This window comes from Mixophyes fleayi, chromosome 1 (genome assembly GCF_038048845.1).
Source record: "Mixophyes fleayi isolate aMixFle1 chromosome 1, aMixFle1.hap1, whole genome shotgun sequence".
Taxonomy (NCBI): domain Eukaryota; kingdom Metazoa; phylum Chordata; class Amphibia; order Anura; family Limnodynastidae; genus Mixophyes; species Mixophyes fleayi.
In genome coordinates, this window is record NC_134402.1 from 227,942,625 (window position 1) to 228,014,713 (window position 72,089).

Sequence of the window (72,089 nt, forward strand, 5' to 3'; positions counted from 1 at the left end):
CCTTTGGATTCCTTAGATTGAATCAGCCTATGACCTGTTTATCCTGGACCCACCCAACGTCTGGACCTATAGAAACAATCTACGTCCTCTCTATTGTTCTCTGTAACACTGACTGTGTATATATGATCATAGCTGTGCACCCAGCTCTCAGACTTCACTGATCACAGTATTCTAAGGTGAATCACTGTCCAGGGGTGCCCGTGGTTAGTGCAGCGTTGCGCAAGCGGTATGTATTTAACTTTTGGTATTGGCTGTACTATACTGTATCATAGTATAATAATGTATTGAATTGTTGACTTTTTACATCTGCTAAAATAAATCACTTTGTGCGTTGGAAACACATACAATCGATTGGGCAATGCTTATTTGAAAACGAAAAAATTACTTTAACAATTTGGGGGCTCGTGAGTTTAGGAGGTTACGTTATCTGAAAGTACGCAACGCTTGCGGATTTCGGTTGCTCAACAAAGGGTGGATATTGACAGACGCGTCTCATACAGGAAAGAATGCAATGTGTTCAAAACCTGTTATTCATTTTGTGTTGAGAAGCTGAATGTCCGCAGTTGCGTAAACTGAAGGAATGCTAACTAGAATCTAGGGACAAGAAAGAAAAATGTTTCTTTTTATTGTCGTTTTACGTTTTAAAGTGTATTGCATTGCATAGGGTATGTGTACTTCCGCTAATATTGCCATGTGGTTAAACAATCGTTTTGATAGTTATTATATATGCATAGTATAATTACTTGTGAAAGCCTCTGAGACATTATTACTATTGTTGGGAACTTTTAATTTTCTGCGCAGAAAAGGTGTATAGTGTGAGATTTTGTAACGTAGATACACTGTTTATTATTCATTGTGCTCAGTTGCTGTCTGACGAGGCGGGTTGCCCAACTGAAGGACGGTATACAGGACAGGTATACCGAATGCGCAAAAATGGGTTTTCGCAAAGCACTACCAATAGATCGCAAGGTTTGCTAATAGCTAGTATCAGTAGGCTGTGCGATCTAACCGCACGACAACCATCAGTGCGAATTGGTGAAGCAGCTAGGAGGAATTATACTGGAAAGGCAGGTTGATTTTATCAACTTGCGCTCCCAGCGATAATAAACTCAGCAGATTTTGTGGTGAGCCAGGGTATCGAGGAGCTGATAGCCCTTGGGGCCCACAGTGATATTTCTGTATTAGGGGTCCTCGCCTGGTGCGAGAAAGAAGCGAGTGGACGCGACTAATGGAAATACGTCCACCGGGCATTAGAGATCTCTAGCGGTGATTGTAGCAACAGGGTATTATTTGGTGGAAGGAACAGAGCATTGCGGTGTGTCTGTGTTCCGTGCTGAAGGTATTGTTCAACATGGGTGCTAAGCATACGCTAGAGATGGCCAATGTACTGCCTAAAGAAGGCCTTATTGAGTCAGCGAGATTTTTCATGTGTAAAAAATATGGTGCATACGCAACTGTGTATTGTGACACGTGGGTCGAAATGACCAAAGATTTTGATAGGCCTTTCCCAACAATAGGGAGTTTTAATGCAGAGGTACTAAATAACGTAAAAGATAAAGTACGGTTGATTAAGTCAACGAAAGTGAGAAATGCACATAATGATTGTTTAAAATCGTGGCAAATGGAAGGTAACACGTGGCAGAGCAGCGAATGCACAGCGGAAGTGAGTGCGGTAAAAAACACGTGTTCAGCGGAAGTAAGCGTACCGGAAACAAGCATTCCGGAAGTGTGCGTTGCTAAGCGTGGCGAACTGAGCGCAAACACGCCCCCGACAAATTCGGTCGGGGCGGAGAGTACAGCCAATACCAAAAATGTAAAAACTGTAACTAGTAACTTGTATGTTGTTTTAAGTAATGTTAAAAGTAATGCTTCAGGACAAAGAAAAGGAACGATCCCACCAGCAGGGGCAGCGGCTGAAAGTGGTGAGAATAATGTAAAGGTTAACACAGGGGAAGACATCCATTGTACTGGAGCAGCAATTTCAGCAACTAGTTCAGAACATAGTGATTTGGTAGACTTACATCCTGTCTGCACTACAACAGTTCCCAATGGGAAAGCGGACAGAGATGGTGATGTTCCCTTAAAACATGTAGCAACGCATGATTCATGCACTAGGTCTGAAACATTTTACATTTTGTCTGATTTCCCTGATCCTAGGAAAGATTTGACCAAATGTCAGCAGTTTATTAGATATTACGGTAATGTGTACGAGCCAATTAATAACGATTGGCGAGTATTATTGAAGACCTGTCTTCCTCTCAATACTGATATACAAAAGTTCATTAAGGATTGTATGTTGGAGGAGGATGAATCCTTAACCGAGGATGATAATCAGGACAATATTAGACACATAATCACACAGTTGGCCATATATTTTCCAGTAATAGTGGACTGGAGTAAAATTGTTACTATCAGGAAAGAGGATAGTGAAAATGCAACAGACTATTTTTGCAGGGCTCTGATAGAGATGGCCAAATATACTGGGGTATCAGACATAAAAGATAATGTATACTACAGGGAGGTTGCTATTTCAGTTCTAATGGATGGCCTCAGGGAAAACTTAAAAAGAAGGGTGCAGACTTCATTACCATACTGGAGAGGAATCACTGTAAGTGCTCTCAGGGAGTCAGCGATAGGACATGATAGAAGTATGAATAAACAGACAGAGACACTAAGTGATAAGGTAATGATGGTAAGTATCCCAGCACTAGAGGGTCTGCACACCCGACCACCAGCATACAACCCACATAATAAGAAGCATAGAATAATCCGGTGTTTCAAGTGTAACGAAGAAGGCCATTTCGCAAGAGAATGTAAAAAGAAAAAAACAAAGAGTGATAGGTCAATGATGGTGAATATCCCAGCATTAGAGGGACTGCACACACGACCACTGTGTAATAACACCTGGGTTAAAGAAAAGAAACAACATGAATTGAGGAAGTGTTTTCAATGCAATAAAATAGGACACCTAGCAAAATATTGTGCAGACATGACAGGGACGTGTTTTTACTGCCGTAAGAAGGGACACATGAGTAGGAACTGTGTAGAGAGATGAATGGATACCTGGGTTGGAAATCACATAGACATCCACAAAGGAGGCGCACACTTCTCTCAGAGGTTCCCCAACAATTGATTGCACACCCTGTAACAACTAATACTTTGGGGGAGAACTATAGCCAACTCTAGAGTACAGGTCAGACCTGTAGTCCTGCAACCAGACGAGGTAAAGGTTTAATCTGTGGTAAGTATTGTGTACTTTTAGGAAGAAACTGATTTTAAAAGGTAATCTTTATTAATTTTGTTTGTTTGCTTTATGTTGTGAAATGCTTGTTTTCCTAATCGCTGGCCGATGGTAAAGAATGGAAATGTTTGTTTTGTTTGCTGTTTTGAGATAACTATCTTGTTTCCCTCTTACAGATAAAGGGTACACAAAAGAAATATAGACTTAGGGCTGGATTTACTAAGCTGCGGGTTTGAAAAAGTGGGGATGTTGCCTATAGCAACCAGATTCTAGCTTTCATTTATTTAGTACCTTCTACAAAATGAAAGCTAGAATCTGATTGGTTGCTATAGGCAACATCCCCACTTTTTCAAACCCGCAGCTTAGTAAATCTAGCCCTTAGTGTTTACAAGGGTGGGATAGAGAAATAGGAAAACAAATCACTCTTGAAAGACAAATTAACAATAGACAATTGGAACACTCTTTGTTTCAGGCTGTAGTGACTCATGATAATTTGTTTGGCTGAGAATCATTATCCAAAAATGAAGTATGTACATACTTTGCTCCAAAATATAGTGTTATGTATTTCAGAGAAAATATGAGTCACTAAGAGTAAATTTTTCATTTCTCTATCATAAATTAGGAAAGTCCGTTGAAAAGGTATGTAGTTAATGTTATACCGAGTTCTTAATGAACAAATGACGGACAACACTGGATTGCACGGTTAAGACCCCCTAGTCAAGTAGGGGGAGGGATCATAGTTAAAGGAATACAGCCATTTTCCCATAGAGTCCAATCCAGCTGTCATTTTTTTGCTGTAAAGATCTCCCTTTCTGCATGTACGTTTGTTTTCAAACCTTTCTATTCAAATCTTGGTATTCCTATTATTCATTGCTTTCTTATTCCTCATTCTTTACATCCATGCTAGTCTCTCTCTCTGCTCTGGTAAGAGATAAAAACAGACACAGTCTCATCAATGGGGCTGACATATTTTATTTTTTTACATAAGACAAGTTTAGGGATACACACACTAGATTGACATGAGTCACAGAAACAGTCAGGAATTATGTTTTCATGAGTATAGAAACTGCTGATTTTAAGCAGAAAGGTTCTGTTGTGGAAATACGATTCATGTTTTATAGATTGCATATCTGTTTTGTTTTTTTTTGTTTTTATGATTCGTGCCTCCTGTACAAAATTGTGCCTTTATATGGATGCACAAAGGGTGGAGACAGGAGATTGCTAGAGGATAGGCATACAGATATGCATCTCTGTATAGAACATTGGAGTAGGATTTTTACCACAAGATACGACATAATGTGAAACCCTAGAAAATGTAGAATTTTCGTGTTTTATATTTTTTCACTGTTAGACAGACATGTACTGGATACTGTTATATTTGAAGAAAGTGTTATAGAAGTAGACCCCTTTGCCTTTCCCACTTAGTCAAGTAGCTGAATGTGAGGTACTGAGAATGGCATGTGAGTTGGCAGAGGGAAAATCGATTGATATACATTGGTCTTTAGCATTTTTTCTAGTCTAGGGGGCGATGTTGAGTTGACTGAAAAATCGTTTTATAGCAAAACCAGCACATGAGTAGGACACTACATAGAGGACTTTATACAGTGACAGTTACCAACTGAAGTAGCTGCTAGTAAAGTCCACACTTACACACACGACCATACATGGCTGTCACACCAGGGCGAACATAGCTGTCAAATAGACAGCAGGGTTTTATATGACAGCTAACAAATCTATGTTTTGTTTTTTTGTTGTATTGTTTTAGTTTTAAAATGTGAACACACACACACACACACAAACATGCACACATACACATATTGGTTAATATATGAAGATTTGTGTTACCTGAGGAATAAACTGTCTGGAAGGTGAAGAGATGTGGTGAGGAGTCTGGTGGACTCTGGAGAGATGGACAAGGTAGACCAGAAGCTCCCAGAGTGTATCTCCCAGTCCCAAAGGAGGCAGCAAATGGTCTGGCTCAGCTGGGTACAGAAGTAATGTGCAAGCTGGTAAGAGTATATTGGGGTGCACCAGACATTTCGTCTCAAGCTAGTAGGACGGCAACGTCCTATCTTGATTAAGAGAAGGTCAGGAAAATGATACCAGTAGAGCCATCCCATATCCCTCCTGCAGATGGGTTTTCCTCCAGGTAAAACAATTCCACGTCATCCAATTACCACCATGTAGGATCCTCAGGTATACACTGGTGTACCAATGAAATATGTCTGGGTAAAGGTATATTGAAATGTGTCTAATGTATTACTGTGTCATACTCAAAGCTTTTGTTATTCAATGTGATAGTCCTAGGGTTATAATAGATGATAGGGGTATTCATGTTATTAATTACAGATGTATAATGTATGAGTAGTGGTAACAAAAGACATACTTTCAATTAGCCACTAACCAGTGTGAACATAAAGTAGTGGTACTAGGTAGAACGAATTGAATAGAATAAGAGTTGGAACTTGATTGAAGCGACTGATAGCTTCGGCCACTAGTCCTTTCCCGCTACCAAAAGATCACTCCTGGGCAGACTCTTAACCTGTCAGTTTTTGAAATGTTCTTGACCCCTCGTGAGATGAGATTGTAACTGGGAGGCTAGGTTAGACCTTGAGAGAAGGTAAATAGTGAGACCGCAACCAAGAACATCCAAAACACTGTTTCCTGAAAAGTCACACTAACTGTCAGGATGTTGGATCAGGAGAGTAAGTTGTGGAACAGTAATTTCTTAGGCTCAGGTTATTTGACAGACAGGTACCAGGTGTAGGCTACCAGCATCACGGCTTCAAGGGTAGCAGAGAGACACACTGGTGCCCATTCCACCCACTGCAGAGGGGCCAACACTCAGAGAAGGGTCCAAGGGCACTCATGAGTCTGTTCTGGAAGGCCTCAAATGCAGTTAGTAGTACCTGAGCCAAAGGCTAAGACTGTTGTCCAGCATGAAGTTGTAGTTTTTCCGGTTTTGTGTTCTTTCATTTCATTCTCTTCTCGGGACGGTCAATTTCTTTAATTATTAGCAGGTGACAGAGACTGGTTCAGGTAATGATGTTGAGGAATTGGGGATGAAAGAGAAGTTAGTAGCATAATCGGTCCAGCCAATTACTGTATTCAATTCAGGGGTAAAGGAAAATCTGGAAACCTTGGAGCTTGGAGAAAGTGCGAGGGGCTATTGTCTGAGTAGCATTACATCTGTAAGTACGGCGACCCCATGGTTAAAAAGAGGTACACCCAGCGATGCCAGTCCAGTAATATTCGGACTTGAGCAGGCATCCTTGAGAATGATTATCATTCTTGGGAGGGTAAGGTTTTAGACCAAACAAAGTGCTGGGCGTGCTCACACGTGCCTCAGTGATTATATCAAGCAGGATTAGTTCTCTTTCCACTAAATATTCTTGAGGTACCCGAACTATAGGTGGGAGGTCACTAGGGGAAAAAAGTACGACACCTAGGTCCCTTAGTCTGAAGTCTCCCAATGCTTTGCAAGCCGATCACTGTTAAATCTGAGTATTGGGAGACTGGGAAGAACGAACAGACAATAGACCACCCACAAGTTTCGATGAAAAGAATTGATGACATTATTAGAATTGTGTATAAAGATATGCGTTGGACAGATGCACCTGTTAAACTTGAAGAACTGTAGTAGAGTATTCTGTATAGCTGATACATGTTCTATTGTACTTTGTACCTTTCCAAATAATGTATTAAGTGTTTTATTGCACCCTTGAAGGGCATACAAAAGGTTATCTCCAAGCTCTAGAAAATGTACGGTCTAAACGAAGAAATCGTTTTGAGGATTAAGACTCTCTCTTATGATAACTTGTTTAGATCTACAAACAGAGTAGTCATACCCCAAGGGGGACTTGTATTACATAACAATGAAACGTGGTACTGAGATCCTGCATATAACATCTTTAAGGTGATAGTTTATTGTACTATCAAAGGGTGGACTGTCGAAGTCGTATAATTGGATGAACGAAAGTATATTGATTAATATTGTTTTGCCGGGCGATTGCAATCCGTACACCACGTAACACGTGGCGTGGTGCGATCGCACGGTAAAATATGCACACACACACTCTCATTACAACATTTAGTTATTTATATAATTCATATTCATATTGGTTCTGTTACACTGTAATTTATGAGCAGATAGTATTTGGTTTATTAGTAGTATATATATATATAATGATTATACGTACACTTCAGTGATATTCAAGGTTCAGGTTATAGGAAAGGTATCATGCCTAGTGTCATATTAAAGCCCTATTTATCAGCAGCTGTCCGATGCAGTCGGCGAAGAGATCGCACATTGCATACTTTAGTTATTGATATTAGGGAATAAACCTTTGTATGATGTTGGCTATGAAATGCTATTTGACTTATTTGTAACTGGAGCATTGGCATGAAGAAAGGAGCAGATCCCCTGGAGAGATTACCCCCCACCTTTGGATTCCTTAGATTGAATCAGCCTATGACCTGTTTATCCTGGACCCACCCAACGTCTGGACCTATAGAAACAATCTACGTCCTCTCTATTGTTCTCTGCAACACTGTGTATATATGATCATAGCTGTGCACCCAGCTCTCAGACTTCACTGATCACAGTATTCTAAGGTGAATCACTGTCCAGGGGTGCCCGTGGTTAGTGCAGCGTTGCGCAAGCGGTATGTATTTAACTTTTGGTATTGGCTGTACTATACTGTATCATAGTATAATAATGTATTGAATTGTTGACTTTTTACATCTGCTAAAATAAATCACTTTGTGCATTGGAAACACATACAATCGATTGGGCAATGCTTATTTGAAAACTAAAAAATTACATTAACAATACTTATAAGTATAAGTGTAGGGTGCAATCTACCCCCAAGTAGGAAAGGGACTTGGGGCATTTCTATATCACGTGCAGTCTTGAAAGGCTGCTGTTTTGTCAATTTCACAATAAGGGTAGGGTGTCATACACAGACACCAAACTGCCTCTGTCCATTTCTTTTTATATTGTTCAGTCTATGCAGGCTGCTTTTTTTCTATTTAGCTACAAGTGGAGGGGGGGGGGGGGTCATACACAGCCACCAAACTACCTTTGTCCATTTCGTTTTATATTGTTCAGTCTATGCAGGCTGCTTTTTTTCTATTTAACTACAAGTGGAGGGGGGGGGGGGGGCTGATGCAGACAGAAACCAAACTGCCTTTGTCCACTTATATTTATATTCTACAGTCTATAACGGCTGAATAGTTTTCTATTTTACTAGTGGAGAGGGGGTCTGATATAGGCTGCCACCAAACTGCCTTTGTCCATTTCTATTTAACGTACAGTCAGTGCAGGCTGATTTTTTTCTATTTAACTACAAGTGGAGGTTGTAATATACACCCAAAGACGATGGCTACATTGCCAATAGTCAAAGATGGAGGGGAAGACAACCAGGTTTGTCTGTATAATTTGCAGGCAAGTGTTAGAATTAAGGACGGACTACCAGGGATTAAACAGTTTTTTTTATTAATTTATTAGCGTTAGAATTACCTTACTTATCCAAGAAACTTGTGGAGCACTAAATTAGGTTATTTCAGACCAAAAAAAATGCTATTTTTTACAAAAATAGCAAAACAAAACCAAACAAAACCAAAACCAAAACACGCAAGGGCGGTTTTGCCAAAACCAAAACACGAAGTTAATCGAGATCCAAAACCAAAACCAAAACCCGGGGGTCAGTGACCATCTCGAATTTAAAGCTTCTTTGTTTTACATTGGTAAAAGTGCAGTTAAGGAACGTAAATGTCAAAACATACAATATTTTGCGTATAATTGCTCTGCGCATGTTCAGAAATGTACTATACACCAGTGAACGCAAGTGCATCTAATTAATCTTCAAACTGAAAGGACACTTAACAGCCTACAATTTCAAGGGCGGAAAGGGGGAGCAAATGGGGCATATAGACAGTCATTTTACTGTAAAGGTGTGCAGCTGCATACTTGGACGATATTGTCATCCGCTTCCAGGACTGGGAATCACATCTATCCAAGGTGGAGGTGGTGTTAGCATCACTCAGGGCAGCAAGCCTGACTGCCAATCCTGAGACGTGTTCATTGGCCATGTGAGAAGCCAAGTACTTGGGGTACATGGTAGGACAAGGTGAAGTCAAACCCCAAGTGGAGGCTGTCAGAGACTGGCCTAAATCAGTGCAGAGGACCCAGCTGAGGACTTTCCTGGGTTTAGTAGGGTACTTTTGCTGGTTTATGGCAAATTTTGCCACTAGAACTTTCCCTCTTACCGAGCTCCTTAAAAAGGCTTGTCCAGATAAGTTAGTCTGGTCAGAGGTGATGGAGGCTGCCTAGCAAGATCTTCAAGTAGCTGTGTGTTCAGTATCAATACTCCAAGTACCTGACTTCAGCAGCTTATATTTCCAAAAGGATGCATTTGGAGTCAGTTTGGGTGCTGTGCTCTCCAAGAGGTTTGATAGGATAGAGAAACCATCCTGTATCTGTGCTGCAATCTTTTGCCAAGGGAGAATGAATAATCCACAGTGGAACAGGAGTGCTTCTCAATTAAATGGGCCACTGAGGTGAACACCTGGGTAACTCGATGGTTTTTAGTGCTCCAGCCCTACCATTTTACAGTAGATCATAGGCCACTTAGTCTGCACAAAATTGCAGATTCTCTTTCTCACAGAGATGCGCTCTCGGCAGTGTCCCCATCACCGAGGTTGGTGACAATAAAGGGAGGTGTGTGTGACAAAGAGGGTTATTTACCACACCTCTCCTGCATAGGGACAGATAAAATCCCAAAGAGTCTGCAGGTACAGGCTGCAGACAGGGTTAAATTCCCACTCATTACTTCATACAGCACACAGGTGCACCACATTGGTGTAACTAGTTGGTTAAATAGTGCTTGGGAGGAGAATAAAAGGCTGTTTTGTTGTTGTGGACGGGGGAACCGATGCCAGCTAGTTGGCCGCTGACTGGGCAGGAGGTCTGTCTAGTCAGAGCTAGAGTCCCTTGGTGTCATCCTCACAAAAGGGTGCTGTTCTATTTGTGAGGTGAACAATAAAAACACAGTTATTCAAGACAGAAGTTGTGTCTGTCATCTGCCGTGTGTCAGCATCACACACGTTAAATGTAATATACTGCATTCAAGTAAAAGTAGTTTATTTTTAACATTTAAATGACCCAAGAAAGTAATTGACCCAAAAAACAAAACACAACAATACAAGTAATATTCTCTGTGGAATGAATGCAAAATATGTTAGGGTCTTTAATGTTGGGTGCTCTCTCTGTAGTCTCTTGTAGAACCTGCCAGGCAGGTGCATCCAACTCAAGGCTCAGTAATATGGAAGTGCACGCCTACAGTCGCATACTGTGTATGAAACCAGTGTTACAACCCCTTATTCTAATCCATACCCAGACTGCACTTTTTAGCCCTGTTGTTATCAGGAAGTATAAGTGATGGAACTGTAACATCTCCTTGGAAAAGCACTTCAGAGGTTAAATTCCACCTCCACAGTGAACACTCAGGAGTTGAGTTAATTAAGTTACCATTGTTATTTCTGTCTGCTCCCTATTGTTCACTAGTGAGCTCTACAGACAGCCAGGAGCCAAACCCAGCATGAGTCACCTAAGGGAATACACTAGAGGGCGGTAGGGGAGTGGGCTGGATAGTTTGAGAAGTCCACCAATTGAGACCTTTTGCAATTTCCCTGGGCAGGCAGTTCCCAAGGTTGGATTATGAGGTGATAAAAGAGCCTGGGAACTGAGAGTGACTGACTTTGGTCAAGAGGTGAAGCTCTGCCAGAGATTCGCTGTTGGACATATCTCACTGGATTTATTTGAACCGATTTCCTCACTTGCTGGACTGGCTATTGTTAAGGGGACCGTGCTGTATTTAATCCTGTTCTGCAGAATAAATCATCCTTCTATATTTCCTCTAATACCGTGTCTGAGTGATTAGGGAAAAACATGCCTTCGTGTACATATTCCCCGTTATAGATTTAGTTGCTCTTACGTGGATACTCGGCATTCTCCTATTATTCTGTGCATTAATCCTGGCCCTGAGAAAGCTTGACGTTTGCTTCATTTGATCTTGCATTTGCCTCATAATTTTGTACTGCCTCTGCTGATCTGATTCCTGATGGTGGTTCATTTCAATTTGCCTTTGTCTACTGTTCAAAATGGCTTTTCAACAATGCAAATACAGCATTGGACCCACTTTCTGTAAGTGCACCGATGATTCCTGCCGGGGGACATAGGATGGTCGCATTTGTGCAGGAGCAGCAATTTGCACTGGCAGAGGGAAGGAGTTGGATGGAGTGAAGGTGTTCCTAGTGAAGCTATATTTTGGGAAGCAGTGCAGAAATTTAATTTCTGAGTTTGAATTTTTTGGAGCAAGATGATTGTAATAAAATGGGGGAGAGGCTGCAATTTTAGGGGTGTTCCTTTCTGTGTATGACCAATTCCACTCTGCAAAAGTACCACCAGCTCAGTGCTTGTTGCACTTCCGATGCAAAATACATTTTCAGGTGTACTACAAGTACTGTACATAACACAAATCACATAAAATGTTTTGTTTTTTTTCTTTTTTGGTATAGTAGACAGGGTTTTTTTTTACCTCTGTCCATTATACTGGGACCACTGTGATGGCAAAATTGGTAATCCATGGAAGGGTGGTAGAAGCCCCAGTGCATTACAGCACAGGAGGAGGAGGGGTCATGCTGTTTTTGACAACTCTTGTCCTACAAAGGATCCAGCTCTTTACTGATTTTGAATATAAAATGGAGAACCATCGTTTGTGGTCTTCCTGATATTGGGCAAACCAACCCAGGCTGATTAGCAATGGGTCTGGTTGAGAATGTTTTTTTATTTTTAACAGGACCCTGTTAATCCAGAGGGTAATTTTCTGTAATCAGCTGAAATTATGAGATTCATTTTACACCTCAGTGTTGCACTTTGATAAACAAGCAAATTTCTAGGTCCCGATGTCCCCTTACTCTCATGACAATTTGCAGCCCTTGTATTGTAACATGGTTTATCCCGTACTCCATTTTCTTGCCTTACTTTCTTTAATGACTCAGGTCCATGGTGTTTTAGGAGGCGCGTTGGTGTTTGCTTCATAAATCACCTCCAGACTGTCTTTAATTATTAACATTATTTCAATAGCATTAGCAAATTCTGTAACACTTTACAATTGGAAACAACAAAAGTAATAAAATGAGACTGGGTATTACAAACAGACAGGCGGACAGAGAGGTAGGAGAGCCCTACTTGCAAGCTTACAATCTATAGGGCAATAGGGGGTTGATACATGAAGCTACATATTGTATATTGATCCAGATTGTAAAAGTAGAAAGTGTTTAGTGCCCTACATGATCCAGCCACACAGCAATTTTGGTTAGGTGGTCAGAAGTATGATTGAGTCTAGAAAGAAAACATATAGGTTTTATGTGAACTGAGTAGAAGTCAGGTAATGAGGTACCCTAGGGAGGTTAAGAGAATGGAGGAATTTGATAAGCTAGCCTGAAGAGGTGGGTTTTCAGAGAATGTTTGAAAGTTTGAAGACCGGTGGAAAGTCTTGAAAGTCTTTCTCTCGAGGAAGAAAATTACACAAAGTGGAAGCAGCCCTGAAATAAGTCTTGTACCTGGGATTGGGAGCAAGTAAGGAGTGTGGATGAAAGAGGCAGATCTTGTGAAGAACAGTGGTGTCAAGTTGAGAGATATTTTGAGATGAGATGTGAAGAGATGTAAATTGGTGCAGTTTTGTTGATTGTCTTGTATGCTAGTAGAAACAGGCAACCAATGTAGAGACTGACAAAGCCCATCAGCAGTGGAAGAGTGATTTGCAAGGAAAATCAATCTAGCTACTGCATGCAAATAGAGTGTAGGTTTGAGAGTCTGATTCAGGGAAGACTAGTAAGGATGGTATTGCAATAATCTATGCAGGAGATGATGAGTGCATAAATTAATGTTTTTGCAGTGAGAATGAGATATATACATATTATGGATATGTGTTTTAGATATGTGTAATAGAATTTAGATATTGATTGCATGTGGGGAACAAAGTATAGTTCTGAGTGAAGGTTCATACCTAGGCAACAAGCTTGAGGGGTAGGATCTAGTCATGTTGTCAACATGGTGGGAATATTATTAGCTCTGTTTTTGAAAGATTGCGTTTGAGTTGGCAAGAGGACATTAAATATGAAATGGTAGAAAGACAGTTAGTAATGCAGCTCAACACAGATGGTGAGAGACCTGGAGAGGATAGATAAATTTGGGTATCATTCGAATATAAATGATACAGAAATCCAAAGGAGCTTAATAGTTTTTTTAAAAAACATGGTATAGATAGAGACGAGCAGAGGGTCTAGGACTGTGCCTTGTGGTATTCCAACTGATAAACAACACGTAGAGGAAGTGGATCCACAGAACTGAACACTGAAAGAGCTATTAGATAGGTAGGATGAGAACTAGAATAGGACAGAATAGAATAGTGTCCTGAAAGTCTAGAGATTGGAGTGTTTGTATGAGGAGAGAGTGGTAAACAATGTCAAATGCAGCAGTGAGATCCAGGAGAATAAGAAACGATTAATGGCCTTTAGATTTAGCAGTGATCAAATCATTGACAATCTTAGGCAGTGCAGTCTCTGTAGAGTGATTGGAACGAAGCCTGACTGAAGGTCAAATAGGTTGTGTGAGGAAAGAAACCATGTGATACAAATGTAGTCAATCCTCTCAATCTTGAAGGTGAGAGATGGGATGGATAACTTGAGAGAAAGTTTGGGCCCGAATCTTGTTTTTTTCAGAATAGGAGTAATCACTGCATGCTTGAATAATAATGGAAAGATATTGGAAAGGAGAGAGTGATTACAGATTGTAGTGAAGGTTGGGATGAGCACAGGAGACAGGGTTCAACTGATTTGTGAGGTTATAGAATCAAGAGGACAGGTAATAAGAGTAGGGAGATAAGAAGACAGTAGATACTCTTATCTTCATTTGTGCGATCAAATGAAAAGATGCCAGAGGATGTAGGGAAGTAACTGAACTGTTTGTTTGTCAAAGAACAGTATACCGTTTCATGTCAGATCTTATCAATCTTGTCCTTAATGTAGGAAGCAAGATCTTGAGCACTTATAGTAGTTGAAAGGGTTTTGTGAGGGAGTGTTAAAAAGAGATTTAAATGTATTAAAAAGGTGTTTAGGGTTAGTGGCCTGAGCAGAGATGAGAGGTTGGAAGTATGTTTGGCAGTGCCCAGAGCATGTCCATAGAAGTGATAGATAGCAGTATATTTGAGGAAATCATTAAAGGTATGAAATTTACGCCAATGACGTTCTGCTGTGTTAGATGGCTTTTTTTTTTTTTAAAAGATGTTGTGTTTCTTTAGTATGGTACGGCTGACATCTTTGTCAACACAGAGTGTGAAGAGTAGATGGAGTCACTTAATCAAGGGCTTATTCTAGGATTTGGTTAAGATGTGTTACTGCCATATGAGGAGAGGAGAATGTAGAAATTGCAGAGAGAGAAGGTGTTGAGTAGAGGTGGAAAGCTGTTGAAAATTAACAGAGTTAAGATTTGAGGAGGCTTGGTAGCGTTTCACAACAGATAGGTTAAAGTAATGTAGCTGATAAGGTGATGATCCGAGAAGGGAACAGGAGTGCTAAGGAAATCAGAAACTCAGCATAGACTAGAGAAAACAATATTAAGGCAGTGGCCATACCGACGAGTAGAGCAGTCAGACCAATGGAAGAATCCAAGGGAGTAAGTTAAGGTGAGTAGTTTGGAAGCACAGGATGATAAATGAGGAAGCAGGGCAGAGAAATGTTCAAGAAATTGTTGGTATGGTCCAGCGGAACGATAGTTAAAAGCAATATGCATAGAGAATGGATTGAAAATCTTGATAGCATGTATTTCAAAAGATGTAAATGTGAGTGATGGGACATTTGATAAAACTGTAAATGTACGTTACGAGCCGCGAATCGCCTCCCCTGCTTGCGTCCCAGCAACAGCCGGGACGCCACTTCCGGTTCCTAGGTCACCATGGCAATGGCCGGAACGCTCTCGCTGACAGCCCTGCGCCCGGCATTAGAGACAGCCGGGCGCAGGTGTTGATTAAATATCTATGGACAGCCTCATGTGGCTGATTATTATCTCCCAGCACCTCTGTATTCCAATTGGGTAGTCTAGGTATTTAAGGCGAGAGGGCTTATCCTCCCTGCCGGTTGTAGCATCTCAGTTCCTTATTAGCTAACCTGCTCCTGTCTGTTACTGTGATTTCTGGATTGATTACCGTGTATGACCCTTTGGCTTGTTTTCTTGGACTTGATTGTTTGCTCGTGGCCCTGACCTTTGCCTGTGACCCGGATACCCGTTTGCTGCCAGCCCTGACCTTTGTGTGTACCTCACAACGCTGTCTGCTTCAGTCCGTAGACCTCGGCCTATTTCTGACCACCCGTACCTCCTGTCCTCACCTCCTACACTGTGCGTCGGAGTTACTCATAGGCTTGCACTACACTGAGTTTAAAACCTGGGGGCAACTGAGTATCTGTGAGCATAACCAGTCTCTACGGGAAAGGTGGCTGCCTGCTATAGGTGAAGACCTCTACTTCTACAGTTCTGCAAGTTTATGATAACTACCGCTAGCCTAACAGTACAAAGTCGGGAAAAAAGAAGTCCAACCTCACCTCCTTGTTTGTTTCCAAGTCTGGAGGAGTGGGTGAAATGTAGGCTACTATGTGAAAGGGCTGCAGGTGAGGCAGTGTCTGATTGTGTAAGCCATGTTTCTGTTATTGCCAGAAGGTTGAAGTTGTTTGAGAGGAAGAGGTTAAATATGGAGTTAAGTTTGTTACAAACAGAGCATGGATTCCATAGGGCACATTTACAGGACTTTGAAAAAGATGTGAGACAGGTGACGTGTTTGAGGTTTTCTGGATTTCTGTAGTGTTCTGAATGTATGTGTACGGGGGATGTGGTGGGACCAGGCTTTGGAACTGTATCATCAACTAATAGAAGCAGAAAGATAGGAAAGAATTATTGCAATATGCGTGACCTTTGTAATATTGCAACAGGGTGAGGATGTTAGTTAGTAAATACAAATAGGAAAAAGTTCATGGGGTAAATGTATCAAGATGCCGGTTTGAAAAAGTGGAGATGATGCCTATAGCAACCAATCAGATTCTAGCTGTCATTTTGTAGAATGTACTAAATAAATGATAACTAGAATATGATTAGTTGCTATAGGCAACATCTCCACTTTTTCAAACCCACAGCTTGACACATTTACCGCCATGAGTGTTAGAGAGGAGTGGAATAGTGAGGGGGCAATATGGACAAAGGTGCTGCAGACGGTGGTAATCGATTCCGCGACAACGACAAATCCGACAGCGAGAAGACCTGCAACAAAAGAACGATTTCATGAAAAAACTACATCAATATTGACAGACTTACCTCAAAAATGACTCTGCAGATATCCGATGGAGGTAGAAGGATGACAGGACCTCCTTCCGACTGGCCAGCTCTCCGGCACCACTGTCTGAAGTCAGTGCGACCTGAATTAAAATGTAAAGCGGTCCAGGCAGGTTAACTGCTTACAGTTACATTATGTGGCCCAGAAGTTGATTGACAGCATGCCAGGGCGAATTGCAGAGGTCTTCAAAAAGAAGGGTCAACACTGCAAATATTGACTCTTTACATAAATTTAATGTAATTGACAATAAAAGCCTTTGACACTTATGAAATGCTAGTAATTTTACTTCAGTATACCAAAGCAACTTCTGACAAAAAGGTCTAAAAGCACTGAAGTAGCAAACTTTGTGAAAACAAATAGTTGTGTCATTCTCACAACTTTTGGCCATGACTGTACTTCAGTTGAACATGGGGGGACTTGCAAGTACAACTTATGTAGAATGCTACATTTCACACTAGGCTACATATGCAGTAAAACAAGGCTGAAATTTGTGCTTCAAGTTTGGTTGTCCAGCTCTATATGTCTGAGTGGACATGACTTAATTAGCATCATCATGCAGAAAGCACCTTCCACTTAGTGAATGGCACCAAGTCACTTATTTTCATGTCTCCATATCTCCCAGGGGACAGGTATGAAATGTAGGCAAGCATGGATTTAACTAGACAAAGGCAAAATAGCCAGAAATCATGCTTATGCAACAAGATTTATTAATAGGAATCCAAATTTAAAACCGCTTTCCAGAAAGCAGACTCTAAAGATGCTGCCACATACAATTCTATAATTTTAAACAAAGGTGTTAAACAAAAAGCAATGAACTACCTTAACCACTTGGCTACTAGACAATCCCTCTTTTGCCAGTTTAACAAACTTTAGTAAATAAATGAATACATTTCCACTATTTGCCACCTCCTGAAAAATATTGTGCATCCCAACTTGGGTTAGAAATTTCTAGGTAACCAACCCCTCATTTAAAGCAACAGGTTGTCTAGTTTCCTAAATGGTATAACTCACTCACATTTATATGCCTCTGTAACCATTACAGGTGGTAGTCATTTCTCAAACGACCATCATGCCTACAACATTTACAGCGACAGGAAAATTTCGAATGGTCTAATTTCGATAGGGAATTAATACTGACCTGATAAAAAAGTGACTCACAAGAATTCCGAGAAAGGAACATACCGGCAGTGAGATTTATGTCACTTCAAAGAGCGAGTTACATTCATGCTATTAAGGGGGCATTGCAAGGACCTTCGCAAACTCGTACCCCACCCACCATACAATGCAATATATATATATATATATATATATATATATATATATATATATAAATTTATTATCCTTTATTTGTCACAAGATTTCCGCAGCGCCGTACACAGTACAAACAGTAGACTATACAGGGTGAGACAGTACTGAACAATAAACGAAAAAATACCAATACTTCAGAAACTCCAGGCAGGATAATGCAGTAAAGACAGAGCAAAAGAACAGGTATGGAGACAGGAGGGAAGAGGGCCTGTATATGTACAGTCAACCCACAAAAATGAGATACCATTCTAATTGGGACACTTTTAGCTGTTCAGAGAGGTATAGCAATCCCTTATTTTCGAATGTTTACCCAACTTTATTTTTAGAAATAAATGTAAATGTGTGTTATTTTCCTCAAGTCCAAGAGGGGAATTCAATCGCCGGCGACATGACGCACGGAACCATGCTGCCCACAGTGCCGGCAATTACGGTAGAAATCTCGGCTCATTTTTCCTCACACTCGTCAAAATTTCTGCCGCAAAGTGTCTCCCCCCACAGGTGCCAAATAGGTCCAGCACAAGGGTGAAAAAAATGCCTTTACAGCAAAGATACACCAAGGGGACACTTTTGCAAAGGCCGCCCAAAATGAACAGAGTTCTAGAAATTGTAAAATTGCTAGCAGGGCCCTCTTACCTCTTTGGGGGGGGGGGGGTTACTCAACTGTCCAAAGAGTGCCTTCGGAACGGTCGCAGGGGCACTCCGCAGTGATGTAACATTGTGGATTTCTCCTTGCTCCTCTATCGGGTAATCCATGATGTTGCTGTACTGTGGTACCCAGAAATGTGTGCAGCCGCATTATGTGGTGGAATATCATGGATAATTAAATCCCCCCTTTGGTCTGTCTGTCAATACAAAGTATTGTTTTATCACTGTACTTGTTCTCAGTTATAAAGTGCAGCAGAATATATAATAATATCAAATATCACAGGAAAGGATTAAAAGACCTTCAGGTGATCTCGGTGTTATACTGCCAGCTGATGAGGGTGAAGAGGACTCATGCCTAGAATTTGCATTTGCTTTTACAGTTGCATAATTCCTAGCTAACATGTAAAATTGTTAAACATTTGTGCCTGACAAAATGGAGAGAGACATACGGTATAATGTAGGAAAATAGTGCAGTGCAGGCTATAATGTAAGCTAGGCCTATTTAGGCCCTGGTCTCTATGGTTACAATGGAAGTACAGCGCCCTCCCTGCAACTACCCAGAATGCCAATCGACCACGCCCCGACTTCAACGGGAAGAGAGCAACCAACCCTGATGTGTGTGTTGAGCTGCCGAGTCCGAAGTCGCGTGATACGGACCCAGTTGATTGGTCTGCTGACTTGTCACTTACGGACTGTTTTCCAGCACACAGATTAGGTTGTGGCGGCTCCGGGGGTTGAGGGAGCGGAAACCCCGGGCACGGCCAAGCAGGGAGGGGAAGAGCTTGGTATCCGCCCCCCCTCCTCCTCCCATATTCCCGTCTGGATGACTGGCGCCCTGTGAGGAAGCTCAAGGACCGGGGCGGTGAGTGATCTTCTCCCCCCCGGGAGGGAAAGGCCCCCGGTGCGGGCCGCGGTTCCGGGGGAAGGGATGACTCTGGACTCCATGATGGCCTGCTGCCTGAGTGAGGAGGTGAAGGAATCCAAGAGGATCAACGCTGAGATCGAGAAGCAACTGAAGAGGGACAAGAAGGACTCCCGGCGGGAGCTGAAGCTGCTGCTGCTAGGTAATGGGGGCAGTAGCGGTATATTGGGCGGGGGATCCAGGTGAGTGCAGGAGACCTCATCTGGGTGAGGGAGAAGGTTAATGATGACAGATGTAGGGGAGGGAGAATTGGGGCACTGGACACATTAACCTGATATGCCTGTGGTGATGGGAGTAGATTGAGATATCTAGGTAAACCTGCACACTGTCTCCAGCTGAATGGGAACTGTACAGGCCAATGTATGATGCATATATATCCCCCACATGTCAATGATGTGCACCAGTCTGGGTAGTTTGACAGTTCTATCTGGCTGGTGTCAGAATTTCCACGTGTCAGATAATAGACGATATAAATATCTGGCTATCAATGGGAGGAAAAACAGCTTAATTTAGGAAGGCCCCTGCAATGGTGGGTATCCCAAAAATAGTATGGATTTTACAAGATTGAGCTCTGGAGCAAACAATCTATGTTATTTTAAATAATGAAAGGGAGCAGGGCATATATAAAGACACAAATAATTCTTAAAAACAGCTTGTTTTCCAAACTGTTTTGGGGTCTTTCATATATGCTTTGTTAACCATTTTGTTACAAGCAGCGTTACCTTAGTGGCTGTGTAAACTATTAACTGGATGACCATTACATTCTAATACTCGCCCTAGATGTCCTTGTCCTCTTGGATAATAATGTTGATGCCATTTGGAGTAGCTCATCAACATATTTTAAAAGGTTTGCCTATTTAATTTTTAGTGTTTATATAGCACCAATCATATTACCTGGCTCTGTACAGAGAATATATAGTCCTTTGCCTCAGTCCCTAACCCATTGAAGCTTACATTCTAATTTTCCTAACACACAAACACTATGGTCCATTTTTGTCAGAAGCCAATGAACCTACTAGTATGTTTTTGGACAGTGGGAGAAAACTGGAGCACCTGGAGGAAACACTAGGAGAACATGCAAACTCCACCCTGATAGGGCTCTGGTCCGAATCAAGCTCATAATCCTAGTGCTGTAAAGTAGCAATACTAACCATTGTGCAATAAAGTATTATTTTAAATTTTAACCTTTAACCTCTTTATTATGAGATTAGGACAGTTGCATTGCATGACCATAGCAAATTTTTATTAAAAAAAAATGGAATCATTAATCAATATTTGAACACACACATGGTTTGTCCTGAAAAATGACTGCATGCCTTAAAACCTTTAAAAAAAATAAAACAAAAAAAACGGAGTGTTTGCTTCTGAATCCCCTGCCCCCCCTCCAAAAAAGGAAATATCTGCAATCACTTCAGATTAAACCAAAATTAAACAGCAAATTCAAAATAAGGATGCCAGTATGTGATTGTGTGATGTAAAATGACAGATTGTGGCCTTTCCACAATAAATGTAAATACTTTAAAGCAGTTGCCAATAAAACACCCCCACACTCCCTACTGATTTTAATTACACAAAACCCTGTATCTTCCAAAGCAGGATTTCTTTTCTGCACCTATATTTTAAGTTATTTTGTTAGAATGTTTTTCTGTATTTTACTTTTCACAAGTTTATACCTTTTTTATTTTATATTCATTCCACTGCATTTAATTGCATTTAATAACTTGTTAGTATCTTGTAATACAGATCCATGTGTTTCAGTGTGTATGTATGTATATATATATATATATATATATATATATATATATATATATATATATATATTAGTGTTTAATATCCCCTGATTTCATTTTTGCCTTTTGAACAGCTGTTGGAATGTTTGTATTTTGAGTTGTCAGAGCTACAATTATATTGAATTTTTTTTATTATTGGCTTTCCACTTTGAAGTATATGAATTTATAACACATTAAAGGGAACATTTGAAAGCTCATCTAAATAATCTCAAATAATAGAAAATTAATATTCTACAGCATTATGTAGCTAAATCATCTGAGCATGTTTTGGAATAAGCACTGCTCTATACAGAGTGTATATTAATACAAACACCTGATCTTACAAATTATTAGGTCTTCACCAATTTGGCCTGACATTGAGTTGAGCTAGGACTCCCTCTGTACAAATAAAATCTGATCAAATTTGTTTAAGCTGTATTTGTATAGGGATAACCTGATTTTTACCTCGCATAACTATTCTTTGAAAATCTGGTTGTTTACTCTTATTTGTGTGTGTTTGGGATCATTGGCCATCAGCAGTACTTTAAGATCTGATTAAACGATCAGATCTTAGCACTTCACATTTGTGGATAACTTATTTGCCTGTCAGGCAATTAGTCTTAAACCCCAGATATTTCTTGTATAGGTACAGCTTGATTTTTTTTTTACTTGCCATAACTATTATTTGCCAGTTTGTAGTTTTGGGTAGAATTAGGAGACCTAAGGGTATATTTCTAAACTGCAGGTGTTAAAAAGTGGAGATGTTGCCTATAGCAATAAATCAGATTCTAGGGCCTGAATCATTAAGGATCTTAAATGAAGAGGATTCTTATTTCAGTCTCCTGGACAAAACCATGTTACAATGAAAGGGGTGCAAATTAGTATTTTGTTTTGCACATAAGTTAAATACTGCCTGTTTTTTCATGTAGCACACAAATATCAACTTTAAATTTCAGTGTACAAATAAGCTATCAAGTATTTGTGTGCTACATGAAAAAACAGGCAGTATTTAACTAATGTGCAAAACAGAACACTCATTTACACCCCTTGCATTGTAACATGGTTTTGTACAGGAGACTGAAATAAGAATCCTCTTCATTTAAGATCCTTAATGAATCGGGCCCCTAGTTATCATTAATTTAGTACATTCTATAAAAGGACAGTGAGAATCTGGTTGCTATAGGCAATATCTTCACTTTTTCACACCTGCAGTTCAGTAAATATTCCCCATGATATATAAAGTTTTAATTACTGTCACTCATTGGAGCCAGCTGGTTTCACAGTGCGTCTAAAGGTCAGAGCGAATGATCCTACTTTTTGGTTGATGTGGGCTTTGTCTGGGATTGTCAAAGCCTCTCCCCCATTAATTTGGTGTGAATGGTGGGAAAGGACCTTTCACACCTTGAACAAAGCCAGCCTGAGCAAAGAGAATCCTGACATACCAAAATGCAAGATCCACTGACTGCTAATAGGTAAATCTGTTTATACCTTATCTTAGGCATTCTAGTTTCTCCCAAAGCCACATTTTAAGTTTTGGGTTGAGATGTTTATTAAGTATATTAGTGCGGTAAGCAACAAACCAGTGGTCTCTAGATCAGGGAACTTTTTTACCTTTTACACCAACGTTACCCCCTTGATTTGAAAGGAAGGAAATCATATATTATTAATTATTGGAATTCAAAATTTTATTGAATCTATTAAAAATTTCTTTTGAAAGCTTCAACTTCAAAACTTCAGGTTTTGGAGAAATGATGTTGCTTCATTTTTGATACGAGAGCATCAATATTGGGGCATTTTGATGTCAGAGCAATTTGGACACAGTCTTCAGCGTCCAATCGATTTCTCTGTTTTGTTTTTATGTTCGTTAGAGTGGAAAATCCTTGTTCGCAAAGGTAGGTTGTTGCAAAAGGCAGCAACTTTTTGACTGCCTCCTCATGTGCAATTTTGAATGCCTTTGCAGCTGTTGACATCCAAAAATATGACAGATCGGGTTTGTTTTCAAATGCAATACGTACTTTATTATTACATCGAAGCTCAAGAAGTACCTCTGCCAACCCTTGAGGCTCTTCTGGTACAACAGCAATTTCACATTTAAAGGGGTCTACAATCCAACTGACAGCATGTGAATAGGCAGCATTACACCCAGGAATTTCATTTTTACCCCATTTGGGGTAACTTACCCCTGTTTCCTGACCACTGATCTAGATCTTGTTTAGAAGATAAATTAAAGCTTTGTGTGTTTTGCTAAAAAAAATGGATACAGGCTAGCTATAGTCTTCAAACCTCATTGTGAAAGCTAATTGTTTATCTATGAGATGCAGAAGTTAAATGGACGCCCCTACCCTTTTGCAGTCACTTTTTATGGAGAGGGGGTAAAATGGAAAATTCTCAATGGATCTATTTTTCAAATGAAATCCCTATCCAGTGCTGAATCATTTGGCAGTTATATTCTCTAGCAGTCCTCTGCCTACACTTGGCACTCACCAGTATGTTCCAAGCCCAACATCATTGCGTTCATTCGTAGTAGTAGTGGTAGTACGAATAGATTTTTTGCGCTACTCGATGTTGGTCAGATGCTACAGTGATGGAGGTCCGGTATATACAGAGGACTGCTTACACCCAGCCCACTGAAGATGAAGAATCTGCAATAATAGGAAGTGCTCCATCCCTGTAAGTCTATTTTGCACATTAAAGCCCTTGAAAAACTGAAAGAAATTTTTTTTGGGGGGGTTTTCTATCTTATGACCAATAAATATAGCAATGGAGTGGTACTATCATGTTGAGAATACTCTATGCACAATATAACCATGAATGGAAGTGCAGCTAATAGAAACCGGTGGGAGCATTTCTTTGGCAGGATTTGGTGGCTGTGTTTAACTTGTCTAAGCAAGAGTTCACCACCAGTTTGCATGTGGCAGTATATCAGCTAAACGTGATCTACGGTATATTGGCTTGCTCCATAGTTGGACACTTTGATTAGTAATTATTTTTTATTACACAGTTCTTTCTTGTATGAACATACATTAAATATATTTTTGTATTTTAGTTTTGAAACTAAATAGGTCATTCTCAATAATAAAACCGTATATAATTGGCAAACCTATTTAAAATTGATTATTTGTTTGAAGCATACAGTTAAGTTAAAACAGGTTGAATGGTTCTCCCTTACAAAAAAGACAACTTCGTTTGTGAAAAAAAGTAATAAAAAAAAAATGCAACTATAGAACAGCCCTTTTACTCTGATGGGGATGTTCTGTAATTACGTTTTTAGGCATATTGGTTGCTCACATTTTCTTTGGTGCCCGGTGCTATTCCACATCATAGCACACCCATAAAATGGAATGTGTAGTTTCCTACAAATTGGAGAAACATAATTCCTCCTGTAGTGCTGCTCCTTTATGTAAAGTAATCTAGTTTAAAGAGTTACTGGCAAGTGCATGAAATGTTCAAAAAGGTACCTATAATTGGTTGTAACACATTTTGTCTGTTGAGTTTTAAACATTTAGATGGACAACACCTTTAATGAGGATCTGTGAGGGGCTTTTTATTTTAAAGAAAGGGATGATTTATCAGCGTTAAAAGAATAAAAAACTTAAATAATTCCCCCTCCATCTCGAAGTACATGGACTAGCTTTAGTTTTAATTATAAATACTTGGAGAACTTTGAATGTGAGTGAAGCTAAAGATCGGCTGTTAATTGAAGTAGCATAGATGACTTGTATGACCGAACTACTGGTTGTGTTAAAGTTCAATGTCCTCTCCCCAGTGTCCATTATCACTGTTGTCTTGATTCAAATGCTGGATATGTTTTGAATGTTTATCTATAACGCCCACCTAGCACCCAAACGCATTTGAACAATAGGCCCCATTTCTTCAAGTATCAGACCTCCAGAGATCCAATCACCAGAACTACTGCTCTTCAGTAGATGATTACTTTCCTGTGCCGCTCTAATGGCTCTTCCAATACATAGCGGCTTCTAATGTATTGAGCACTAACCAATCAGTGTTCTGGACAGTGGACAAGTTTCCCTGCACAGCAGGGTTTCCTCATTTTATTGCTCTCTGTAGCAAGAGAATGAACCGTTAGAGAGTTGCTGGGTGGAAGATGTATCTTCCAAACGACAGTATTCCCAGTCTCAGTTCTGATGAGTAGAGAGAGTAGACTTTTTAAATGTGTTTGGGTGGCCATATGTGTTTGGTGTATCTTTCCTTTGCAGATTGCGTGCATACCTGGTATTCTGTGAAACAATGCACCTTTGTATCATGAGACCATATCATTATCATCATCATTTATTCATATAGCGCCAGTGATTCCGCAGTGCTGTGCAGAGAACTAATTCCTATCAGTCCCTGCCCCCATTGGAGCTTAGTCTAAATTCCCTAATATATACACACAGAGAGAGAGAGTGAGTAGGGTCAATTTTGATAGTTGCCAATTAACATACTAGTATGTTTTTTTGGAGTGTGGGAGGAAACCAGAGCACCTGGAGGAAAACCACGCAAACACGGGGAGAACATTCAAACTTTACACAGATAAGGCCAAGGTCGGGAATTGAACTCATGACCCCAGCGCTGTGAGGCAGAAGTGCTAACCACTTAGCCACCGTGCTGCCCCTATTGCATAAAATACTAAACACTGTGATAAATAGTACTCAAAGCATATTTGGTTTTGTTGTATGATCTTTCATACTGTATCACATGTCCTTCTCTAATTGTATGCATAAAATTTCACATTTCAAATAGGGTGACAATTATCTCTAATATAAGATCTGTGTCTTTCTCATATCTCCACCTGTATTCTGCATTCTTGATTTGCCATGTAAACACTTAGTAATTATACGGAACCATAACACACCTTTTCATCTTCATTCCAGACCCTCCACTTGGTTTTAGCAGTGTTTTGCTTCCTCTTGAGCCGTTCTACAAGCTTAGCCAATCCTATTATATAAGGCGGGATTTATTTAATAGCTGCTGATCACCCAGAGCTGTTTAAGTGGCTTGGCTGTGCACCTGACACCTTATTAAAGTCTTATTGGTTTTATGCTTTGTTGTGATTCCTGGGGAACTTTGTCCCTCACCTCCTTTCATAAATTGAGCCCCACCCATTATAACAGAACGTTATAGGAAGTGACCCTCACCTTAAGGTGTTTATGTCAATGTTATATTCACCTTTTAAATGATTTTGAAAATCCGTTTTGCACTCCAGAATGCAACTGCATTGGGAAATGCAACATGTGATATTTTCTGCCACATTTTCAAACCTTGCACCAGATTTGTCTGGGGTACTATGCACAGCCATTGTTAAGCCTTTTAATACCATCTTAAAGGCAAATACCAAATTCTATGCAGGCTACAGATGATCCAGAGATCTTTACAAACAGGTATCTAAAACTTTAGAAATAACTTTTACTTGCTCTAGTATTTGCTGGTGGTGTAGGTTTTTTTGTTTTGTGCTACTGAAACATTGTACCGTGGCAGATACATTTCACACTGCAAGTCCACCAACAGTAACCTGATCTGACTTTTAGCTTATTTCATCTGCATGGTATTAGCCCTGTACAATTATCTTGGAGAAAAAAAGTAATGTAAATTCAGCAGTCAATTGCTGAAACCTAGGAGCTAGTAGGATTTTTGTGGATAACAGCAGCACAATAATTAGGTACCTATTGGTGCAGGGTATGTAAGAAATGCCCAAAAGCCATTAAATAATCCTAATTAAGCCACACAGCTGTACTGGATAATTGTATGTCTCCAAACATAAGTATCCCAAAAACAAATGTACAGAGCTGTATAATCGATTAACAAGCCATATATTTATGATATAAAATCTAAATTCTTGGGCAGGATGGTTAAAACATGTTTTACTTTATACAATTAAAAAAAACAAAAGTAAACCACTAAATCACTTTATTTGATCTGGTGCAAAAACAACTCTGGTCACACAGATATGCAGTAATAACCCCCTTAAAATGACTCCCTGTATATAAGAATATATTTGATACCACTGAAATCGGACTTCTTGATTACTGAGTGTTTAAGTAGTTATCTTTCATCCCTCTTTCTCATGTGCCTTCCGTATACCTTTTATACCCCTATATACCTGGATTATAACAAGAGTCTGGCTACAGCCCAATACAATTGTGATTATTCAATATTGGGCCTGATTCTTTCTCCAGGAGCCAACTACTGTTTGATCACAGGTTCTCAGTCCTGCTGTCTGCGGTACATTTCAGACAGATATATACACTGCAAAAACAGAATTACATTCAGCACCAGTCTGATCTTTAATCAATACTTTGCAGCACGCACTCAGGTGATTTCTTCAGAGGAATATAATAAGTATAATCCTACTGTTGGTGGTTAACGATCAATTCATTTCACGTTTGGTGCGTCTTTGTAAGCACTCCCAAGTTATAACAGCTGTGGGATAATTAGAAATTGAGTCCTCGAAAAGACCCACAAAATGTGAAATTAATTGATGGTTGTCATTGTCATTTTCAGTGATTTGTCATAGCCGCATAGCTTTGTGACCTGAGTTCTTTTTGCACCAGATCAGACAATATGATGGTTTACTTGTGTTTTTTTTTTTATTTGTAATACATTACAACTTTTTTTTAAAGTGCCCTGTCCAGAAACTTTTCAGACAAATTTTGGTTTCCTTATCGATTATACAGTGTTCTTTTTTTGTTTTCAGGAGCTTGGGAAGACGAGCAACCATTGACTTTAAAATAAAATACTTCTAAAAGTTATGCACTGGCATTATTTTTTTTTTTTTAGGCAGATTGGCTGCTTGGGTCCTGAGATTAGTCCAGGGCTGGACTAATCTGTTGACCGCAGGAACAAGCCTCTGTTTTACTGATTGTTTCTGGGAGCCCAATAAACACATGTGCCCAGCTACTTATGCATTTAATGAGCTGTGCTCCCAGTAACAGACTTAGTATTACTGCAGCCTCCCAGATGTTTGTCATTGGGATATTGCATGCACCATAACATCTAGTCTGTAGAGATATTGACTAAAATATGTAGATATCACCATATACTGCAGATTATTTTTTGTTACTTGTATCAATTTCAAGTAGACTAATGATCCTCTACATCCAGCCTCAAAAATTGTTCTATATTATTGTGTCCAAAAAGAATGTATTTAAAAGTTTAACTCGCCAACAAAAACTATGGTACAAACAGTGCTAAGATGATATGAGAGACATTGTAGCCCTTGAGGAATCAGTGTATCTAATATTTCTGTGCTGGGAATATGGAGTACTTTGTTACCTTTTGCCCGCCATGAGCATATTGCATTTTCTGCCAAACTATTCAAGCCTATAAGTGCCAACAAGTATTTCTTGTATAGATTTGTCCTTTGCCGCATAAAAGCATTTCTGATGGGTGAGAATAAATAACATTTTATACACTGCTGAATAATTGACAAATGGTGTTCTTAATCTGGGTACCCTCTAAAGCATGACTGACTATGACTGAAATTATGATGTTCTAGCTTCAATCATGTTATTATACGGTGAGTGTTCTGCAGAAGTGTCCTTTTTCTGCACAACTTTATTTACTCGCAGAGCCTGAGGGAGTTGAGCTTAAGTACAGTATGTTTCTTTCACACAATGTGCTTCTTGTTATATTTATTTAACGCACCAACCCCATGTTCCAGGTTTGCACTGCCTATATACTTCTCAAATGTTCAACCACACTAGCTTACCACAGGACTAGCTGCCACCCTCTGCATCTGTCTTCTTCCCTGCCACTGCAGGTTGCTTGATGATGGTGGTTTGTATCACCAGTTTATGTATGCAGTGAATCACTGTCTATATTCCAAAAGTGTTTTCTGATTTGGATATGAAAGAATATATTCCTCATCAATAGAAATCATTTCCAAATGTTAGGCGCAGTTTTAGGTGTTTTGGCCATAGAATACTCTAGTTATATTTCAGAAGATGTGGCACAAGTGAGTGTTTGCACACTAGTGCTGCCCGCTACTATATAATAAAAACACGTGGGCCCCAGGACACTCTTTTGCTGCCTGTCAGTCACGACTAGTGATTGGATAATGGGGAGAGAATTCCCTGCTATGAACCCACATCAGTAGAGACTAATTGATGTGAGGAAAAAAATAACAATGTTGTGGAGCACAATTTATTTTAATGGGGGTTCTGCATGTAGTGGACCTGCTCCAAACCCCCTTTAAATAAATGAGAGATCCGATATTTATAATACTCTCCATCTTTTTTAATTGCCACAAGTCGCTTGCTTTTTGTTAAAAATAAAATCTCCTTGGCAGACTAAACCATTTAGACAATTAACATGTCCCCACTAGTTTTACATTTTTAGTCGGTGCTATTGATATAGTAAATACTGCTATAGTATCTATATATAGGTACATGCATTAGGAGGAAGTGCATGTGTGCTTGCAAAAGAGGAGACGTGACCTATAGATGTGTCACACCTCTTCCCTTATTAATCGGTAAGCCTCCCAACTTTATACCCTTGGTTATGTTTATCAAAGGGTGCAATATTTGACAAGTTTCCAGTCATTAACTTCCTTTAAATTTCAATCTGATTGGCAGCTCTATAAGAATTCAATGAACCTGGTTGTGGGCAGCACAGTGGCCTATCACTTCTGCCTCACAGCACTGGGGTCATGAGTTCGATTCCCAACCATGGCCTTATCTGTGTGGAGTTTGTATGTTTTCCCTGTGTTTGCATGGGTTTCCTCCGGGTGCTCCGGTTTTCTCCCACACTCCAAAAACATACTAGTAGGTTAATTGGCTGCTAGCAAAATTGACCCTAGTCTCTCCCTCTCTGTCTGTGTCTGTGTGTGAGTGTGTGCCTATAATAGGGAATTTAGACTGTAAGCTCCAATGGGGCAGGGACTGATGTGAATGAGTTCTCTGTACAGCGCTGTGGAATTAGTGGCGCTATATAAATAAATTATGATGGTTGAACAGATGTACTCCTTTCCTGTGATAACCCTCACACTGTTATGGTAGCAGATTCTCCCTTCTCTTCCCTACTTCTTTAGCCAGTCCTGGTACCCTTCATACTCTGTATATTTCACTAAACTTCTACACTGATTGGAACCCACCACATACCCACTACTTAGGTTCCAGTCCGCAAGCTTGGTATTTCAGCGAAATCATGACTGGACACATTTATTTATTAAATATTCAGAAAATGTTTGTAAAGGTTTTTATATATACTTTACAAAATTTTACAGGAGGGAGTAAGTTGAAAAGCCAGACCGCTATATGGTAAATCGCTTTGCGAGCATACATTGAGGATGCATTATACGATCGGCTATAATAAACTCCATACTGTGCTGGAAAAAAAAATACCTTTCAGTTGGACACTTTGTTTCTAACTGAGAAGAGTATTAAAGGATTAACACCACCCAGAGCAGACAATGTGCTATGGGTGGAGTTATGCAAGATCAAAACAAAATTGCAAAATCTTTCTTGCCTGCTCTCCCCATTCCTTTAACTGTACAATGGTTTAGGACTTTTTCAGTATAGACTTGATTTTCTGTATCATTTACGCATGTTTTAATAGATTTTCTTGCTTTTCCAAAGAACATACTTAAAATCATATCAAGTTACTGTATGTTATCACCCTATTGTTTCATAATAATTGTCCATTTTGCAGGTACTAGTCTCGTGATGATCTGCACAGGTGATTTTCAGTCTCTGTTTAGAGTGATCATGGCCTTCATTTGCTCACTCCTGTGATTTTGTGACTGGCTGTTCTGTCATAGATCCGGGTTAATAGGAGGTTTTTGTGGCGTAAAGTTGCTGACAAGGAGGAGATACATTGATGGCAAGAGTCAGGAAGTGCATACTGTACACGAAGGGTGTTTTTAGCTATTGAATACCATTAATTAATCAGACTCTTGGGGCCCTTGTAATGTAAATGCAGGTTGTGCTTTCATTATCTGTATCAAGATTTTTGTCCCTTTTTTTTATCTGAAGACTATCACATATTCCTGGTGCTCCATAGGGAGTCATTCCTCTGATGGCTCCTCATACAAGGACAAGAGATTATGCATTGTGCACAGGTCTTTGGATGGACTCTATTGTATATGATCCCAGGTTGGTATCTTTGTAGCAGAGAGTCGGCCTGGCCTTGGTTTCAACTGCATTATAATCTCAACAATTGCAATCCTGGCCAAACAAAATAATGCTACTTTTGAGGTCCACCTATTAGTTTTATAATGATGATATATAGTCCTTTATCAGTTCTCTTTAAATGGTCTAGTTGTGCTGGCCAAAAATGTTGATATATGATACAATATCGAGCACTTGGCCTGTTATTAACATGCAATTCCAAAATGATGGTTTATTATGAAACATGTTAATAAATCCATTCAGTTGTTGAACTTTATTGTGCTGCGTGTGGTCGTATTTCGATCACGCTAACAAGCCTCTCTACTGTTGGAAGAGATCTGGTTGCTTGCTCTGTGCAATGAACAGATGGAGCTCATGTAATTTGGTCAACTACTGTAATTGTGTGGCCTTACTACAGCTGATTGTTGTGCTCAGGACAAGCAGCAGGATTGTACTGTGTTTGGCTGGCATTATTACACAAATGAAAAAAAGGGTCTGATTTTTCCAGTGTCCTGTCACATGGGAGTTGTCTTCTGTAAGTAAAGACCTCTGTGTGAAAGTTTCTTGCCTCTTACATTCTTTCTTTCACCCTGTGATTAAAGTTGCCAGTGATTTAGTGCCAACAGTCAAATACCAGTTATGTTTCTTGCCAATCCCCGTTATATTGTCCAAATTAGGTGTCTCTTTTTCGTCTCTTGGCATCCATAAAGCATTTTAGCTTACAGGAGCGTCTGCATTTAATCTTCATTAAGTTTGACGCAGGCTTGTGTGGGCAAATTCTTCAGGAAGTGAAGAAAATGAAAGCCTAGGTTCTGTATGTAAATTCAGATTCTTAATAATTTTTGATCACGTAAAAATTACTGTGATTGAAAAGTACAAAAGTTTTTTTTTATTTTTATTTCTTCTATGCTGTACGTTTTCCTTTAGGAAATGAGATAAATGAAAATTATATAATATATAACTTTTTTCATCCACTCTACAGCCTTTCTGCAATAACACTGTTTGTTAAACATTAGGAAACTAGCTCAGTATGTTTTGTTATTGACTTTGTGCTCTTATACTTTAGATCCCTTTTTCAAGTTTTTGTAAATATTTTTTAGAGTTACACCACGCTCTATTAAAGAAAGTGTATTTTTTGTTAGGTTTTACGGTTCAGAGATGACCAGAATTTGGTTATTTTACTTTAACCAGCCTCAGTGATGTAAAAAACAAATTGTTACATTTTGGAGCCAGGTAATGGCTAACATTGACTCTGTATTCCGTCTTAAGTTAAAGATTATTCCCATTCCAAATGTCTTTTCTAACTTTATTAGTTGGGCTCCAGATCTACCACCTAATGCTACTAAAGATGTCAAACCACTTCTAACTAGCAAATCTGATGTTAATTCTCCCTAATATTGTAGACAGAAGGATAAAATTCTTTCTGTAATCCTTATATGGCCAAAAATGTAAACAACATGAATGTTGAACAGGAAAGAAATAAGCCTTAATCAATATCAAACGCAATTGATTCCAGAATCATTAAAAATTGACAAATGGCGTCCCAGTCTTGAGCTGAATAAACAGTCACATAAATACTTAGCTGTAGGGGCTGTTCACCTGTGTAACAGGCATATACCATTGGTGGAAAGTAAGTCTTTCCCATTCAGCAATGCTTGTACTAGTGACTTGAGAGAAAATTATTCGGAAAGCCAATATGAATCCACTGAAATAAAAGCCCTCTTGCAAGATGTTCTCAGTTGTATTGGAAGTGCCTCCAGAACAAATGATCATATACTAAAATAGCATGTAAAGATGTCAGACTGTCAGGACTCAGCATGATAATACTCATGACTCGCTTCTCCACCCACTAGCAAATGATTGGTGGTTTCATCTTAGAATAACTTAGAAAACTATATCTGGTGTTGGATCCAATTCATGTTATTAAAGCTCCCTTCCCATTTTTTGGGTAGTTTTTTATATGTTTTGTTAAAGATTTATTTATGATGATTTTTCTCTTTCCAGTGATTCCAGGAACCATTTATAGTAATTTCTTAGAAACTTAACTTTAAATACATAGCCAAACCTTAATGTTATGTTCGTTTCCGTTATCTAATGTTCCTACATTTGTTCTCATTATGTCTACGAGTTGTATTGTACCATTAAGGACAACTTACCACGTTAAGTCACTAACCTTCATATTTCATTTATGTGCTGTTTTTTCTTTTGCATGAAACATACAATACAAGTCATCCAGCCCCTCTGCTTAAACACTGAACAGCCAGGCCCTGTTTATTTTGGTCATCCACATATTTGGATCATGTCATTTTGCAATTGGTTGGTCAGTGTAGCTTAAAGCTACATTACCACCTAAATCTTCACCATTTTAAATGGCTGCAGAACGGTGGTGTGATTGGAAAGCTACAATGTCCATGATTATAGGTTCTTCATTAGTCCTTAGAATCTCCAAAATGTCATACAGCCTCAATTGGGACTGTGAGGCCATGGAGCGCTGACAAAGCAGCTGGATGGAGCAGTCCCTCGAGCTTCATGATGGGAGTGGAGCTCCCTACCTAATGGTCCCTAGGTGATGGTACAGATTTAAATGACCACTAAACCTCAATTTGTCATATATAAACCATGTATAGTAAAATGTTCAGTTTTAACCTGTCTGTTTGCTGCATCTGTTATAAAATAAAGTATTAGCTTCATGCTCCATTAAACGGTTACACCAACCCACAACTTTAATGCAGTGTCCTATGGGATCTGGTACAGGTAAAAAAAGCTGGCCATTATTTCGGCTACTATCACTGGTACAAGTCTTGTGCATGAATCAAGCAGCCAACATAGATACCTGCAAAAGAAGACTGACAAGCTGTCAGTCACTCTGTTTGCTTTGTTAAAGAAGAATTTGTCTCTTAACATAGCAGCCTGCTACAGAAAGTTGAGAGCATTGTTCAGTTAGGTATAAACACTTCAGTCAGTTCATGACTGTTGTGAAACTACACCCTTCAGCATGCTTTGCCAGTAGTCAGCCGATGACAAGCAGGGCATGCTGGGACTTGTAGTTTCTCAACACCTGGAAAAACACAGGTTAGCCAGACCTGATGTATATCATTCTGCTAAGTAACATACAATATTTGTTTTTTTTAGTCATTCAGTGTATTTACTCGCATTCTTTAGGTGTTGTTTGGTACAAATGGATCTTTGTTGCTTCTTTTTGAATAAGTTCCTCATGTGGCTATTAATCACCTCAGTATTATTTTTACCCAGCTGCTCATTACAAATTTAAATATGAATATTGTTTGCCATTTGTGTTCTCCAGGTACAGGAGAAAGTGGGAAGAGCACATTTATTAAACAGATGAGAATAATCCATGGATCTGGATACTCTGAAGAAGACAAAAAGGGCTTCACCAAACTTGTGTATCAGAATATCTTCACTGCCATGCAGTCTATGATTCGTGCTATGGAGACGCTGAAAATTCTCTACAAGTTTGAGCAGAACAAGGTAAAATGTGGCCGATTTCCACCAACAATTTGCCAATATATTGGGTTTTATTGGCACGGATTGGGTTTGCTACTATATGTAATATAATTGTGAGTGTGAGCGAGTGTTTGTCCATCTATGAATCACTAAAAAAAAAAAAAAAATTAAATACTGGCCTGTCTTTTTTTTTCCTGGTTGATGTGACTGTTTTGAAATCCTTTTCTCGCTTTTCATTTTTAATTTTTTTCAGTGTTCTTATACTGTCGTACCACTATGGTTTGGCCCTGCCGAAACTGTCCACCATTAAGGAAGGATTACATGTACATTATGTCCTCAGCATATGCTCTATGTTGTGTGGAACATAATATATGCATGAAATTGTTAGTCCTTCTGTGTCTTGACTTGGCAATTTAGTATAAAATAGGAATGATGGAATTCTGTTTTCAGTTTTAATAGCTTAAAAGTGTGTGTATGTATGTGTATATATTGGCTAATCGGTGGTCACAATCAGTGGTCACTGCTTGTTAATACAAATATCTGTTAGGCTAATCATGTGGCAGCAACTCAGTGTATAAAAGCATGAAGACATGGTCAAGAGGGGCAGTTGTCGTTCATACCAATCACCAGAATGTGGAAGAAATGTCATCTAATGCCTTTACCGTGAAATTATTATTGGTGCCAGACAGGGTGGGTTGAGTATCTCAGAAAATACTTATCTCCTGGGATTGTCTCTAAAATTTATATAGAATGGTGCACAAAACAAAAACATCCAGTGAGCGGCAGTTCTGTGGACAAAAATGCCTGGAGATGAGAGGTCAGAGGAGAATGGTTAGGTTGGTTCAAGCTGACCTGAAGGTGAAGGTAACTCAAATAACCATGCATAAGAATGGTGGTATGCAGAAGAACATTTCTGAATACACACCATGTTCAACCTTGAAGTAGATGGGCTACAGCAGCCGAAGACCACGTTGGGTTCCACTCCTATCTGCCAAGAACAGGAAACTGACAACGGTGGTGGTATAATCATGTGGGGAATGTTGTATTTTTTTTTGTTTTGTGTTTTTACACACGTTAGACCCCTTAATACCTATTGAGAATTGTTTATATGCCACAGCCTACATGTGTACTGTGCATGCTTCTATGGCCACAGACTACCCATCTTTATTGGCTTCTAGCAGGATAACACACCATTACACAAAACATACATCATCTAAAGGTGGTTTCATGAGCATGACAATAAGTTTAATGTACATCAATGGCCCACACAGTCACCAGATGTATACCCAATAGAGCACATTTGCAAATGTGGTAGTACAGGAGATCTCTATTATGAATGTGCATCCGACAAATCTGCAGCAACTGTGTGATGCTTTCATGTCTAAATGGACCAGAATCTCTAAGGAATGTTTTCACAACCTTGTTGAATCCATGCGACACAGAATTCAGTCTGCTATGGGGGGTCTACCCAGTGCTTGAAAAGAGTACTTGATAAAGCGGATATGGATATATATAGGTATTTAGATATATTATATTGTGTGTTTTATAAGCTTTGTGTTGAAGGTTGCTCATAAACTTCTTTATCTCTCCAGGGCAATGCACTTATTGTACGAGAGGTTGATGTGGAAAAAGTGTGTACTTTTGAGCATCCCTATATAAATGCAATTAAAAACCTGTGGAGTGACCCAGGGATCCAGGAATGCTATGATCGGCGGCGGGAATACCAACTGTCAGATTCCACCAAATAGTAAGTATTTGTGCTTTTACTTTAACGTAAGTTTCCATTCTATATAGCATACATGGAATTACCATGTTTTAATACCCCTGACTTCTATAAAATGTATGTAGCTGTAATTGCAGCTGAAGCTGCTACTGAAGTTTTCTGTAACCTAAAAAGTTGCCATATCAAGAAACTAAGCTATCTTACAAAGTAGCTGCAACACAGAAAATGTGTTTATGGACATGTGGTTCTTGCATCCTGTTTCGTAGATTGAGTGTTTATAAAAGAATTCCAGCCTTAACACTTTCTACCATTCACTCACAACTAGAATGCACAGGCCAATAGTGGTCCTCTTCTGAAAACATTTACCAACGTGTCTGACAATCCGATTTATTTGCAATTGGTTCTTGTATCGGGCATTGTGGTAATTTTGGGAATACAGATGCTTCTGTAACTTGAATTAATTTCACTGCCGTGTCTGTAATTTCGTCTTCACTGGTTTAAGTCTTTGAGTAGTTTATGTATCATAACTGCAAAAAAAATGTATGTTGACAGATATGAGTACATTCACTGTCTTATTATTTTTATTTCTTCAACCAGTTACCTGACAGATGTGGATCGCATTTCCAAGCCAGGCTACCTGCCCACACAGCAAGATGTACTGCGTGTCAGAGTGCCAACAACGGGCATCATAGAATACCCTTTTGACCTGGAAAACATCATCTTTAGGTGGATGCAATATTGTATATTAATATAATCTAATGTTGTGCTGTATCTGTATTTTGCACACTTGAATGCTACACTTAGCAAGGGCCTTGCATTAAAAAAAGCTTTCAAAATGTAACACTTTGTAAATGTTTATAAAGTTTGCACAGGAATATACTGAAATCCTTAGCAACTAATTTGTGCTTTTTCTTGTATAGAAAATGAATGTAAGTTACAATGTGTATTTGGCATTTTGTTCATCGGCTTTCATTAATGTCCTAGCTTTTGATCACCAAGCTGCTGTTGTCAGCCGATCTCAGAACTTCCATCGTAAACCTTTCAAGTTAAAGCTCAGCTGTGACTTTGAGAATCTCCAGTCGTTTGAATTGTCTTTTCATTTTTGGGAAAGCTCTTTAGTTCAGTTTAATTGAAAGTGAGCTGAGTACTATTGGACTCTTTGTGGTCCTATAAATGCCAATTGGAGCAGTTCCCTCTGATCACTTGTTCCAATCATAGTTACATATTATTGTAAGAAATGCTAGTTATTGCAAGAGGCACATCAAAATCATTTCCCAAATATTTTTTACTACCATCACCATCTTAATGCTGGCTATGAAGTGGCATTCCTTACTGTGAGAGTGGAAATCTACTTGAATCTTAGCCAGTTGTGGTTATGAAATTAATCAGACTGCATGTAGAGCTTGTTATTCACAATAATAGCCATGATTGTTATTAATAATAATAATAATAATAATAATAATAATATCATCATCATTTATTTGTATATGATGTAGCTCCAGCATACTCCACAACACTTGCCTTATTTCTCTCTCCTCACAGATCTTTGGCAATTGTATCAATTGTCTTTCAATATAGCTTGTGTTTTTCCCCATTGGTATTGATTTCCAATTTCATTTTTAATATTTTTAAGAAACATTAAAACAAATGGAAAAATGTTTCTTATGCACATACATTTGCAGTATTTTGGAAAGCGAGAAACCACTATCTTTTGGAGCAAGAATCCTATATTTTATTTCTTCTACTTTTCTCAGTGCATATACAGTGAATGTGTGTTTGCAGTTAGGCCTAATTGAAATTTGATTTAGCCACTGAAGCCTGGGCACTTACCTTATATCCAGAAAATATATTGGAATTTCTGAACCACAGATTAAGTGTTTTGTAGACAATATTGTATTACATTTTTTTTAAAGTACCAGGCTTGCAAAACCCTACATACACTTTATGGACAAACGTATCTGGCCACACCTGTTAATTTTTGAATTGAGGTATTTCAATCAGACCAGTTGCCAGAGGTGTATAAAATCAAGTACCTAGCCATGCAGTCTCCATTTGCAACCATTTGTGATACCAAATGGGTCGTTCTGAAGAGCTCAGTGACTTAAAGCATGGTATTGTGATATGATGCCACCTTTGCAATAAGACTGTTCATGAAATTTCATCCCTGCTGGATCTTCCCTGGTCAACTGTAAGTGATATTAGAAATTGGAAGTGTTTAGGAACAACAGCAACTCTACTACAAAGCGGAAAACCATGTAAAATCACAGACCAGGGTCAACAACTGCTAAGGCGCATGGTGCGTAAAAGTCGCCAATGCTCTGTTGCGTCCATCTCTGAAGAGTTCCGAACTTCCACTGGCATTAATGCAAGCACAAAAACTGTGCGTCAGGAGCTTAAAGCGGATTTCCGTGGCCGAGCAGTTGCATGCAGCGCTCACATCACCAAGACCAATGCCAAGTTTTGGATGGAGTGGTGTACAGCACACCAACACTGGACTGTGGAGCAGTTGAAACGTGGTCTGTGGAGTGACGAATCACGCTTTTCTGTTTGGCAGTCAGATGGGCAAGTCAGGATTTGGCAGATGCCGTGAGAACGTTACCTCTCTGACTGCATTATGCCAACTGTGAAGTTTGATGGAGGAGGGATAATGGCATGGGACTGTTTTTCAGGGTTTGGCCTAGCCTCCTTGGCTCTAGTGAAGAGCAATCTTAATGTTTCAGCATACCAAGTCCTTTTGGACAATGCTATGCTTCCAACTTTGTGGCAACAGTTTGGGGAAGGCCCTTTTCTATCCCAACATGACTGTGCCTCAGTGCACAAAGCAAAAACTACAAAGACATAGTTTGAGGCGTTCGGTGTGGAAGTACTTGACTGGCCTGCAAAGAGCCCTGACTTCAACCCCATTGAACATTTCTGGAACAAACTGGAACAGAGATTGCTAGCCAGTCCTTGTCCAACATCAGTGCCTGACTTCATAAATGCTCTACCGAATAAATGGGCACAAATTCCCACAGAAACACTTGTGGAAAGCCTTTCAAGAAGAGTTGAAGCTGTTATCGCTGCAAATGGGGAACCAACTCCATATTATAGTATATGTATTTGAATACAGTGTCATTACAGTCCCTGTTGGTGTAATGGTCAAGCGTCCAAATACTTTTGTCTATATAGTGTGTTCCATTCCTGTCTGACCCCTGCACATTGTATCATTTTTAAACTAGATATCATAATTGTGCTGCGTAATATGGTGGTGCTATACAAATAAAGAATGATAATAATGGTTTACTATGGCCTAGACACATTATCTTGCACTTATTTATGTCAAACCTTTTTTGACATCACTCTTAAAAATACCTAAGTGGTTTCCTGCACATTAAGCACCATCTGTCCATTGGCTGCCACACCCTACATCTTCAGGCTAATTGCTGAGCGAGTCCCTCTTCACAAAAGTAGGTTTGACCCAGAACACAAATGTTCCACATGATGTAGGTCAGAGAACCAGTATATGTCAGGACATCCTGTTGTCTAGAGGTTTGTAAGTTTCTAATTTCTCTGACAGCTCTTTTTAAACGGGTAGACAAAATTAATTTATATCATCTGTTTTCTGCTATCCTTTTTAGGTACTTTAATACTTTAATAATGTCTATTGCAGTAAAACATGGTATGTTTGTAAAAAAAAAAAAAATTAGTCACTTTCAGGCTTGGACATTTCAGTCTTTTGTTAAACAAAGACTTTCTCTCTTATTAATGATACCACAGGCTCTTATAAAACGTCTGTCCTTCTTGCCATATGACTGTGAAATGTAATGAAAATAGCATCTGTTGCTTTGAGTTAGAGCTCCATTGAGGGGATGCGGCATGGACAAAGTAGTACCCATTAGACTCAAATTTTCGGTGTATAATTTAGCATTTCTGACAGTGTCTATGAAGTGCAGTTTATGGAACGTAGACTAGAGAATTTAGAGATGGTCAGCCCCTTCAAATACCTAATAAACAGTTAATCATGGAGTTAGGAGGGTGTTTACAGTGTAGAATAGCAGTGTCAGTCCATATCCATGATGGTGGGTATCACAGTTGTTGCAAATTAGGCATTGATTAGTCTACTTTGAATAGCTTTTTCCATTTCCTCCTACAGATGCTTGCTTCAATTGAGATCTGGTGACTGGGTAGAGAGAGCCTCATATCTGTTCAGATCTCCTGTGGCGCTCAGCCATTACTCTAGTCTTCTCAAGGGATCATATTTGCGCCACAAAAATACCATCCCCACCATAGTCTAAATTGCTGACACCCTCCCACAAGGAATCATGGGGATTTGCTTTTTTTTTCTTTCTTTCCCACATTGTCTGGTCATTCAGCATGAAATGGTACAAACCGGGATTTATCAAAATAGATGCTCCCCAGTCCTTCATTGTTTGTTCCTTACCCCACTGCAGCTGAACCTTTTTTTTTTTTTTGTTACTGACCGAAATGGAATTTGGCTAGATCATCACTTGCCATACCCACCATTCATCTTCATATGAGAACCAAGCTGTATATTCTGATATGCTTCTATCAGCACCACTGTTTTACTTGGCCATCAGTTGGCTGGCCTATGTACAGTAACAGATAAGCTGTAGAATAAAAAAGTATTGTTGCTGATAGGCTGGAGCCAGCATCGCTTGACTTTAGTGTGAGTAGCAAGTGGGAGATGAGTATTACCTTTGCTGTGCCAACAAGAAGTATAGTAACTAGTGCAGAAGTTATTACTGATTCTTTATTTTCTGCAAATTAAGCTACTACTAACTCAGACAGTTTGAAAATATGCCACATACAGAAGAATTTCTAAGCCACATCTGGAGTACGGCCTTAAGAAGTTGAATTTTGTCACACTTCTGATTTTTGCTGGTCTTGCATTACCACTCTGAGTAATTGATACTTGTATTTCTTCTGACATACAAGAAATTCTATAATTTTTCCCCTTTAAAAACTCTGGAAGATTTAAGGCAAGGTTCACATAATACATATTACGGGACGATTCATTTAGGAGTGATTGTTCTGAAGTTGACATGCATGTTCTTTTGCCGCACAAATTGTAGGCAGTACTGAATCGCATGATAAAAAAATATGCTTAAATCCACTAATTTCGGTATGACTTTAAGATTGCTCAAATTGTTATTTTAACTCCTTGATCTTGTTAAACAGAATGGTGGATGTTGGCGGTCAGAGGTCGGAGCGGAGGAAGTGGATACACTGCTTTGAGAACGTTACTTCCATCATGTTTCTTGTAGCCCTTAGTGAATACGACCAGGTCCTTGTGGAGTCTGATAACGAGGTCAGCAACACGACTTCTTGCCTCGGTTAAATCATTTTATTGTCTAAACTCATTTTGCATTCTGTTTGATTTATTTTCACTCTCCTCAAACATGAATAGTGCCTACAAGGATAGTATGACAATTTTATGTACTTAAACAACTCCATGTATAGTCCAGCCCCTATAGTTATAATTGTTCATGTAATAAGTGCAACTAATAGTAGCTGATTATACAAAATGAGTACTACAAGGAATTGTACCATTATACAGTCCAGGAAAAAAGATAATGTGTTTTGTTTTTGTTAATGTAGCACAACTGCAAATGTGTATAAAGCATTTAATTTGAGCCTTCCCTGCACTTTCATTAAGCTCCTCACACCCAGATAATATCCAGTGATCTAATGATATATCAATATTACCTGCCATATTTACTCCACTGAATGTAGATGGACCTGTTCCTTCTACATTTAAGATACAGCATTTAGGCATTTAATTAAGGGGCCAGTAACAAATTTGTTTGGTACCTTAATTCATTCTTTGGGTCTCAATGACAGGTGGTTGATGGAATCAACTCATAATGGTCACTGGTTAATGGTTTTTGTTTTTTACTTGTAGAACCGAATGGAGGAGAGCAAGGCTCTATTCAGGACCATAATTACTTACCCCTGGTTCCAGAATTCCTCAGTCATCCTGTTTCTAAATAAGAAGGACCTTCTTGAAGATAAGATCATGTACTCTCACCTCGTAGATTACTTTCCTGAATTTGATGGTAAGTGTAATGGCTATGAACTAACATTGCTTACTCTTTAGGAAGCAATTGAAGTGAACAGTAAAACACCCAAACCATTGATTAATGGGGATATTGAATAAAGCTAGCAGACAGAAACCAGAGCATCTGGCACCTCTCCTCCAGTTATTTATCTAGAGAATTTGACAACTTTTTGCCAGTACTAAATAATCTTGATACAACCCCACCATACATACATGAAGGAACTTGGACCTGTGTTACATCTCCAACATATATAGTAAATACAGTAGGGTAGAACTTATTAACACATAGGCGTCTTGTATAATATGAGCATGATTTTAAATTGAGTTTCTACCACTGAGCGAGCAAGAATATAACTTTTCAAATGTTGTAGAAGCCCAGATTGTAAATACGCCCAATGTTCATGAGTGGAAAGAGAACATTTCTCTCTTCTCTCTTGAAAGTGTAGTGTATGTTATTATGTTATTTAAGCCAGTCAAAGAGAATTTCTGGTTTACCAACCCTCTAAGGTCTTCCTGCAAATTGACCAAGAGGGACGCAAAATTCGGGTCAAATAATTGTGCATTATTTTTTCCAAGTGCAATTCCTACAGTCATGGGCAAAAGTTTTGAGAATGACACAAATATTGGTTTTCGCAAAGTCTGCTGCTTCAGTGTTTTTAGAGATTTTTGTCAGATGTTGCTATGGTATACTAAAGTAAAATTACAAACATTTCATAAGTGTCAAAAGCTTATATTGACAATTACATTAAAGTTATGCAAAGAGTCAATATTTGCAGTGTTGACCCTTCCTTTTTGAATACCTCTGCAATTCGCCCTGGCATGCTTTCAATCAACTTCTGGGCCACCTACTGACTGATGGCCGCCCATTCTTGCCTAATCAATACTTGATGATTGTCAGAATTTGTGGGTTTTTGTTTGTCTATCCGCCTTTTGAGGATTGACCGCAAGTTCTCAATGGGATTAAGGTCTGGAGAGATTCCTGGCCATGGATCAAAAATTTTGATGTTTTGATCCCCGAGCCACTTAGTTATCACTTTTGCCTTATGGTAAGGTGCTGGAAAACGCATTGTTTGTCACCAAACTGTTCTTGGATGGTTGGGAGCAGTAGCTTTTGGAGGAGGATGTTATGGTACCATTCTTTATTCATGGCTGTGTTCTAAGGCAAGATTGTGAGTGAGCCCACTCCCTTGGCAGAGAAGCAACCCCACACATGGCTGGTCTTAGGATGCTTTACTGTTGGCATGACACAGGACTGATGGTAGCGCTCACCTTCACTTCCCCGGCAAGCGATTTTCTAGATCCCTCAAACAATCAAAGTGGATTCATCAGAGAAAATGACTTTACCCCAGTCCTCATCAGTCCAATCAATGTACCTTTTGCAGAATATCAGTATGTCCGTGATGTTTTTCCTTGGAGAAGTGGCTTCTTTGCTGGCCATCTTGACACAAGGCCATCCTCCAAAAGTCTTCACCTCACTGTGCGTGCAGATGCACTCACACCTGCCTGCTGCCATTCCTGAACAAGCTCTGCACTGGTGGTTCCCTGATCCTGGAGCTAATCAAATTTAGGAGATGATCCTGGCGCTTGCTGGACGTTCTTGGGCACCCTGAAGCCTTCTTCACAACTATTGAACCTCTCCTTGAAGTTCTTGATGGTTGATTTAGGTGCAATCTTACTAGCAGCAATATCCTTGCCTGTGTAGAACTTCTTGTGCAAAGCAATGATAACTGCACATGTTTCCTTGTAGGTAACCATGGTTAATAGAGGAAGAACAATGATTTCAAGCACCACCCTCCTTTTAAAGCTTCCAGTCTGTTGTTCTAACTCAATCAACATGACAGAATGATCTCCAGCCTTGTCCTCGTCAACATTCTCACCTGTGTAAACAGGAGAATCACTGACCTGATGTCAGCTTTTCCTTTTTTGGCAGGGCTGAAATGCAGTGGAAATGTTATTTTTTGGGATAAAGGTTATTGTCATGGCAAAGAGGGACTTTGAAATTAATTGCAATTCACCTGATCTCTCTTCATGACATTCTGGATGGAGTATATGCAAGTTGCCATCATAAAAATTGAGGCAGCAGACTTTGTGAAAAATATTTGTGTCATTCTCAAAACTTTTGGCCATGGCTGTAGATATCTTAAGCTGGGTGCCAGGTGAGGTCAGGAGGCCCTTGGCTCTGCCTTCCAGTATGTTCTCGTTCAAGGCCCCTGATTTAGAGTAGTTAATCTTATAATTGGACAATTGTCCATGATTCTTAAATTTCTCCATTTAATATGGGTAGCGTAACACTAACTTAAATTTCTCTGTGACTAATCTTAAGACCTCCAATGTACAGTGTAGATATGGCTGATTCAAGTCCTGGATTTCTCTTAAGTATGTGTTTTTTAGCTGTAATATTTGCACCAGTTACAGGACAGGTGTAAGTGCTGACTGATGGTGATGATTAACATATATGTGCCACTAGATGGCGCAGAACAACTTTATGCAAGTAAGAGACCATAAAAGTGCATTTTGTTACTTCCTGCTGTCTTCCAGAGTCAAAACCCTGTTTACCACTTGCAAGAACTCTCAATGGAAAGGAGCAACTTTGTTATGTTTCTTGCTACCTGTTGTCTCTGTTTACGATCCTGATTGTCCTACTTTGTTGGCCAGGGATTTGAGATGTCTTATGAGTTTGCCTAATTCTTTTTGCATAGTTGGCATTTGAAGGATCTCTGATTAGAGCCAGCAGGGTTGTCTGTATACACACTAGAATGTACCTGATACATTATAGACAAGTTATTTGAAGCTGATGAAGAGCTAGAAGTGGTGAGAGACTGGAGCAAATCAGATTGGAGTGGGGGTCCTTTCATTTCTTTTAGTCTTTTGCTGTCCACATTTTCGTGTTTCCCCATTGATAAAGTTACGGCGTTATTGTGTGTGTGTGTATATATAGTTAGTTGGCAATTAAAAGATGTCGCTAGTCACTATCCCCCATTAAGATGGTTGGCTGTCCATGGGAGTTTAGTTTTGAGCCACATTGGGCTTTCAGCACATAGCCAATGGAAATTATTTTATGTCAGCTAAGAAGTATTATTGCAACTCCTATTCCTTTAGTAAATATATAAGGGAGATGGGGTATGTTTTGCAGAGAAATTTTATTGATAACTAGAGCATTATTTCTCATATTGGCTTGCATGTTCTACATTACACATAGCTGTCAGACACTTATTAAGTTTGTGACCAAAGAAGCGTGAAGATTTCTTAATTGATCGCTGGTCAGTTTAATTCAACTAATGTTTTTTTTTCCATTGAAATTGACTTTGCTCTGTAAGTGGCATATTTCACATTCACAGGGTGTATTTTCAGTTTCCTCTGTTACTTCAGTTTTGTTGTTCCATAGTCACGTGTTTCTTGGCTTTCTCACTCTTTCTATTCTCTAGGCCCTCAGCGGGATGCCACAACAGCTCGTGAATTCATTCTGAAAATGTTTGTGGATCTGAATCCTGATAGCGACAAGATAATCTACTCTCACTTCACCTGTGCTACAGATACAGAGAACATCCGCTTTGTATTCGCTGCTGTCAAAGACACCATCCTACAGCTAAACCTGAAAGAGTACAACCTGGTGTGACCAGGCAACCCACCTCTCCTTTTTGCCTACATGGTGTAGTCCCCCCTCACTAGCAGACAGTGAAGCACCTGTATAAATGAAGAGGAAATTCTACATTTGTTTTATTACTCTTTATTTTTTAAATTGATGGGTTTTTTGTTTTTGCAAAATTAGTGAGAATGCAGCACAATGCTGCAAGTCTGCCTTTGATATAAGTCGTAAAAATTCATGTGATTTTTATTTTTTTATATGTATTTTAAATTGTTTCTACAAAAATGTGTTGCTTCGTCATTTACAATGAGATGAGGTGAATGGAGGCAATGGGGCTTTTAGCCTAGAGTATACATTTTCATCCTACCATCTTCCTTAAACTTTTATATTTTTGTTTTCTTTGACCTGGATATGTCCCCATAGCCAGAATTCTCTTGCCTCCAAGTTGGTTTTACGGGGTTTTACCCATAATGCTTTCCCGCCTCAATTTTTAGTTTTTCAATGCAACTTAAGATGCATTGCATGTTTTAACAGAAAATACAAATGACAGGGCTAAAATCTATTCTTTTTAGGGATGATGAAATCAATTTTGTGTGTATATGTATTGTATATCATTATTATAATTTTTTTTTTTTTTTATATATATATATATTTTGAACATATCCTATCTAAACAGTTATTTCCCCCCTCCGTTATTTCACTTTTTTTGTCTTGGTTGCATATCTGGCTTTTTGCAGGGGTATGTCTCAAGACCACTGAGTAAAGTTGGGAAATACCATGTTATTTTTAAAGTTTGCGAAGGTGTAAATATACCCAGTATCCTCAAGCAAACATGGAAAGAGAAGTAGAATTATAAAATGACTTCTCATGAACAACTTTATCCATTGTGACAACCCTTTAAATATAGGGAGGTCAAAGATACCAGTGGTTTAGAATGTTATGTGTAGTACAAGATGTTGGAAAGTAGTCATTCCATTATATTCTGAATTCACGTTGCACAGTATATTTCTTTACAGATCTGCCTGGATATTGACTTTAAAATATATTTATATTGGGGGGAGGGGTGCACTATTCTAGTGCTCATTCTCTGAATGGAAAGTTGTAAAAGACACTAAATTATTTAGAGGATAATGTCACTATTACTGTAAAATATTACAAGTCACCATCGTATCCAACATATTCCGTGACCATAAAAAAAGCACAAGGCCACAGATGACTTTTAATATTTTTATTTACAGTAATATGGGGTCCTTATTCCTTATTATATACAAGTTTAAAAGAAAAAAAAAATGCTTGTAAATTACCAATCCTTCATTATTACCAGCTGCTGATTTGTTCGTTTATGCTAAGCTATGGTCTTTGCCAGGGCAGCAATACAGCTGCATCTCTCCGTTCACAGCTAGGTGCAATACTGCATTTTAATGACACTACGTAGCAGGCGTCATCCCTGGGTTCTAGTAGTGTTGAGACAGAGCCCATGGTACCTAGTCTGAAGGTTAATTGAAATTCGTGAAGGAGGTAACACATAACATGCAGTCTTAGAATTTACAGATAAGTTAAGGGACATTGACCTTTATAATAAGTAATACCACACAATGCTATGACTTAGACTCTTAAGCCTGCAACATGGAAATACAGCAAAGCTGTCAAAGTATTATTTGCATCTGGTGCTGACAACACTCTGAAGTGATGCAAATAGATTGTGGACTGACATTAGATATTGCAGGCTAGCATTTTCTTTCATTTCTTTTCCAAGTCCTACTCCCACCTTCTGTCATTATTACTTGATCCTTGGGCCTGTGTGGGCTTTTACATGCTACTTTATTTTAACACTAGCTCAGTGACTTCAGAACACTACCATCTGGATAGTACAGGTCCATTTTTCCCTGTACTGGAAATAGCAACCATTTACTAGGTTGCAGCCTTTTGAATGTTGAATTCCCCATGAACACAGACTGTGTAGTTAAACTGCAGGGTGATTCAAAAGTCGCAGTACACCCTTTTATTTCAAAAACTCTACAGGAATTGGGCCGATTTCAAGATGGCGCCCATGTTTGGTACATACCGTAAAAGATAGACCACGTCACCCATACCTTACTGGAGTATTCAGGTTTCCCAATTTCCTGTAGAGTTTTTGAAATAAAAGGGTGTACTGCAACTTTTGAATCACCCTGTATATTAACACAGGTATTTATACATTCAGGCCATGCTGATGCTGCCCTGAAGTTTATAGTGTACAGCTTTACTATAGTGCAACTCATTTTAGCGATTCTATAAGATCACAGGCTGCAAAGAATGGTCTACAGTATTACAGCAAACCTATCGATGTTCAGAGAATAGCCCTATTTCTATGCCTGTTTTACATAGAATAAATAGCAAGTGCATTTCCAATTTCTTTCTTTCATGAGGTTCACTACAAACCAATTAAACCAGTACACTAATTTACATTGTTGCACCTCTAACTGACAGTTAAAATACTGAACTTATAAATGAAAAATTGACCTTTCTGTATTAAGAAGTTGATAATGTGCTGCTGAATTTGAGTAAGAGTATTTTCTGCAATATTTCCCCCTTTTTAAATATGGCTTTCTGCAAGTTTTTAATGTGCCTTATGAATGCAATTGGAAGGTGTAGTATATACCCTTAAAATGTCAGTATGTAGAGGGCAGTAACATTTTGTGGACTTATTTACTTATATGGTAGGCGATATGACATCTGTGAGCAAGTTCTGCTACAAAATATGGTATTCTCCAGTTGTTGTGATTTGACTCTTACTTGCATTAAAATCATGATTTAAATGGTACTTCTAAAGGCTACATTCTTGTAAACATGTAGTAGTATGTTTGGACTTTAACCGTTAGTCACTTGTATTTCGCAATTGGATTCGGTTTAATGCTCAACTAGGGAATCTACTTGCTTGACTAGTATTACAAATTCTAACCTCAGTGTCAACACTGCTTCTACGAACACTACAACTGCAGTGTTGATTAGAAACTATCCTACTGGTTGTGCCATGGATGATTGTTGTGCCATGCACTTTCTGTTTGGATACAGTATAGTTAATGTTGGTCGTTTTAGAATTTCAGGGTTATGGCATCATGAGCACACAATGAATTGCTTGTATTTTTCATCTGAAGTGTAAATTCTACTCTGCATAAGTATACAAGCTATCTTTAGTATTTTGTTGTCTCTTGCCCAATATTAGGATTTTGTACCTGTGGGCTGTTTGCCATGATGACCCCTTTTTTTCCCCGTTTCTGTGGTTTTTTTTCTTCAAGCCAAAACTTTCCAAACAGTGTATTGTTTTATCATCCCTTCTTCCACAGAGTGACATTCCTTGACATTTGCACCTTGTGCCCAATAAAATATTCTGATCAATTGTTCTGGTGGGAGCTGCAATGGGATTTGTGGTCTCCCAGAATTCCAGAGTATGGTCATGTGATAACACTAAAGTTCACCACTCTTGTTTAAAAAATAGAAAAAAAATGGGCTCTGAAATCACTGTCTTATCAGTTTGCAGTGTTTCGCAATTCCTTGTTTTATATGATGTACTATATGTTTGTTTTTATTTTTAAATATGCAATTGTGATTCTCGAGAAACATCAATGCTCCCTTCTCACATTGCCATTTCATTGTTGCACTGTGTAAAGAAATTATGAAATACAATTCCCAGTCTACTTACAAGTTACTGAACCTATTTCACATTAGAGCGATGTCTGTCAAGCTAGTTTTAGATGCAAAGTTTTGCTCCTCCACTTTTATAAGTCATGAAGGCAAAACAGAAGGCTTTTATAGGAAAGACTTGTTTTTATTTTATATTTGCTGCTATGTCCTTTGTGCTATTTCTCTTGTTTCCTCTTTAACACTCTCCACGCCAGGCCTTCATTCTGTTATCCCCATTTCTATTTGTTCTTGTTACTGTCTCTAGTAAAAGTGCCAAAGTTGTGGTAATCATGGGCTCTACCGCTCAGCGTTTTTGTAGACCATTGTTAGTTTCTTAAAATTTTGTCTCGTCTAAATAACGCTTTTCCAGTGTGTTCCCTTCAGTCAATATCTGATCATGAAAAAGCATATAGCATTTTCTTTGTTTAACAAATCTGGTTAAATCTAAACACTGGTGACATGTAATACTAAAACATTCTTCTGGTATTGTTGCTCTACAGTGTTAAAGAATGTGATTAATGTAATACTTTGATGTATTGTTAATTTACATATTGTAAATCCATGTTACAAGAAGTGTATGTAAACCTCTTTTGCTGACAATAATGAGGAGAGCGAGGCAGAAGTCTTGTATATTTATTTACTCCCAAATATTCAACATTCTAGTTTTCACCTTCCTGTGTTTCTAAATGGAGAGACTGTTAATTAGCATGCCATTGTCTTTTCTCTCACTGATGTGTGATATATGCTTCTGCTACATATTCATGTGACCCATATCTGTACACACTTTCCAAAAGCAGATTAAGACCATTTACTTACACCTCTCTATCCTTACTGAAGTGTCTTAATATTTTTTTTTTTTTTTTTTTTTGCTTAATTTGATTGTTTTGTAGCGAGGAGAGTGTTAAAACTACTGTGATTTGTGTACTGGGTGGTACAGATGTTTGTTTTCCAAAAGCATTCTGGGGTTGTTTAAATGCATGTAAAAATAACATAAACAAATACAAATATAAAATGGCTTCGAAACCACAATTATTTTCATGTAGGCTTTTTTTTTTTTTTTTTTTTTTTTTTTTAAACAACAAACCTTTTATGTACCTTAAAAACAATACAAAACTTCCATCAGGCAAGTATAAATGCCTATATTTTAGTAGAAGCTTTGTTTGGAAGCTGAGAGGACATAAACACCATTACATTCCTTTACAGCAGCTTTTGCCAAACTTATACCAATCTATTAAACCACAAATATCACGTTCCCATTAGGAGAATTGGTCAAATCAAGAAATTATGGTTTCCACATACAGGGGAACATCAATGCCCATAACTAGAGAATCCCCCTCCCTACTGCAAGTGAAATTATCAATGATATTTCTGGAGTAGGAGAGTATGTGATTATACGGGTCACTTTTTATATTCTGCATCTTGCTCACATTATAGTTCTGAATGTAATGCATAATTGAATCCACTGAAGGTTCAGTAGCAGAACTGAAACAGAACTCCTTGCGCTAGTCTATACAAGCTGTATCCTTGATATCTAGGCACTGGGTAAATGGTTTTTTGTTTGGTTTTTTGTTTGGTTTTTTTTCTTCCTTAAACTGATTGCTTAATCTCCTGTCTCCTTGTGCTGACTGATCTCCCCTATTGCTCAAATGCACACTGGAATTTGATTTTCATATTGTGCTCCTCAAAATAAATTGTTTCGAATTCGAATTTATTTGTTCTTAGAGTCGTGTGTGTGTTTTTGTTTTTATTTCCTGTGTGTAAATATGACAAATGTAGGTGAATACCTTTAAAGACATTGGTGGTGTAGATGATAGTGTTGACAGACTGTAACTGTTATCGAATTTACACATACAAACGGTTTTATGGGTTTTAAGATTGAGATTTCAATGTAAAATAAACAGTGTATATAGTGCTACCATTATATGCATTGCTGTGAAGAGAATATTATTAGGCAATGCCCTAGTAGTGGAGCCTACAGTAAATTCCATAACACACTCTAAGGTCCATTTTAGTCAGTTAGCCAATTTACCGGCCAGTACATTTTTTGGGGTAAATGTATTATGCTGCGCTTTCTGCAACTCGCCAATTATTTGCAACTTTGACAGCTACATTTAAAACGGCAATGTCTTTAAGGGCAGAACTTGCCTTTAAAGACACAGCCGTTTAACATTTGCCCTTCAAAGTCGCCGAATATTGGCAATTTGCAGAAAGCGCAGTATAATATATTTACCACTTGGACTTTGGTAGGAAGCTGGAGCACCTGAAGGAAACCCATGCATACATGGGGAGAACCTACAAACGCCATACAGGTAGGAATTAAACTCATGACCTCAGAGCTGTGAGACACTGAACTAATTCCATTTATTGGCAATGCTAAACATGAGCATGTTGGACACAGCATGTGGCATTCAGATTAATAATACTTTGCTGATGTAATAGGGAGCAAAATTTATCATTAACTTTTTTATATGTTTAAACATTTTAAGCACCACAAAAAAAACCATTATACAACTCTGGAATAATAAGCTATGCAATACCTATGAGAACTGTACGCAATTTATTAAAGTGAGAAGATTACTGACAAACCTGAAGGAATAAACAGAAGACGGGCATAAAGCATATATTGTAGAATAGTGGTAGTGCAGGACTTGTCAGATTTGCAGATGAGGATTCATTCCCCATAGGTAACCAGTATTGCACCAGCAAATGTATGAAGTGTCTTTCTGCCAATTCACACATATAAAACAAATGTCAAAGGTGTTCATTAGCTCATATGAAGGTTGGATGCTCTGTCAGCAAGCATCAGATGGGGAGAGTAAGATAAAAGCCCTAAGGGACAGCTACCAAAACAAGAAAGTAGTGATAAATAGATTTTTTTATTAATACATATAAGGGTTTTAATGTAACATTGAGTCTGTAGGCAGCAAAAACTTTTTTTTTAATGTAGTTTTACATAGAATAACTGTACTTGTTAAGGAAAAACAAAGAGAACCTATGTCATTGTAATAGGCAGCACTTAATTTCTAATACTGTTTAATGTACAGGGTAGCTCAATCCAGGACTTAGCAGGGAGGGGAAAATAAGTTGCGTAACTTGTAAACAAGAGGTAGTCACCCATCATGTACATATGTGGAGACAGTGACCTCAACCCTGAAGAAAAAAATTAAGCACACCATAAGCACTGTACTTTAATTAAGGTAAGTAATAAATTAGTGTGTGTATATATATATATATATATATATATATATATATATATATATATATATATATATATATATATATATATATCTCAAATAGGGAGGGGCGCCACATAGTATAAAACTGTATATACTAGGAAATATACAGAAGGTGTGCCATAAATAAGAAGCTCAGTCATCCATATGAGTGAAAGAAAGAGATCGTTTCTATAACACTCAAACAGCAAGGGTGAATGTAAGTAGATGGATTAGACACTGGAACTCCTGCACCTCACCAATATAAAATGTGCGTACCAGATAAAAATTCTTTAAAGCTTATCTGTATAATAGATGATGATTTTTCACATAGAATCCACTCCGTTATCACCCCTCAGATGTACACTGGGCAGGAGTCATATATAGTGCTTCTGGAGTCCAGAATTGATACTCGGTGGTAGCCAGATTATGTAGACGGAAAAAGAATCATATAGTGTAATACTGTATAGCACCACTTTTATTACATACAAAATGCAGAATTGCACTTACCCAGATAAGCATGTATTGTTTTTATTCATGTATCTTTTAAAAGGGAGGGGATGAGACCATCACAAAGGAGCTTCATATAAGCACATCAGCTATTTCCAAAAGACTTCCTCCTGAGGAAGTCTTTTGCAAGACGAAACGCGTAGAGGACATTGCGTTAAAGAGGGAATCTGTGACTACACATTTCATCAGCGGTGATGTATACCGGAGCAGTTGGAAATAGCTGATGTGCTTATATGAAGCTCCTTTGTGATGGTCTCATCCCCTCCCTTTTAAAAGATACCCAGATAAGCATGTATTGTTTTTATTCATGTAAGTGCAATTCTGCATTTTGTATGTAATAAAAGTGGTGTTATACAGTATTACACTATATGATTCTTTTTCCGTCTACATAATCTGGCTACCACTGAGTATCAATTCTGGACTCCAGAAGCACTATATATGACTCCTGCCCAGTGTACATCTGAGGGGTGATAACGGAGTGGATTCTATGTGAAAAATCATCATCTATTATACAGATAAGCTTTAAAGAATTTTTATCTGGTACGCACATTTTATATTGGTGAGGTGCAGGAGTTCCAGTGTCTAATTAATCTACTTACATTCACCCTTGCTGTTTGAGTGTTATAGAAACTATCTTTCTTTCACTCATATGGATGACTGAGCTTCTTATTTATGGCACACCTTCTGTATATTTCCTAGTATATACAGTTATATACTATGTGGCGCCCCTCCCTATTTGTTTTATTATAGATTATTCCAGGTCACCATCTGGCTTTGTGGGAACTGTGGCTGCCTCCTGTACATAGGAAATCCTATGTCCAACTTGGACTGTTATTGAACTTTCTTGGTCAAATTGGAGTTACGCGCTGTACTATCTATTTTTGATTTTTTATATATATATATATATATATATATATATATATATATATATATATATATATATATATATATATATATATTTTTTTTATTTTTTTTTTTCTATCACACACACAGTGTTGCTCCCATGCAAACAGAATAAGGACTTAAGCAACAGGTATCCTTAATCGCATACTTGGAACATCGCTTATTTTTTTTTATTATAACTAAAAAATATTGAATTGATGGTTTAACATTTCCAAAATGTATTTTTAAAGGACAATGTCACAAAGCTGTCTTTGGGCAGAGAGAGCCCCCATCCCCCAAGCTGAAGACTCCTGGAGTGCAGGTGTTCCTGCAGGAACAAGTTGTGAAGGAGAATTCTGTGGTCAAAAAAAGAAGGTACTAGAGCAGTTAGAAGGATGGGCAGAGGTTGATGATGGGCAGCACGGTAGATAAGTGGTTAGCACTTCTGCCTCACAGCGCTGGGGTCATGAATTCAATTCCCAACCATGTTTGCATGGGTTTCCTCCGGGTGCTCCAGTTTCCTCCCACACTCCAAAAACAAACGAGTAGGTTAATTGGCTGCTATCAAAATTGAGCATAGTCTCTGCCTGTCTGTGTGTATGTTCGGGAATTAGATTGGAAGCTCCAATGGGGCAGGGACTGATGTGAATGAGTTATCTGTACAGCGCTGCTTAATCAATGGCGCTATATAAATAAATGGTGATGATGATTATGCTACTAGGTACCCAGAAGCAGTAGCTCTTTCCTCCATTCGCTCAGACAAAGTAGCAGATGCCCTTATAACTATCTTCTCCAGGGTGGGGTCCAAAAGAAATGTTAACTGATCAAGATACCCAGTTCATGTCTAACCTCATGCAGAGTCTTTGTAAAAAGATGCCGGTGAATCATTTAATTACTTTCCTGTATCACCCGCAGGCCAACAGTCTGCGAACGCCTTAATAGCACCCTAAAACAAATGCTTAGGACTTTTGTGGAGTTGCAGAGAAGAGACTGGGAGAGGTTCCTGCCACACCACCTCTTTGCATACCGCATCCACCAGCTTCTCACCCTTTGAACTCCTGCACGGGCGCCAGGTGTGTGGCCTGTTAGATTTGATTAGGGAAGAGTGTGAAGGGAAATTGATCACCCCAGAAACGTCAATGGTACACTATAGTGCAGTTCAAGGAAAAATTGCAGTCCTTAATGGGGATGGCCCAGGACAACCTGAAATATATGCAGGTGAAACAGAAGATGTGGTATGACCGCAATGCGAAAGAACGCATATTTGAGGTGGGACAAAAGGTTCTGGTTCTGATCCCATTGCGGCAGAACAAGTTGCAGGCTGCCTGGGTGGGCTCCTACACCATAGTACAGCATATTAGTGATGTCAATTATGTAGTGGCAAAAGATGAGGGCCAAAAGAGGCAGAAGGTATATCACATCCACATGCTCAAAGATTATCATGATAGGGAAGCTTTTGTATTAGCTGTGTGTAGCTTGCCAGAGAGCGATCAGGGATCTGACTCCTTGGTAGATTTAGCAGCTGCTGCTAAAGAGGCAGGCTACCTAGCAGACGCCTACTGCAGTGAAGAGCTGTCTGACTCTCAGCTAGAGCAGCTAGCGGACATGCTACGGCCCTATCGGTCCCATTTTACAGGGAAACCTGGAAAAACACACTTGGTCACAGTCAACCAGACACCCCTCAGACAGACAGCATATTGCCTAGAAGTGCTAGAAGCAATGAAAATGGAAGTAGATGAGATGTTGCAGCTAGGCGTAATTCAAAAGTCTCAGTTCTTGGGCTGCCCCAGTGGTACTTGTCCCAAAGAAATGTGGGGGCTCCCGGTTCTGTGTAGACTGTAGGAGGTTGGATGATGCCACAGTGTTTGAGGCTTATCCTATGCCTAGGATAGATGAGCTACTAGATCAGCTTGCCCAGCCACGCTACATCACCATCATGGGTCTCAGTAGAGGGTACTGGCAGACCCCATTGTCACCCGAGGCACGTGAGCGGTCTGCATTTATCACCCAACTGTTTGAGTTTTTGGTTATTGCATTTGGAATGAAAAATACCTCTGCGTCCTTCCAGCGCCTTGTCAATAACCTGCTAGAGGGCCAGGAGGGACATGCAGTTGCCTACCTGGATGACATTGCAGTGTTCAGCCAGACCTAGGAGGGGCACCTGATCCATCTGAATAGTGTGTTAGGCCGAATTAGTGAGGCATGTCTAACTGTCAAGCCAGATAAGTGCCAGCTTGACATGAGTGAAGTGCAGTACTTGGGGCACCTTGTAGGGGGAGGTACCCTTTGCCCAGAGCCAGGCAAGGTAGAGGCTATCACTGTGTGGCCGACCCCTACCACAAAAAAGCAGGTCATGTGTTTCTTAGGTACAGCTGGGTGTTATCGAAAGTTCGTGCCCCATGATGGTGCCCTAGCCAAACCTCTGACTGACTTAACAAAAAAGAAATGACCAAAGGTGGTTAATTGGACAGAGGATTGTGAAAATGCATTTACAGCTCTGAAATCTGTTCTGGCCCAATCCCCTGTGCTACAGGTCCCAGTTTCAAACGGAGGTTTATAGTAAAGACATATGCGTCTAACTATAAACTGAGAGCTGTCCTTAGCGTGGTGACAGCGCAGGAGGAGTAGCATTCTATCATTTTCCTAAGTCAAAAACTACTCCCCCAGGAGGTGACTATGGTACCATTGAGCGAGAATGCCTAGGTATCGTATGGGCAATGCAAAAGCTACAGCCCTACCTGTATGCAGGGGATTTTACCATTATTACAGACCATAATCCTCTAAACTGGCTAAATAGAGTTTCTGGGGATAATGGTAAGCTTTTAAGATGGAGCTTAATTTTGCAGCAATATAACTTCACCATTCAGCACCGAAAATGCACAGAACATGGAAATGCAGATGGACTCTTGCGCCAAGGGGCAGAAGTGGTGAATGTGCAGGAGAGACAGTGACAGGTCACAGTTCTCCGTGCCCTAGGTTTAGGACGAGGTGTGACGATTATGTATTATTGTTATTTTCCCTTAACATTCAGATATGACAATGTATATTGTATGTAACCTTGTAATGTAATCTCAGTGTTAGGAACCCCGCTAGGCAGCACAACACAACCCGGAGTCTACTCTACCAGTCAGGTATTCACTGGAGCACCTGATGGTGGGGACAGACTGGGCTGCAGACTGGCAGAGGGTCGTGAAGTGTGCACCGGCTAGGGAGAACCCAGGCCAGCGGAGTGGAGTCCAAGCAGAGGTCAGAGGCCGGCAGCAGACAACGGTATCAAGGAACAAGCTGCGGTCAGAGGTCACAAGCAGACAGGGAGGTAAGTATTCAAGCCAGAGGTCAGGGTCACGAGATTCACAAGCAGGGTCCAAATTCAAGCCAAGGGTCATACACGGGTAAGCAGTAACAGGGTACAATAGACAGGAACAAGCAGGGAGCAGGCTAGCAGACTGGATACAGAACTATAACCGGCAATGAGGCAGCAGACCTCATTGCCTTAAATACCCAGCTGAACCAATCACAGGTTGAACACACTCCTGCAGGTTAATAAAGCAGTAACCAGCAGAGCCAATCAGGGCTTGCCCCTGGCCTGCACAGTTGCAGGCTAATGCCTGTAATTGCCTCCTATAATCAGCCCCAATTTTTAATTAGCCCACATGCTGTAGAATGAACGCTGCGCCCGGCCTCCTCTTATTGCCGGGACGCAGCGCTGAAGCGTCTCCTAGTTAACCCGGCAACAGCCGGGTTATGGCCGGAAGTGACGTCCCGGTCGCCATAGCGACGGCCGGGACGCGGGTGAGTGAGTCGTGGCGGCTGGGCACCGCTGCGGCTCGTAACACTCAGCATGTACTTTGCTAAATGACAGGAGTCTGAACCTATGAGTAGTAGCTTCATGTTGAGGCTGTTCAGAAGACTCTTTTGAACATCCGCAGAAGTTGCATAATTAACCACATTGACGGTAATAAGCATTTCTTTGTCTCCCTCTGTAGGTGTGGTGACAGATGTTTGCCAGGTTCCTGCTGTTCATTATTTGGACAATGTTTCCACAAAGGTCAACATATGTATCATGTTTGGAGTTCAAAAACAACGGCCGGGTTATGGCCGGAAGTGACGTCCCGGTCTCCATAGCGATGGCCGGGACGCGGGTGAGTGAGTCGCGGAGGGGCTCGTAACAGTACCCCCTCCCCCTTGAGGAGGGGTCGAGGGACCCCGACATCCAGGTTTTCTAGGGAATTTTTTGAAGAACTCCTTCAATTTCTTTGGGGCATGGAGTTGTCTCCGTGGAACCCAAGATCGCTCTTCCAATCCACGATTCCTCCATTGTACAAGGAAATGTACCTGTCCTTGAACTTTTTTAGAATCAAGGACCTTTTGAATCACAAATTTTTGTGGCCCACTGGAACCTCTCCCAGGCACACTTGAAGACTGGGCTTGACCAGGATATAGTACCGGCTTCAACAGAGAACAATGAAATGTGTTGGGAATTCTCAACGAGCCCAGAATTTTTAACCTAAATGCGACGGGGTTCACCTGTTTGATGATAGGAAACGGCCCGATGAACTTAGGACCCAACTTCTTGCAAGGCTGTCTGAGCCTGATATTTTTTGTAGACAGCCACACTTTCTGGCCAACCTTAAGGGAGCAGGTGGTACGATGTCGGTCCGAATTTTTTTTTCCACAAGTGAGGCTTGTCTCAATGATAAGTGTACTTTCTTCCAAATAACTCTGAGATCTCTTGCAGTGGAGCGGATCTCCTGGATACCAACGGACTGGAGTGAATACAGGGAGTTAGATCTGGGGTGAAAACCATAATTGCAGAAGAACGGAGAGATTTTAGTAGCTGAGTGACAGGAATTATTACAGGCAAATTCCGCCCAGGGTAACAAGGAAGACCAATTATCGTGGTACTCCGATGTGTAGCATCGTAGAAACTTTTCTAGGGACTGGTTAACCCTTTCAGTTTGCCCATTTGACTGAGGGTGGTATGCGGATGATAAACTGACCTTGATTCTGAGAAGGGTAAAGAAGGATCTCCAGAATTGCGCTATAAACGGAGAACCCCGATCAGAGACGATGTCAGTAGGGAGTCCATGGAGCCTGAAAATATGTTGAATGACTAAGAGAGCCAAATCCCGAGCAGAAGGCAGTTTGGTTAACGGAATGAAATGTGACATTTTGCTGAACCGGTCTATCACGACCCAAATCGTGTTGTGTCCTGCAGAAGGTGGTAAATCCACTACAAAGTCCATAGACAAGTGAGTCCATGGTTTCGCAGGAGGGGCCAAAGGAACTAATTGGCCTACTGGACGGATCCTAGGAACTATGTTTCTAGCACAAATCTCACATGAGGACATGACTCTTGACGTCGGCAGACATGGATGGCCACCAGACCGTGCGGGAAAGGATTTCTAGCGTCTTGTAAATTCCAGGGTGCCCAGCAGCCCTACTGCAATGTGCTTCCGCAAGAACCGTCTTTCTTAAGTGGACTGGAACAAAGAGTCGTTGCTCCGGAGTAGCATCTGGGGCTAATCTCTGGAATCTCTGGAGTGTGACACTCAGATCTTGGGTTAACCCGGCATGGATTACGGAAGGAGGAATAATAGGCTCCGGGTTAGAAACCGGAACATGGTGTGCCAGGAAACTCCTGGACAGAGCATCTGCCCGGACATTCTTGGAACCTGGTCTGTAGGTGATCAGGAAATTAAACCGGGTAAAAAATAATGCCCAGCGGGCCTGTCTAGGGTTTAAACGCTTGGCTGACTGTATATATTGCAAGTTCTTATGGTCTGTAATGACAGAGATCTGATGCGAAGCACCCTCCAACCAATGCCGCCACTCCTCGAAGGCCCACTTGATTGCCAATAGTTCTCTATTACCGACGTCGTAGTTTGCTTCCGCTGAAGAGAACTGACGGGAGAAATAGGCACATGGGTGTAGACGATTAGTATGAGGATCCTTCTGTGATAGGATGGCGCCGGCCCCGACGTCCGAGGCATCGACCTCAAGAACAAATGCTTTAGCTGGATCTGGATGTTTAAGGACCTCAGCTGAGATAAAGGCCTTTTTCAGGTTTTCGAATGAGGCTACTGCTTGGGACGACCAATTAGTTGGGTCCATTCCTTTACGGGTCAAATCGACAATGGGAGCCACAATGTCAGCGAAGTTGTAAATGAACCTTCGATAATAATTGGAGAAGCCCAGAAACCTCTGTACCGCCTTTAGATTGTTGGGTTGTACCCAATCCATAATAGCCTGGACTTTGTTGGATCCATAGAAAATCCCTCAGAAGAGATTACATAACCTAAAAAGGATACCTTCTGCACCTCAAACTCACACTTTTCCAGCTTGGCGTAGAGGTGGTTTTCTCGCAATTTTCGTAAGACTTGTTTGACGTGAGTCTGATGTGCGAGTAAAGATTTGGAATAGATGAGGATATCATCTAAATAGACGACCACAAAACCACCCAGGAAGTCTCAGAGAACCTCGTTGATCATGTCCTGGAACACTGCAGGCGCATTGCTGAGGCCAAACGGCACGACCAGATACTCGTAGTGGCCAGAGTGCGTATTGAAAGCCGTCTTCCACTCATCTTCTTCGATACGGATGAGATTATACGCTCCACGAAGGTCGATTTTAATGAAGACAGTAGCCCCTCTTAACTGATTAAACAATACTGAGATGAGCGGAAAGGGATAGGTGTTTTTAATTGTGATAAGATTCAATCCCCGGTAGTCTATACAGGGTCTTAACCCTCCGTCCTTTTTTGATACAAAGAAGCATCCTGCTCCTACGGGAGATATAGATGACCTGATAAAGCCTTTCTCCAGGTTTTCATCGATATATTCCTGCATGGATTTTGTTTCTGGAGCAGAAAGGGAATACAAACACCCCATAGGTAACTTGGAACCAGGATTAAGTTCGATGGCACAGTCAAAGTCACGATGTGGCGGTAAGGTATCAGCAGCCTTCTTGGAGAACACGTCCCAGAACTCATGATACTGTGAGGGAAGCCGCTCCGGAATAGCCTGAATCATACGCAGAGGCAGTGACAAACAAGACTGTTCAATAAGTACTCCACTGGACAATCTCTCCTTTTACCCAGTCTATGACAGGTTTATGACAGGTTTATGACAGGAAAGCCATGGGTGGCCCAAGATCAAAGGAACCGACGAACAATCGATCAGGAAGAAGGTGATTGACTCAGAATGGAGAGCTCCGATCTTCAACTGTAGTGGCGGGGTCTCCCAGGAAATCTTGCCACCAGGCAACGGACTTCCGTCTAAGCCACAGACAGTAATAGCAGATTTGAGTTTTACCATCGGAATTCCGGCAGAGCGGGCAAACCCGATATCAAGGAAGTTGCCTGCAGCTCCGCTATCAATGAAGGCCGACAGGTCCACAGAGCGAGCACTGAAGGTGAGCTGTGCAGGGATTAATACAGCTTTTTTGGGGGAGATAATTTGCAGACCTAGGTGAACTTTCCCCTCATTCCCTAGGCATGGTCTTTTCCCGACTTATTTGGGCAGGAACGGGAGAATTGGCCTTTTATGCCACAGTAGAGACATAGACCTTGCGAACGTCTCCTGTCTCTTTCCTCAGAAGAGAGACGATATGCTCCTAATTGCATAGGCTCCTCATCATCCGTGGAAACAGGAATCAGAACAGATGGAGGAGAAGATGCCTCTTTTTCAGTTTTTCGCTCTTTAATTCTCCTGTCAATTTTAATAGAGAGGTGCATCAGATCCTCCAGTGAGGTAGGAGACGGATATTGCACCAAAGAGTCTTGGATTTGTTCTGACAGGCCTAAACGAAACTGACTGCGTAAGGCAGGGTCATTCCATCCACTATCAGGTGACCATCTACGAAATTCCGCGCAGTATTCCTCTGCCGACCGCCGGCCTTGTTTCAAGGCCCGAAGATGAGCTTCAGCGGAGGCCATTCGATCCGGGTCGTCATACAGTAGACCCAATGCCTCGAAGAAAGCATCTACTGACTGCATGGCAGGACTGGTTTGCGGCAAGGAAAAGGCCCAAGACTGGGGGTCACCCTGTAATAGGGAAATGATAATCCCGACTCTTTGTTGCTCTGAACCAGAGGAGCATGGTCTCAACCGTAAATAAAGCTTGCAGCTCTCCCTGAAATTCCGGAACAGGGATCTATTTCCGGTGAAGTGATCCGGTAAATTCATCTTAGGTTCGCAGACGGAACTCGGAGTGGGTTGTGAAGATTTCGCAGCTTCTTCTTGAGTGGACAAATGCTCAGACAATCCCTGGATCATTTGGTACAGGGATTCCACATGACCCGCTAGGGCTTGCGCCGGAGACGGTGAAGTTCCACTTCCTTCCATCTTAACTTCATCTCCGGAACGTCTGTTTTTTGGGCCGGTTATAATGTTAGGAACCCCGCTAGCCGGCACAACATAACCCGGAGTCTACTCTACCAGTCAGGTATTCACTGGAGCCCCTGATGGTGGGGACAGACTGGGCTGCAGACTGGCAGAGGGTCGTGAAGTGTGCACCGGCTAGGGAGAACCCAGGCCAGCGGAGTGGAGTCCAAGCAGAGGTCAGAGGCCGGCAGCAGACAACGGTATCAAGGAACAAGCTGCAGTCAGAGGTCACAAGCAGACAGGGAGGTAAGTATTCAAGCCAGAGGTCAGGGTCACGAGATTCACAAGCAGGGTCCAAATTCAAGCCAAGGGTCATACACGGGTAAGCAGTAACAGGGTCCAATAGACAGTACAAGCAGGGAGCAGGCTAGCAGACTGGATACAGAACTATAACCGCAATGAGGCAGCAGACCTCATTGCCTTAAATACCCAGCTGAACCAATCACAGGTTGAACATACTCCTGCAGGTTAATAAAGCAGTAACCAGCAGAGCCAATCAGGGCTTGCCCCTGGCCTGCACAGTTGCAGGCTAATGCCTGTAATTGCCTCCCATAATCAGCCCATATTAATTAGCCCACAGGCTGTAGAATGAACGCTGCGCCCGGCCTCCTCTTATTGCCGGGACGCAGCGCTGAAGCGTCTCCTAGTTGCCCCGGCAACAGCCGGGTTATGGCCGGAAGTGACGTCCCGGTCGCCATAGCGACGGCCGGGACGCGGGTGAGTGAGTCGTGGCGGCTGGGCACCGCTGCGGCTCGTAACACTCAGCATGTACTTTGCTAAATGACAGGAGTCTGAACCTATGAGTAGTAGCTTCATGTTGAGGTTGTTCAGAAGACTCTTTTGAACATCCGCAGAAGTTGCATAATTAACCACATTGACGGTAATAAGCATTTCTTTGTCTCCCTCTGTAGGTGTGGTGACAGATGTTTGCCAGGTTCCTGCTGTTCATTATTTGGACAATGTTTCCACAAAGGTCAACATATGTATCATGTTTGGAGTTCAAAAACAATTCCAAAAAATATGTACAGGGCGTTTCAAAATGATGGACTCGATTTGAAATCGCTATATCTCTGCAATCACAAACTGCCCATGAATGAACCTCTTACCACTTGAAGGGGTGGGGCATTGAGTTTCAAATGACTGCCGCTAGATGCCTCTCCCAGTGCACCAACAGCCCCTAGCCTCCGTTGTGTTCCCAAGATGGCTACCCTGCAACAAATGGCTGAATCTGATGCAGCATATGTTTCAACGGCATTTTAGCATTGATTCACCAATGCCAAAGAGCATTCATTGTTGGTTTCAATACTTTGAGGCAATAAGCTGTTTATGTAAGGGAAAGGGCACAGGGCAACCACGGACTTCAGAGGAAAACATGAGAAGAATTCAATAGAGTTTTATGCATATCCCGCACAAGTCCAGTTACTGTGCCAGCCGTGAACTTGTGATCCCTCATACAACTGTCTGACACATGCAGGTTCGACGTTTTCTAAATTACACACTGCCTCAATGTTGGGTAGGTTGCAGTAGACCCAAAGATTTGGCGCTACACTCTTTGCCCCCAAGATCTCTAAACATTACACCTTGCGACTTTTCTTGTGGGAATACATCAAAAACCGCGGTTTTGTGCCACCATTATCAACTAATCTGAATGACCTCAAAAACAAAATCACAGGAGCAAGAAGACACTCTGAAAGGCGTTGTCTTGATGTTGTCCGTAGAGCAGGTGGAGGGCACATAGGGCATTTATAAAATAGTAAAATGTAATAACTCATTAAACTGTTTGTAACGTTTTGTGTAATTGTAACATGTTGCCATTGTGAAATATTGCTTTGAAATTGGGTCCATCTTTTTGAAACACCCTCTATATTGTTAAATTATTACATGATGATATTTTTCTAAGGTGGTCCTCTGCCATAATATCCATTGCAGTTTCCTGATCTTGTGTGCGTGAGGAACCTGTTGATCGAATTATGGGACAATACAATTATTTTGTGAATATTGTTACCTCTGTTTACAATGTGAACTAAAACATGTGAAATACATGGCATTTTTGGAAATTTATGTTTGACAAGCTGTACCCATTGGTTTGGACACATTTATCATGCTTCATTAGTATTATATCTGTTTACAATGTTAAGTAGATATGTGAAACGTATAGCACATAGAATACATTATCATAGCTTTACTCACCTTCCTGTTGCTTTGCAGGTGGACGGTCACTATCGTGAACATTGACTCCCTGGATTAAAGACACCGGAAGGTGTCTCCTCAGCTCCTCCTGATAATATTGCTTTTACACTACCATGTGAGGGAATCTCTTGTCGCTGCTGCAGTTCTTTTTTCTCCTACTTTGTGCTTTACAAGCCATTTGATATCCGAATAGTTTTGTTTTTTGTTTAAAAAGTGGATCACTATAAGTTTCAATGGCCCAATGGCATTAACAGCCTGGCCAATACCATTCCCTAACTGTGTTTTTATGAGTTATGGTGGTCTTGGCTGCTGGATTTTCAAGATTGGGCTCATAGCCCTTTATAATTTGACTAATGAGCACTCATGTCTCCTCATAGGAGAATCTTACATTACGCCCTGACTTTGGATTGCCTCTATGCCCATTGTAATCATTGTCATTGCCTCCTCTTCACTCTCCTTAACAACTTCATATCCTAATTTTCTATCCTCCTCCACAGTCTCACTACTGGCATCCCCTCTCCTTTCTCTCTCCATATGCACCTACCAATGCAAAAAACAGTGCCCTAACTACACTACACTGACATTCACACCAACTCACAGACAAATAACAATGACAGTACTTAGACATCAAAGACTAATAATAACAATAATACAGAGCATAAAATGACAAGACATCTCTCACAAATTGCTGGATAAGGACCTCACAAACAGGCCTACAAGAGTACTAACCTGTCTCCTGCTAACAGCACCCTCCTTACAACAATAATAAAGATAACAAGGTAGTGGCAAAATTTTCATCGGGGTTCTGATTTCACAATCATTCCATCAAAATCTGCAAATTTAAATACATATTTCAAACAAAAAACAGTTTTGTACTGAAAACCAGCACATTGTCTCCTATCATCTATCATCCCGGGATGGCAATAGTGATACACACCACCGGAAAAATGCTTTATTTAAATAAAACTAATTCTAGCTCTATTTTCTGTGTGAGGTCCTAGCTAACGCTGTGCAAAAGTGATAGTCAAACTCATTAAATTAATGCTAAAATTTAGGTTGAAAAATGCTCCAATTATATAGAGCAAAGTAACCTTGTGTTTGCTACATTCACCATAGTTACAAACATAAACTGTAAATTAACTAGTGAATGTTTGAATATCTAATCAGTGAACAATGTGAATATATCTATATCTCAACACATATAATTACGATAATGGGCAATAGACTAAACAGTTTAGAATAGAAACTATTCTTTAATTTATTAATGTTATTCCCATCAGTAGCAATCACAAAATTGTGTAAACAAAAGTTTTAATCTGATTTAGGCTCACATAACTAAGAATTGTATCTGTTATCTGCAAAAAAATAGTTAAACATCTGTTATATTCTTTGCTGTACATTGGTGTATATTGTGAATCTATATATGCTTGAACATTTACATTAAAGGACATGATTATACATATTGCAAATCTTATATTCATGCCAGACAAGGCATGCCAAGCTCCTTAACAAATAAGATATTTTGAATTGGATAAAATCAGTGATCACCATAACATTCATCTGGCACAAAACTGAATGATTATAATGAATAATAATGAATTACATTCATTATAAGTATCTAGAACAATACATATAGGGCCTTCAATTCGGAAAGTGTAAAATGTGCATAATTCTCTGTTTTAAAAAAGTGCACAACTGTTATGTATTTCCACTCATAGTCAAGTCCACACATTTCCTAAGATACGTTAGGTTGCATAATTCCTTGTAAGCATAGACATGTATACAGACGTTTTTTTGTTTTTTTAAGAGCAGATGCACTATTTTTATTAATGGCCAATATCACAGTGGTATGGGGGGTATGGCTATAAGAGGCCTGGACAGACTAGGTGGGCCTCCGAAAAAAATAAATAAAATAAAAATGTATTACTGTTTTAAATAAGCCTTGCAATGCGTCGACTCCCTGACTTTTTTTTTTTTAATATATTACATGCAAAATTATATTTGTGAGTGAGAAAAAAGAATAATCAGGTGGGGATCTGATGAGCATGTAAGAGACATGTGGGTAGGTTTTTGGGGCAGATAAGTTGCATGTGTGAAGGTCTGAAGGGCATGTGGGGAGATCTGAGTGGCATGAGGGGCAGTTTTATAGTACAAATTGCAATCTGAGTGCATGTGGGGCTATTTTAGAACATGTGGGTGGTCTAGGTGGCATGTGTGGGCATTTTTGGAACTAGAAAGGGTTCAGAAGGGCGACAAAATTGATAAAGGGTGTGGAGTCATTAAGTTATGAGGAAAGGTTAGCCAGTTTAGGCATGTGTACTTTAGAAAAGAGGCGCCGAAGAGGAGATATGATTACTATGTACAAATACATTAAGGGTTAATACAGAGAACTTTCATGGGAACTTTTAACCCAAGGACTGTACACAGGACACGCGGTCACCCCCTAAGTTAGAGGAGAGGAAATTTCACAATCAGCAAAGGAAGGGGTTCTTTACAGTAAGGGCAGTCAAGATATGGAATTCACTGCCAGGGAAGGTTGTGATGGCAGATTCAATAGATATGTTTAAGAAAGGGTTAGACAACAATTTTTTTTGCGAAAAAGTGTATCCAGGGATACGACCGTTAAACTAAATGAAGGATAATAGTGGATATAGGGTAAAAATAGGACTGCAATATTGGGTCTGGGGGGATTTTCACAATTGAAACAGATTGGCAGTTGCTTACTCTAGATCAATTTCAAATATAAGTGAGGGATCGCAGGAGATCCAAAATACTTTGAACTTGATGGACTGGTGTCTTTTTTTCAACCTCATCAACTATGTTACAATGTTACATTATTCACTGCATTGTCAGAAAGCCGTTTACAACAATACCCTTTTATATATCTCCTTCTATCCATATTAATTAAAATTTGAGCAAGACACCAGTAACAATACCATATAAAGAATATCCACAACATGAACAAATATTGGGTCAATGCAATTTATGCACAACAATAAGGACTAAGACTATGGAAATATTTAATTGATACCATACAAGATTCACACTTTTTTGAAATAACTTATTTTGTGTGTTTTCACAAACATTTTGTGATTATTTAGTTTGATGCTTCTATCTAGTCACTTGTTATTATTATATTTGTAGATTACATCTCCTGAGATTGAGCGATGTACTCCATATTTTTCATAGAACAAATCGGAGTGTGGATTACTCTTCATAGAGCTGCTCTCAAGGGATTTATAGGTTATAGCCTATATTGTTGCGCTTTACATGTTACACCTCTGTATCCAGCATCCTGGAGACAGAAAGATTGATGGGCAACAGTGGTGTGGGGGGCAGTGGCAGCCTGTTTCCATGTACTTGGCCCGGCAGATTCTGGTGGCAGCCCTGTTTTTACTACATGCGTATTTAGAATGAATTTGGATCAAAACGCACGTATGTATTTCCTTAATTACCTTTATTTATCCTAAAACACTGCTGCCTCCTGACAATTAACTAATATGCACCCTTTAACTGCATTACCCATTTTCACATGCCCTTTTCAATGCTAATTATTACTTATTTTCAAAGCATTTACTATCAAATATATCTCATTATTACACATTGAATTTTTGTTTGGAAAATAGAACTTTCATATAATAAGAACATAAAAACAAAATGAACAATATTATAACATATTTATATAAAGAAAATCTTTTTTCCCCCCAATATCAATATATTTATTAATTTTGAGGGCTTTTTTCTGTAATTTCTTGCACTTTTTAATTTTTTTCAAAAGAAAAGGCAGGGTAATCCTCTCCTCCTCATGCTGTTCTTCAGCTGGAAAAAAATTAATAAAGACTGAATACTATTTTGAAACATCACTGCACCATTATGTTACAAACTTCATTATGCCTTATGGGTATTGTTAGCATGTGTAAAAGGGGGAAACTAGGTTTATGGGGTTCTAATAGTCTGGCAAATGTGTAGAAACACATTTAATAATGTTATTTATGACTATAAATGTCAACCAACTCCTCGTAAAGTTAGTTCTGAGTTAATCTAAGAAATATAGTCCTTATTTTCTCTTAAATCCACAGGACCATTTTACATAATAACTTATACTTATATCTTAAAGAAAAACTACACACAAGATGTAGTTTCCTTTAAAATGTTTTGTATTGTTAATTAATTTTCTAATTGTAAAACTTATGCATATAACAACAACTGCAAGAGGTTTCGTTCACTCTATTGACAAGGGTGGTAGAGCATAGATGTTTATGTAATGCATTACATTAATTGCCTGTTTTATAAATATACAAGTCATTGTGTGTATGTTTTGACCAACTATAGTGTAGTGTATTGTTATTGGTGTATGAGTCAGTCTCACCTATTGTCTAAAGGTGTCATGAACATAGAGAATTTACAGTTATTTATAAGGGTTAACCCATCACATCATTGTGGGGAATAAGGGAAAATCATAACTGCAGTGTAACCATGTTATATCAAATGAATCCATTGATAAATTTAGCTACTAAAGTGTAAAGGTTGAAGATAGAAAGTCTGATGTATGTGTATTGGATGGCTTTGCACATTCCAGTGTGAGAAGATAGGAGTGTCACCTGTGGCAGCTTCAAAGAGCCCCTGCTGTGAGATAGATATAGCCTGGCCTGGGATGGAGTTTGACACCTGAATAGACTTTTAGGAACCGCTCAGCATGATGCTAACTTGTCTATACTTTATATAGACAAATAGAATTAAGTTTTAAAATATGCCCCTTAAAATCAATAAAAGTAGTGATCAACCACATATTCCTCCATAGCATGATGAAGGCCAACTTATATGTCAAATTCAGAATTCTGCCCCACAGAGAAGTTAAAGAAATGAGTATAAGCTCTACGATTACACTATCTGGGCATGTTTGATATCAAAAGATCGACCAGTTCATAGGGGATTTATTAATGATAAAATTGGATCTGTGTGACGCTCCACAGAAATGTTAGGTCACATAGTAAACTTGGTTAGTAAACCAGGCAACATGCAAATGGTGATTGAAAAAAATGTCACAGACCACAACCCCCTGGGGGTAGGAAGAGGTGTGGAAGTGTCTTTAAAAGGCTGAGACCAGGTACAGCAAATTGTCAGACTTTGGGAAATCAATTCACATTGATAAGCTGTCCATCTTCTAAGCCAATTTCCCTTGGCCAGAATATACCACTTCGATGTAAGTTATACTCTAAATCTAATCCTTTTTATTTTAAACTGTTTTGCTTGTGTATGTTATGTCAATCTATTAATTGTTCATTAATTATTTTTTATATCTGAATGCGCTGTACTTTTGTATATTAAATCTATAATTTAATATGTTGCATCCTTTATATTTTAACAAATCCATTAGCCTGTTAAGAAGAAATAGCTTAACCAAGTTAACCCTTTGAATGCCAGTGTGTGATTTGTTGATATATTTGATTAACAAGCTTAGTGTGTGCTTGCATTTACATTTGTGCAACAGGCTGGAGGTGTGAAGATTTAACCCTTTGTTCACTGGTGTGGGTCTTGCTAGTCTGTGAGCAGCTAGAAGCCTTGTGTGCCAGTGTGGGACAGTATATTGGGGTCCTATTGCTTGTATTCAATAGGTGGTGGCAAACCTGAAGTGTGTTGGGATGTGAGCGCTGTTTGGGGGCGATTCCATAGGTCTATAACCTGTGTGATAGGTAGAGAGAGAATGCAGGCTGAAATCATGTGTGATCTCATACAGCAAACACCCCAAAGTCAAGGCAACTGGGAGCATGTTCGTGACAAAAGGTGTGTGAATGTATTGTGTGTGTGTGGTTGAAGGGGGAGGAAGACACACAATCTAGACTCCATTTTAAGCATTTCACTCTTCCATTTGTTTCACAACATCTTACATGGAGACCTCTACCATTTATCCACATATAAACTACTCTTTATCTCACATGGACAATAAACCATATTATTTCAGAGTTTCCCATTACAATCTACCTTTTAAACTAAGGGGGGTATTCAATTGGCTGCATTACTGTAAAAAGTAACACGGCCTGGGCACTATTACCGTTATTACGGTATTAGTGCTCTTAAATACCATTATTACGGTAGTTTGAATGGCAGCTTTTTGCTCGCAGCTCCAGGCGGGTTACATTTACCGTAATCATCATCATCATCATCATTTATTTATATAGCGCCAACATATTCCGTAGCGCTTTACAATTGGGGACAAACATAATAAACTAATAAACGAACTGGGTAAAACAGACAAAGAGGTGAGAAGGCCCTGCTCGCAAGCTTACAATCTATGGGAATAATGGTAATAGGTTTAACGCTGCGCTATTCTGGGGGAATTGAATCCCCCCTTACAGTCTAATAAAATTTTACACTGAACAATCTGACCATTTTCTGAACAATCCAAATCCTGATCTCGGCCACACTTTCCGACAAGCAGCATAGCAGGCTTCACTCTGTAACCACATACCTCCATTACACAGGACTTGCACCCCCTATTAGCCTTTTAACAGTTCACAATACTTACAATGGCCGACCTCATCATGTTTTTTTACAAGCACAGGTTAGCCATATTAGTCACATGTGCTTGTAATGGCCTAATTTACTGCCAAAGCACTTTTCATATCAACCTAGGGCAAAGTTCTTATTATACATAAACCTCCAGTAATACAATATGCCATACTTGAAAATCCACCCCAAATATCTCTCTATTTCGCAATCATTATACATTGACGAACACAAACTCCATATTATCTGCACAACTCCATTTTATCTGAACTCAAACAATTCCATTCAAATTAACCATCTGTATACAAACTCGCATATCTCGGCTATAGTCTGACATCTGCAAACCACAGACAAATGATCATTCATTTTCACATACTAACCATGTACAAGTTCCATCAGCTAGGAGCTGTGTCTGCATGCCCTATCCAAGTGAAAAGCAGGGGAGGAAGAGGAAACGGTGTGCAGGGGCGGATT

At 39.7% G+C, this 72,089-nt stretch overlaps 1 protein-coding gene across 1 annotated transcript; it reads left to right on the forward strand.

Annotated features, from left to right (window-relative positions):
* The first annotated feature begins 19,221 nt into the window (after positions 1-19,221).
* GNA11 (G protein subunit alpha 11) lies at positions 19,222-51,638 on the forward strand. The gene is made up of 7 exons (XM_075206464.1): positions 19,222-19,703; positions 34,741-34,925; positions 36,494-36,648; positions 37,222-37,350; positions 41,803-41,932; positions 42,527-42,680; positions 46,108-51,638. The coding sequence occupies exons 1-7, from the start codon at positions 19,568-19,570 to the stop codon at positions 46,296-46,298; spliced, it is 1,080 nt and encodes a 359-aa protein (XP_075062565.1). The 5' UTR covers positions 19,222-19,567; the 3' UTR covers positions 46,299-51,638.
* The last annotated feature ends 20,451 nt before the right edge of the window (positions 51,639-72,089 follow it).

Excerpts from the sequence above, each read along its gene's own strand:
- GNA11 (XM_075206464.1), top strand. The coding sequence starts at position 19,568 with ATGACTCTGGACTCCATGATGGCCTGCTGCCTGAGTGAGGAGGTGAAG. Across the intron at positions 34,926-36,493 it reads ACAAGTTTGAGCAGAACAAG|GGCAATGCACTTATTGTACG; the intron begins GTAAAATGTGGC and ends TTATCTCTCCAG. Across the intron at positions 41,933-42,526 it reads TTGTGGAGTCTGATAACGAG|AACCGAATGGAGGAGAGCAA; the intron begins GTCAGCAACACG and ends TTTTACTTGTAG.